At 38.4% G+C, this 72,089-nt stretch overlaps 1 protein-coding gene and 1 non-coding gene across 7 annotated transcripts; one reads left to right on the top strand and one right to left on the bottom strand.

Annotated features, from left to right (window-relative positions):
- The first annotated feature begins 23,740 nt into the window (after positions 1–23,740).
- REXO2 (RNA exonuclease 2) lies at positions 23,741–54,630 on the top strand. 6 transcript variants are annotated; one of them, XM_053670438.1, is made up of 8 exons: positions 23,744–23,950; positions 24,925–25,008; positions 27,835–27,912; positions 28,490–28,601; positions 29,929–30,037; positions 31,431–31,484; positions 33,825–33,945; positions 53,627–54,627. In XM_053670438.1, the coding sequence occupies exons 1-8, from the start codon at positions 23,804–23,806 to the stop codon at positions 53,777–53,779; spliced, it is 858 nt and encodes a 285-aa protein (XP_053526413.1). In that variant the 5' UTR covers positions 23,744–23,803; the 3' UTR covers positions 53,780–54,627. The 6 variants fall into 6 exon arrangements, with proteins under 6 accessions (XP_053526415.1, XP_053526414.1, XP_053526413.1 ...); XM_053670441.1 differs by lacking the exon at positions 53,627–54,627 and adding an exon at positions 41,686–41,751 and having other exon boundaries at positions 23,746–23,950; XM_053670442.1 differs by lacking the exon at positions 53,627–54,627 and adding an exon at positions 51,490–51,535 and having other exon boundaries at positions 23,747–23,950.
- On the bottom strand, positions 44,730–44,836 carry LOC119048098 (U6 spliceosomal RNA). Its single transcript, XR_005082261.2, has one exon. It is a non-coding gene; the product is annotated as a U6 spliceosomal RNA (small nuclear RNA).
- Positions 54,631–72,089: the final 17,459 nt, after the last annotated feature.

Raw genomic sequence — 72,089 nt, 5'->3', positions numbered from 1 at the left:
GAAGCCCTTTGCTTCTTCACACAACCAAAAGGTGATAACAACCAATCTAAAACCAATAAACAACCAAAAGCACCAAAAAAGCACCAGAAAATCAAACTGCATGGAACTCTGACAATCAAGGAATTAAAGAAAAAATCAACCAGAACGCTAGACTGTTAAGGCGGCAGACTGTGCACGCTGACTCAGAAAAAACCATGGCAAGGGGGCAGACGGGGGTGGGGGGGTGGGGGGGGCGGGGCAGGGCTAGCTGCTGCACAGGCGAGGCTGGCTGAAGGTGAAACTGAGACTCAGAGGTGGCTGTGGGCTGTGATGGTTGCTACAGTGGGAGAAACTCCCAGTTTCACACAATAGTCCATTGGAAACTGCACTAGAGATGAGCAGGCAGGCCGTGCTATTCCCTCTCTGGCCCCTCCCCAACAGGCAGCGCCACAGCGCAACAAAGAGGGTTGCCCTGCCCAGGTGAAAACCCAAGGCCCCGCCCCCTTATAACCTATCAGGTGTGCCAACACAAAGAAATAGGGCCCAAATGAAAGAACAGCAAAACCTCAAAAAGAGAACTAAGCAAGGAGGAGATTACCAACCTATCTGATGGAGAATTTAAAGCCCTGGTAATAAAAAATGCTCACAGATCTGATTGATTGGTTGAAAAATGAAAAAAAAGAGGGATACCCAAGGTGAAATAAAGCAAAATATTCAAGGAACCAACAGTGACAGGAAGGGAAACAGTAGTCAAAGCAACAATTTGGAACAAAAGGAAGAAGTAAACACCCAACCACAACAGAATGAAGAAACAAGAATTCACAAAAATAAGGGGGGGGGGGGCTTAGGAATCTCCAGGACATCTTTAGACATTCCAACATCTGAATCATAGGGGTACCAGAAGGAGAAGAGGAAGAGCAAGAAATTGAAAACTTATTTAAACAAATAATGGAGGAGAACTTTTCAAGGAAATCCAGGAAGCTCAGAGAGTCCCAAAGAAGTTGGACCCAAAGAGGAACACACTAAGGCACATTATCATTAAGTTACCCAAGATTAAATATGAAGAGAGAATCCTAAAAGAAGAAAGAGGAAAGAAGAGAGTAACCCACAAAGAAGTCCCCATATAAGGCTATCAGCTGATTTTTCAAAAGAAACCTTACAGGCAAGAAGTGACTGCAAAGTAGTATTTGAAGTCATGAAAGGCAAGGATCTACATCCAAGATTGCTCTATCCAGCAAAAATTTCATTTAGAATCAAAGGGCAGACAAAGTGCTTCCCAGATAAGGTCAAGTTAAAGGAGTTCATTATCACCAAGCCCTTATGATATGAAATATTAAAGGGACTCATCTAAGAAAAAGAAGATAAAAAATATGAACAATGAAATGACAACAAACTCACAACAATTAACAAATGAACCTAAAAAAACTAAAAATAAAAACTAAGCAAACAACCAAAATAGGAACAGAATCAGAGAAATGGAAATCATACGGAGGGACTTCAGTTGGGAGGAGGAAGGGAGGAATGGGGGGAAAAGGTACAGGGACTAAGAATGATAATTAGTAAGCATAAAATAGAGATAAAAATGTGGGAAACAGACTCAAAGGACTTGTATTTACAACCCGTGGACATGAACTGGGGGGGGGATGAAAATGCTGGAGGGCTGGGGGGGCAGGACGGAGGGGGGATAAAGGGGAAAATTGGGAAAACTAATAGCATAATAAGAAAATACTTTTAAAAAGAGGCTTAGAAGGCACAATCAAAGCTGTAACCACTAACTGACAAAGGTAGGGACCAATGCTTCAATTTCCCACATTAGGAAAAGTGGCTTCTTCCCCGGAAGGAGGTGTGCGAGGTGTGTCACACCTGTCCAAAGCCATTTTGCCCACATAGTTAACTTGGGTTGAGGGCAATGTTTTAGGATTCCTTCCCCACCATTTTTAATACCTCTGGGCCCTTTCTGTTGAAGACATCAAGGCAGAACAGAAACCAGTTTTAAAGCAAAGCCCACAGACTGCCCCAAAATTCACCAACCCAACCACTTAATGCAGACAAAAACTATTGAGTCTCAGGAAGTGGTGATGCAGATGGGCTTCTCAAGTGAGGTCTGTATTGTATAAGCACACAGACTTATGTGCCATGAAAACAGAAGGAAGAACACACTTGTTAATTCACACAACAACCTGCAAAGCCAGTCTCTGAGCAAGACTGTTTTTTGAGAAGACATCCAGTTGCGAGACCTTTGCTGGAATGACACTAAGTGATGACAGTTTGACAGATCCTTCTTGCTTGTAAATAGAGCATCTATGATGATGTCACAAACCCAGTTTAACTTCCAAATGAAGACAAAAGTTTGAAACAGCTGCACTAGACTAATGTCCACCACTGAGCATTGTGATTCTCTATGAACCAAGATTTTTCTCAAGATCACCCTCATTGTTGCTAAAGGGACTGAGTTAAGCACAGTTTTAATTTTTGCCTGTCCATTTGCATAAACACAAGGGCAACAATGAACAATAACACAGGATCTTTAAGTCTGCTTCGCTAAAACTCACACAAGGCACCTTTCGATGGACACTTTAGTGCACTCTTCAGGGCACAGAAGACAAGCCACACACCTGCCACCTTGCTTTTCATGTGGTACCTGTTTTCCTCAAGTCCTTGAGGTTTCCATTTTGTCTTAAGGTTCCTCCTTGCCACCTTATGCGAAAATAACCTTCATTCCTTCCCTGGAAAGACTGCCACAAATGACGTGATAACCCAAGGTTACCAGGCCTTTTCTCCAGTGGGCTTTTCCTCGCTTCAAAAGTCAATTTCAGCTCCTCCAGGCTTTCTGGTAATGAGCAGAGCCTCAGCATGCCTCCTTCAGGCATGACATTCCAGTCAAAGTCTTGGTTAACAAAACCACCATTGGCTCTGGTCTCATTGATTTTATGCAAAGAAACCTAATGTCAAACATTCTTTCAGAATGCTGAATTCTGGAGGGATCAGGTAGGCAGGAAAATACAAAGCATTAAGGAAAATTCTTGTCCTTCTAATACCCACCAGAACTGCATCCTCATACCTTATACCTTTCCCAATGTTTCCTTTCCCACTTGGTGTGAAGTTTTAACACTCCCTAGCAAACCTCAGTTTCCTTCTAAAACAGAAGCAAAGCAAAATCTAAAGCAAAAACAAAGTCCCAAAGGAAAAAGGGAGACTAGAACTAGCCTAAGAACCTTTTCTCATTCCCCATCAGTCTCACTAACCAGTCACACAGGCAACCTTTCCTAGGTCCCAAATGGCCCAGTGCCTCCCTGGCGCTCTCTTGCCTACCAGAGTATCCACTGGTCTCTTGGCAGAGACATGACCTCTCACCACCCCCCCCAGCTGGTACATCGACCAGCATTACATGAATATAAAGGACAGAAGTAATTGTCGAAGACCACCACTTTATCAAATGTGTCTGCATTTAGAGGATAATTCTTAGTGGCTAGCTGCATTGCTAAAGCTAAGGAGCCCTTTACTATTGGTGAAAAGTTGATCCTGCCTGCAGCTAAGGACATTTGTCATGAACTTTTAGGAGAGGCTGCAGTTCAAAAGGTGACATTTGTTCCTCTTTCAGTTAGCACCATAACTAGACAAATGTGCATAAGCGTATGCTATGTGCACTTTTGTTGTCAACCAGCACCACAGCTGCAGAACTATTCAAATTGTGAATAATTACATATCAAGAAAACTGAATCGGTCATTTTGTATCAGTATATGCATGGATGGAGCAGCTGCCATGACTGAAGGGCTTTCTGGTTTCACTACTTGGGCCAAAGAGATTGCTTCTGAATATAAGTCTACACACTGTGTCATCTATAGAGAAATGCTGGCTAGACAAAAAAGGACACCTGAACTTAACATTGTTTTGCAGGATATGATTAAAATTAACAATCACATTAAAGTCCGTGCTCTTAACTCATACCTGTTTGCACAGCTCTGTGAGGAGTTGGACACAGAGCACACACATCTGTATCTTATATACAGAAGTGAGATGGCTTTCTAAAGGTCAGAACTGGCCAGAGTTTTTGAGTTATAAGAGCTGCTCCAGAGATTTGTTTTAGAAAAAGTCACTACTGGCAGCACGTTTCAGTGACACAGAATTCGTCACAAAACTTGCTTACTTGTGTGACATATTCAACCTTCTCAGTGAACTCAATCTGTCACTTCAGGGGAGAATGATGACTGTGTTCAAGTTGGCAGATAAAGTGGCTGCATTCAAGGCCAAACTGGGATTATGGGGATGATGAGTGAACACTGGGATTTTTGACATGCTTCAAACATCAGCAGAGATTTTGAAAGAGACTGAACCAGGGCCTGCTTTCTCCCAGCTGGTGCCTGATCACCTGTCTCAGCTCTCAAAAGAGCTGGAGCATTACTTCCCAACCACAACAGACTCCTGAATGGGAAGGAATGGATCCATGACCCATTTGTGAATAGGCCCAGGTGAGTCAATTTTGTCCATGCTAGAAGAGGATCAACTGCTTGAGATCACAAATGATGGTGGCCTTAAAAGTATGTTTGAGACAACTTTAAATTTCCATACATTCTGGATGAAAAGTCAAGGTGGAATATCCTAAGATTGACAAAAAAGACTGAAAAGGCTGCTTCCATTTCCAACATCCTATCTTTGTGAACGAGTGTTTTCTGCATCTACAGCAACCAAAACGAGATAACGGAGTAGACTGGGCAGAAGCAACACACTTCGGCTGTCACTGTCTCCCATCACCCCCAGATGGGACCATCTAGTTGCAAGAAAACAAGCTCAGGGCTCCCACTGATTCTGCACTATAGTAAGTTGTATGATAGTTTCATCATACATTACAATGTAATAATAATAGAAATAAAGTGCACAATAAATATAATGCACTTGAATCATCCTGAAACCAACTCCCATCCTTGTCTGTGGATCAGGTGCCAAAACTGGTCCCTGCTGCCAAAAAGGTTGGGGACTGCTACTTTATCAGAAGTTTGGTTTCTCTGGCTTGTTTGGGAACCGTTTCTCTGGTGTCCTGGGAAGTCCATCATGGCAACCTGGCTGGGTAGATTCACTGCCTCTAGCAATTGTAAAACTTCCTCTGAATGTTTAACAACCTTGTTCTCTGAGGTTGAGAGTCCTTTCTCCCCCCATATTGCTCCATGAGCATGGAATACCATGGAGACATATTTGGAGTTCATGTAGATGTTAACATTCTTTCCTTGGGACAGCACTAAGGCTCTTGTGAGGGCTATCAGTTCAGCCTTTTGTGCTGAGGTTTCTGATAACAAGGGATTGGGCTTCTTTTACCTTGTCTGTTGTGACTACCACATACCCAGTTTGATGTTGGCTGTTGACCATGAAACTTCTCCTGTCTGTATACAACTCCCAGACTGGGGCTGCCGGTGGCTGGTCCAGCAGATCCAGCCTGCCTCAATAGACTTGGTCAATAATTTCTAAGCACTCATGCTGGAGGGCTGAGCCCCCTCCACATCTGGGAGTAGGGTGGCCGATAAGATGTCACAATGACTGATGGGCACCTAGGTTGCTTCCAGCTCTTGGCTATTGTAAATTGTGCTGCTATGAACACTGGGGTGCACAGATTCTTTTGGATTTGTGTTTTAGGGTTCTTAGGATATAATCCAGCAGTGGAATTGCTGGGTCAAAAGGCAGATTCATTTTTAGTTTTCTAAAGACTAAAAATTTCATACTGTTTTTCATAATGGTGGTACCAGTCTGTAATCCCACCAACAGTGCACTAGGGTCCCCTTTTCCCCACAACCTCTCCAACATTTGTTGTTTGTTGCTTTGTTTATGATAGCCATTCTGACCAGTGTAAAGTAGTATCTCTTTGTGGTTTTAATTTGCATCTCTCTGATAGCTAGCGATATTGAGCATCTTTTCATGTGTCTTTGTATCCTCTGTATGTCCTCCTTGGAAGAGTGTCTGTTCAAAAAATTATGGTACATATACACAATGGAATTCTATGCAGCAGAAAGAAAGAAGGAGCTACTACCCTTTGCAACAGCATGGATGAAACTGGAAAGCATGATGCTGAGTGAAAGAAGCCAGGTGTTGAAAGACAAATACCATATAATCTCACCTTCAACAGGAAGCTAAACAACAAAACAAACAAGCAAGCAAAAAAAAAAAAAGACACTGAAATAGAAAACAGGGGGACAGTGACCAAAGGGGAGAGGGGAGGGCATTTCAGGGGAAGAAGGGAAAGTATTTACAGGAACTAGTATAAAGGACACATGGACAACAACTAAAGGGGGTGGAAATGGGAGGGAGGTGGGGAGCACTGGGGGGTGGGTTGGGATGGGAGTAAAAGACAGAAAACTGTACTTGAACAATATTTTTTTTAAAAAGATGTCACAATTAGCTGCTACTGCTTGGAGGCATGGTGGCCAGCCCTTTGTTGTGTGATATTTCTTTGAGAGATAGGCTATGGGTCTGGGAATGTTTCCCAGAATCTGAGTTAGTACCCCCAGTCCGACCCCTGCCTTTCATGAATGTACAATTTGAAAGGCAGCTGTAAATTGGGCAATCCTAGTGCAGGATCTGAAACTAGCTTTTCCTTCAAGGTATCGTGGTATCTGACAGTCCCCTGTCCATCAGAAGGATTCAGAGTCCAGTCCTTTCAATGAATTGTACAGTGGGTTTGCTATAAATCCAAAACTTGAAGTCCAAATTCAGCAAAATTCTGTAATCCCTAAGAACCAATGAAGTTGCCTTTGGTTCTCTGGGATTTTTAATGCAGCAGTGGCTATCTTTCTGTCTCCCATCAAACTCCTGATACCCTGTTTCAGTTGAAACCCCAGGTACGCCAACTTTCTCTTTGCAAATCTGGGCCTTGCAAGGTGGCATTTTATATCCTCTTTTTGCCAAACGATTTAGGACTCTGATGGTCTTGAGAAAACAGTCGTTGTAGGTGCTGCTAGCTATCAGTATGTCATCTACATATTGTAAAGGAACTGCTGATTTCAATGGAATATCTCTTAAATCTTTTGCCGATACTTTTCTGAGTATAGTTAGGGAGTTCTTAAATCCTGTGATAGCACAGTCTACCAGTATTGGAGCGTGGCTTTAGTTGCTGGGTTCTGCCATTCAAAGGCAAACAGTTGCTGAGCCTGCTCATCTATTGGGATGTAGGAAAAGGCACCCTTCAAGTCTAGGACTGAAAATAATTTGCTATCCTCTGGCACCATGGTCAATGGAGAATAGGGGTTGGGTACCATAAGATGAATGTCCTGAACAATGTCATTTATGCTCTAAGATCCTGTACAAATTGATATTCATAAGAGTGCAGCTTTTTGACTGACAGAATGGGAGTGTTGCAGGGAGACTGGCATGGCTGAATCCATCCCGATATTAAGAATTTCTGCAACACTGGCTGCACAGTGGGTTTGCTATAAATCCAAAACCCCTCTAAATCCTCCTTCTTTAGTAGGTACTGCCTCTTCCATGGGACCTGCACCCCTTCTTTTAGACTAACTTTTATTGCTTGCATGATAAGTGCTTTACCTGGGGTTCCATCAGCCCAAACAGTTTGATTGATTCGCTCATAGATTTCAGGTAAGAAGATCAGGAATGCCTGTAGCTGGAGGGCATGTTCCAGCAGGACTACCACACACAACTGCTGCTTCTCAGGAGAAAAAAGTTATTTGTGCATGCAGTTTACAAAGTAAATCTTGGCCCAGCAGTGGAATGGGGCAGTCTGGCACAAAAAGAAAACTGTGCATAAGCTTTTGATCCCCAAGCCTGCACTCCAGAAGTTGAAGGAATGTCTTTTGTAACTTTCCAGTCACTCCGATAACCGTTACTGCATCCTAATTTTTCTTGGTTAATTTTGTGTTCAACACTGAGTATGTAGCTTCTGTATCTACAAGGAAATCGGTTGGCATGTTCCCCAGCATCAACTGTACCCATGCCTCCCATGGGGAAATAGCAATAGGTCAGGAGATGTCCAGTGGAGGCCCTGGGTCTCCTACTTTGTCACCAGACTCCCCTCCCCTTACCAGCATTTCTCAGCAAGTGTTTTCATTTCTATTTTTGCCTTTTAGTTTTGGGCACTCATTCTTCCAACGTCCCTCCTCCTTGCAATGGGCAATCGATTGATGCCTAGTGTGCCACACCTCCTCTCTCTAGGGTCCTGTTCCTCCTATGGCCTCCCCACCCTGCTTCTAAGAGCACCATGTCCTGTTTATTTCCTTGCTTCCCAGGCATTGATAACTTTAAATGCTATGTCCATCAGCTGAGAGGGACTTATTCCCAATGCTCCATCTAAATGCTGGCATTTTTTTCCTGATAATTGGTGCACTGTGCCCAATAAAAGTCATGTTCACCATCTGCACATTCTCTGGTGCCTGCGGATCAGCATCAGTGTGCTTCCTATATGCCTAGTAGATCCTTTCTAAAAATTCAGAAGGATTCTCATTTGGCTTATGCTGAAGGGCCTGTATTATATTCAGCCTCCTTTGCCTGGGCACCTTCTTCTTAAGCCCTTTCAGTATGTGCTTTCTATAATGTTCCATGAAGGCTAGGCCTCCACCATTTGGGTATCGGTTAGGCTCTGTCAAGGGAATTTCCCTAGCTGGGTTGGGGGTTCCACTGGGATTCTCTTTATTAATGAAGATGCTGGGCCTCTTCATTAGCCCTATTTATAACCAGCTGTCTCTCACCCACAGTTAGCAAGTTATTTAGGAGAGCCTGTATATCTACCCAGTTTGGATGAAGAGTGGCAAAAATGGGGGCAAGAAGATCTGCCATTCTCTGATGATTATCCCTAGATGAGGGGTTGGAACTCTTCCAAGTCAGTAAGTCTGATGTGGAGAACAGAGTATGGGTCTACTAGTAGTAGCCAGCAGGCTGGCCTTGCTGATGTACTCCACCTATAGGATATTGCCTCAAAGGGGATTTGCTTGCTCAGAGTTGGGAGCCTCCATGGCTGTATTGGATGCCCTGATGGGTCTTTAGGCAGGAAATGTGGCCCTGATCATGTAGGAGTGGAGCCCTTGGCTCTGTACGCCCTCCTACAGGAGCATTTTGTGAAGGGGTTGGGGATGAGGAAGCTCCTCCTGCCACCAACCCTGGGTCCCCTGCTTTCAGAATGTTGATGAGATTTATCTCCTCATTCTCCTATTCTTCCTGTGTCTTACTATCAGGGGGAGGTTTTGAGGCTACTTTCCTTCTCTGTACAATCAAGCAATTCTTTTCCCTGGCAAAGCCCTGTTATACAACAGCATAAATGCATTGATATAACAGATTTCACCCATTTGTCCAACCACTGGCAATACTGTTCCGATAGCTTAATGGTACAGTAACTGAGGGAACCATCCACGGGCCACTTTTCCTTACAATTGAAAATATACATAGGCCACACAGTGTGGGGTGGGACTCCATCCAGCAGAATTCTCCCGGCCACCGTGGATGAGAAATAAGCTGTCTGGGACATAATCTTGTTTCAGTGGGAAAGGGGATGGTGATTCCCTCTAGTGGGGAATGCCCCAAGCCCTTCTCCCAAATGGCTTTTATTGGGTATGGTATGTGTAGGTGTATACAGCATACATGCACAGCTGATCAATCAATGTCAAAAGGCCATCATCATGCAAAAATAGGTATTATCTATAGATAACAATTGAAGGAACACAGAGATTGGTCTTAGGTCGGGGTCTGTTAGTCATGGTGATGCCAGAGGGTCTTTAAGATGTATTTCATGAGATAAGGAGTTTACTTCCTATGCCTTGAACTTAAACAACTGATTTATATCAACAGAGCTATACAAAACAAAGCAAAGCAAACTTCAAAGGATACAAAGGCATGTAGAAGCAGCAGCTGATTGATGTCTCTCTCCCTGTCTTTCTCCTTCCCTTCCCCTCTCTCTTAAAAAAAATAAAAAATCAAATAACAAACAACAAAAAAAGTTAACTTAAACAGGTTAATGGGAGAAGACTGGTGCCAAGAAATTCCTGGAATCTATCTATAGTTCTGATTCTGTCTCATGAATGACTTTTCTGGACTACTTTGACGTCAGTGAAAACTAGAAGGTAGGAAATGGAAGGTGTCTTCCTGTTTAGAATATTTAGGATTAGTAATCAGAGTGTTCTCTAACATGAAGTTCCCTTCTTCCTTCCTTCCTTCTTTCCTTCCTTCCTTTCTTTCTCTTTTACTAGGAATCACCATAATCCTACAATTTGGAAATGTTTTTTTTTCTTTTTCAATTGCTGTAGACATTCAATATTATTTTATACTATCAGTTTCAGGTGTACCACATAGTGATTAGACATAATATAATTTATAAAGTATTCCCCACAATAAATCTAGTTCCCACCTGGTGCAATACATAGTTATTACTACATTATTGACTATATTCCCTATGCTGTACTTTACATCCCTGTGACTATTTTGTAACTACCACTTTGTATTTCTTAATCCCTTCACAAAATTTTTATTGTAGGGATAAATTCCAAGAATGAAATAGTACTGAGGAGTTAGCAGAGTATGCATTTAAATCATTGCTTACATTCAGCAGTATCATTTTTTAAAATTTTATTTTTCAATTACAGTTCATTTTCAATATCACTTTGTACTGGTCTCATGTGTACAGCAGGGTGGCCAGATGAATGTATACTTAACAAAGTGTTCTCCTGATGTTCTCAGCACTTATTTGGCACCATATGTAATCACTGTAACATTATTGACTACATTCCCTATGCTGTACTTTACATACTCATGACAATTTTGTAACTACAAATTTGTACATCTCAATCTCTTCACCTCTTTCACCCAGGCCCCTGACCCCATTGCCCTCTGGCAACCACCAGTCTCTTCTGTGTCTGAGTCTGTTTCATTTTTTTTTTTTGTTCATTAATTTTGTTCTTTATTTTGGGGGGTTTCCCCAAGTCAGCCATTTTTATTTTTATTTTTCATTTAAAATAGTTTATTGTGTATTAAATACAATCAAGATATTTTTATTGTTGTTTTGTTCTTTAGATTATATACTTAAGTGAAATCATATGATGGTTGTATTTGATTGACTGACTTATTTCACTTAGCATAATACCTTCTTGGTCCATCTATGCTGTCACAAATAGTAACATTTCATTCTTTTTTTATGACTGAGTAATAGCCTATTACACATATATACCTCATCTTCTTTATCTCTAATCTATTTATGGGCACTTGGGCTGCTTTCATATCTTGGCTATTGTGAATGTTGCTGCAGTGAACATAGGGGTGCACATATTCTTTCAAATTAATGTTTTGGGTTTCCTCAAATATATACACAGATGGGGGATCACTGGGTTTATAAAGCAGTTCCATTTTTTAATTTTTGAGGATCCTACATACTATTTTCTATATTAGCTACGTGAATAGGCAATCCCACCCACAGTGAATGACAGTTCTTTTTTCTCCACATCCTCAGAAACACTCGCTGTTTGTTGAATTATTGATGGTAGCCTTTTTGACAGGTGTGAAGTGATAATCTCATTGTGGTTTTAATTTGCATTTCTTTGATGATTATTGATGTTTAACATCTTTCTATATGTCTATTGGCCTCTTTTGAGAAGCATCTACTCAGATACTCTGCCCATTTTTTTAATTGGACTATTTGATTTTTGGTTTTGAGTAGTATGAGTTCTTTATAAATTTTAAATTGATTTCTTACCAGATATATCATTTGGAAATATCTTCTCCCATTCAGTGGGTTGTTTACTATGCAAACATTTTTTAGTTTGCTGTAGTCCCATTTGTTTATTTCTCTTAATGTGTACATTTTATTTGTTTTATAAAACAAATGCAATTGAATGTTTACCAAATACAGAATGTTTGCTAGACACTACGTATACACTAGTAAACATGATAGATTTACTTCCTGCCCTGTGGAGTATATAGTTTAACAAGTAAGACAAATGGTTGAATTAGACACTGCATAAATAGATGGTAAGGTTTTTTTTAATTCATTGGGTTAACATTGGTTAATAAAATTATATAGGTTTCAGTTGTACATTTTTATAGTACATCATCTGTATATTGTATTGTGTGTTCACCACCCCAAGTCAAGTCTCCTTCCATTACAATTTATTCCTCTTTACTCTCTTCTAACTCCCCCCACCCCACTTTCCCTCTGGTAATTACCATACTATTGTCCATGTCTATGAGGTTTTTTTCTTAATCCCTTCATTTTTTTCACCCAGCCCTCTAACCCCTCTCTCCTCTGACAGCTGTCCATCTGTTCTGTCTTTATAAGTCTGTTTCTATTTTGTTAATTTATTTTTGTTCATTAGTTCCAATATATAAGAGAAATCATATGGTACTTGTTTTTCTCTGACTGGCTTACTTCACTTAGCATAATGCTGTCACTCTGGCTGGTATGGCTTAGTTGGTTGGAACTTGTCCCATAAACTGAAGGGTTATGGGTTTGATTCCTGGTCAGGGCACATGCTGAGGTCTCAGGTTTGTTCCCTGGTCAGGTGCTTATGTGAGGAAGCTGATGGATGTTTCTCTCACATTGATGTCTCTCTCTCTCTCTCTGGAATCAGTAAAAATAAAAATAAATAATAAGTGCTCTCCAGGTCCATTCATGCTGTAGCAAAAGGTAAGATTTCCTTCTTTTTTATGACCAAGTAGTATGCCATTCTATAAATGTACTGCAAGTTCATTATTCATTTATCTACTGACGGACACTAGAGGTGTTTCCAGATCTTGGCTGTTGTAAGTATTATGCTGTAGTGAACATAGGGGTGCATATATACAAGATCTTTCCAGAAAGTATGCAGCTATGGACTATGAAAAATAAAGATAATTATTGAAGAATATACAAGAAACATTGTACATAGGAAAATGATGCCTCAGTCCCCTTCAAAGTAGGCACCTTGGGACCTTACACTGTTCTCCCAGTGTCTCTTCCACTGTTCCAAACACTCTGCAAAAATCCTTTGCTGGAATTGCCATTAGCTGTCCTGTCATATTTTTCTGAATCTCAATTGTGGTATGAAATCTCTTCCCTTTCAAAGGTGATTTTTGTTTAGGGAAAAGCCAGAAGTCACAGGGCACCAAATCTGGGCTGTAGGGGGGCTGAGCACCTGGGTCATTTCATGTTTCACCAAAAAATTCTGCACAAGATGTGATGCATGACTGGGCGAGTTGTTAGTGATGAAGCTGCAAGTCACCAGTTGCCCATAGCTGTGGCTGTTTTCATCATACTGCATCTCTCAACCAAAGAAAGACATTGAGCAGTGCTTCTTATTAATTACTTGGCCTGGAGGGGTGTACTTATGATGGACAAAACCTTCCCAATTGAAAAACACAGTTAACATGGTGTTGATCTTGCTGCAACTTTGCTACACCTTCTTTGGGCATGGAGAACCAGGTGACTTCCATTTCATAGTCCCCCAAAGCCTTCTGAATCATCCTAATATTTTCCACAGGGGAATGTTCAAGCTTAATGCAAAATTTGATGCAGTGTCGTTGCTCTACTTGCCCAGTCATTTTGAATGTGACGGCTACACAATGCACATGCTCACTCAATGGTGTCTACTATCCCCACTGACTAGTAGTCATCATTATTTATGCATATGCATTCCAGTCCACTCTCCTTGGCTGGCAGGTTACATCTATGTCACACAAACCATTCTCATTAGATTAACAATTGCTGGACTTTTTCTAGACAGACCTCATATATTCTTTCGCATTAGTGGTTCAGGACTTTTGGGTATATTCCCAGAAGTGGAATATATGGGTCATAAGTCAGTTCCATTTTTAATTTTGTTTTTAACACATTTTGGGGGGTAACTCCATATAGCTTTCCACAGTGGCTGTGCCAGTCTGCATTACCACCAGCAGTGCACAAGGATTCCATTTTCTCCACATCCTTGCCAACAGTTGTTGTCTGTTGATTTATTGATGATAGGCATTCTGACAGGTGTGAGGTGATATCTGATTGTGATTTTAATTTGCATGTCTCTGATGATTAGTGATGTTGAGCATCTTCTCATGTGTCTATTTGCCATTTGTATGTTTTCTTTGGAGAACTGTCTATTCAGGTTCTTTTTTTTTTAATTGGATAGTTTGTTTTTTTGGTGTTGAGTTTTATAAACTCCTTATACATTTTGGATAATTACCCTTTATCAGATACATCATTGGTGAATATGTTCTCCCATTCAGTGGGCTGTCTTCATTTTGTTGATAGTTTTGTTTTGTACTTTGATGTACAAAAACTTTCGGTTTTATGTAATCCAATTTGTTTATTTTATCTTTTATTTCCCTTGTCCAAGGGGATATGTCAGAAGAAATATTGCTACAAGACAAAAAAGGATATTACATAGTGATAAAAGGATCAATCCAACAATAGGATATAACTCTTGTAAACATTTATGCACCAAACACAGGAACACCTAAATATACAAAGCAAATCTTGATGGATATAAAGAGAGAAATCAACAGTAGTACAGACATATGGAATTGTAAGGCCACATTCACATCAATGCATGGATCTTCCAGACAACTAATCAAAAAGAAAAAAGCAGGCCCTGGTTGAGTAATTCACTTGATTAGAGCATTGTCCCAAAACATCAAGGTTGAGGTTCCTACCCTCAGTCAAGGCACATATAAGAATCAATCAATGAATGCATGAAATACTTTTATTCATCTCCTTACTTTCAGTCTGTGCATGTCTTTTGTCCTGAGGTGAGGCTCTGTAGACAGCATATATATGGGTCTTGATTTCTTTTTTTTAAATAAAGATTTTATTTTTAGAGAGAAGGGAAAAAGGGGAGAAAGAGAGAGAGAGAGAGAAACATCAATGGGTGGTTGCCTCTCAAGTGTCCCCTACTGGGGACCCAGCCCACAACCCAGACATGTGCCCTCACTGGGAATCAAACCAGTGACCCTTTGGTTTGTAGGCCAGCCCTCAATCCACTCAGGCACATCAGCCAGGGTGGGTCTTGTTTTCTTAAGCATTCAGCTACCCTATGTCTTTTGATTTGAGCCTTTCATCCATTTACATTTAAATTGATTATTGATAGGTATGTATTTATTGCCATCTTATTTTTTTTAATCTTTATTTATTGATTTTTAAAGAGGAAGTGGTAGGGTGAGAGGGAGAAAGAGAGGAAAATTGGTTTGTTGTTCCACTTCATTGTTTGATTATTGCAGTTATCTTGACTGGGGATTGAACCATCAATTTTTGCATATTGGGACACCTCTCTAACCAACTGAGCTACCTAGATAGGTGTCATTTTATTCTTTTTTTTTGTCCTCACTCAAGGATTGTTTTATTGATCTTAGAGAGAGTAGAGACAGAGAGACACAGGGGTGGGGGGGAGAAAGAGAGAGGAAGAGAGAGAGAAACATTGATATGAAAGAAATATCATTTAGTTGCCTCACATATGCACCCCAAGCAGGGATCGAACTTGAAACCTAGGTATGTTCCCTGACTGGGAACTGAGCCTATAAATTGTTGGTGTATTGAATGACACTCCAATGAACAGGGCATATTTTTTATAGCTATGTTCTCATAACTATCTTCCTCTCTCCCTTTCCCTTTCCTTTTCTGTCCCCTCCTTCCTTCCTCCCCTCCTTCCTTCCTTCCTTCCTTCCTTCCTTCCTTCCTTCCTTCCTTCCTTCCTTCCTTCCTCCTCCTCCTCCTCCTTCTTCTTCTTCCTGTCCCCCACCCCCTCCTTTCTTTTCTTGAAGAAGACCCTGTAACATTTCATATAATGCTGTCTTGGTGGTAATGAACATCTTTAGCTTTTTCTTGTTTGGGAAGCTCTTTATTTATTTTTTCAATTTTTGTAGGGGGCCTCTGCCTGCAAAGCTTCTGCCCCCCACCATCCACCATGGATGAGAATAAGTCTATCAACACATGATCTGCTTGAGGAGGAAAGGTGGCTGATCTCTCAAAGAAGAAGGGCCAGGAGTCTGTTCCTCAACAGGCTTTTATTTGGTTTAATTTCCACAGGAATACAGGTAAAGCTCATCAATCATTGTCAGGAAGTAATGATCAAACAATAGATAATATTCAAAGAACTGTGAGGGCTTATGATAATATTCAAAGAACTATGAGGGCTTATTCTGAGTCAGGGTCAGGTAGCTGAAGGGACATTCAACTTTGGGGAAACAAACTCATTTCATGCTTTGACCCTTATCATTTAAATTGAGGGTATTAGCAAAGCATGTTTCGTAAAATTTTATGCGTTCTTTCTTAGGCCTGATTATCCTGGGGAATCTGTTCTTTCCAGAACAGGGCCATACCCATTTCTGGCATTGTGTCAGGGGAAGTAAGGCAGCCAAAAGATTAGGAGAATTCTTGCAGACAGAACGAGGACTCAGGTTATGTCAAAGCTGAGGGGTGAGGGTCTATTATCCCCTTTTGCTATAGCTCCCCAAGTCCTTCCCTGAGGGCCCCTTTGTGACCATGCCTGTCTTAGGTCATCACTCCCTTGAGGAATCTTACTTGTCATCGGCTAACCAGTCATCCACCTGGGGCCAAGTAGAGTGAAGTAAAAGGGGGAAGAGGCTACCAGGGAGATAAGCTTTGTCTTCTTAGTGGCTTATGGTCCTGGCCCCACGCCATACAGAATGGTCTCTCCTACACCAAGGTCTCTCACTCAGCCTTAGCCATGGAGGGTTACAGCTTCTGAAACCAAGCAGTGCAGTTCCCAACACATTTTAAATGACTTTGCTGGGTAAAGTAGTGTTGGTTGTAAGTACTTGCTTTTCATCACTTTGAATATTTTGTGTCAGTTCCTTTTGGCATGAAATATTTCTGTTGAGAAATCAACTAACAGTTTAATGGGAACTCCCTTGAAGGTAGTTAACTGTCTTTTGTTGTTTATAAGATTCTCTCTGTCTTTAACCTTTGCCATTTTTATTATGATGTGTTTCAGTGTGGGCTGTTTGGGTTTTTCTGCACTTTCTGGTGTTGTGTGTCTTTTCCCTTCACTTGATTAGTGAAGTTTTCAACCATTATTTCTTCAAACAGGTGCTCAATCTCTTGCTCTTTCTCTTGTCCTGGTACTCCTGTGATATGGATGTTATGCCTCATGTTATCTCAGAGGTCCCTTAGACTATCTTCATTTTTAAAATTCTTTTTTTTTCTTTTTGCTGCTCTAATGGGGTATTTTCTGCTACCATGTCTTGCAACTCACTGATTTGATCCTTTGCTTTATTTAGCCTGCTATTGATTCCTTTTCATATTTTCTCCATTTCAGATATTGTATTCTTTATTTCTGATTGGTTCTTTTTTATGTTTTCTATGCCCCCTTTTATATTTACTATCTTGCAGCTATTGGTTCTCCTATAGGGGGCTGGGTCACCACTGTTCTGGTTCATGGGGCATTATCACTTTTGTTATTGGACCAAAGTTCATGTGCCCAGTGGTTTAAAAGGTGAGTATCCAAAACATCAAAATTTGGAGTAAGGAAAATTTTTATTGACTGAGAAGGTGATCAATTCAGATGATGAGGGTCTTAGAGGTTCCTCAAGTCCATTTTACCCAAGGCCAAAGTTCAGGCTTTTTTTAAATCAAGGGAAGTAAAATATAAGGAGCAAGAAGTGACTGACAACTGCAGACATGCTATTTTGTCTCCAAAGCCTACTGTGTTTTTTATTATACATGGGCCACACTGAATGTTCCTGTCCATATTTTTTGTCTAATAATTATTAGACTGTTGTAGCCTGATGTCATAATTCCCAGTGGTTTACTTTGTAGTACTTATAATTATAGAATTGTTCAAATATTGCTGCAATTAAAAGTACTAATTGATTCAAACTTTTTATCAAGACACCTAGAAATCACCAGGTCAACTGGTAGCGCAGGGAGGTGGTTAAGTCTCCTCAGGGTGTGGGTGCAAATGAAGTCACACTGATGGAACACAACCTTAACTCTGTAATGCTCTCCACCTAAATAGCACAGGACCTCAGCTCTCTGCAAAGCCTTTTGGCTAAGTTTTTCTATGATTTTACACAAGTCCAGCCCCCAGGACACTGCTTTTGCCCTGTTTTGCCCATGTCCAAATTGTACCAAACCTTGAATTTTACTCTACTTTTTTTATGGCAAAATAAGGGAGGTCAGGAATGTTATGCCAGCGCCACTTCCTCCACATGGAAGGAAATATCACCAGTGAGAAGCACTGGTTTCCATCCCCGTTACTGCCTCTCTTAAGTTGTGTCTTTTAAAAATGTTGCTGTGCTAACAGAGAACTTAAGGAGTGTTGTGTGATACCACTATCACCTGTGCTTTTAATTGAAAAAGCTCATTTATAATACCTGTAGCCTTCCTGTTCTCCATGGGACTTAGATGTGAGTGCAGAAGGTACTGCTAATTCAGGAGACAAATCTATGTGATAGTTTCTGTGCTGTCAGAATTATGCTCTTTCCCCCTGACTCAGTCAGCTTTTGTGTTGACTATACTCTTTGTTTCTGGCTGCTTCTTTCTTTAGCTAAGTTTCCTCTCAGGATAGCCCTTATTCTTCTAAAAAATAGACTTAGGAGGTTTCACCAGTTTGTTCAGTATGTGCCAACATGTACAAATCAGGCTGAGAATCTTCCTCATGTGCTTATTAGGTTTAAAATTTGGCAAAAATTAAAGTTCTCAAGGTTGACATGGGCCTATAGCTACATTTTTTAGACAACTTGCAACCTTGTTCTCTTCCATAACTTTAGCTGTCCTGTGTATACACCTTCCAGGCTAATGTTTCTATCCCTGACCTCTTCCTAGTTGCGTATTGGGTATCTATCTCTATGTAACTGTCCCTCTTAAAGCACAACTTCAACCTGTCCAAAATAGAACTCTTCAGCTCTTACCTGTTCTTCCTCCAATTTGTTCTCTCCATTGCATTTCTCTTCCATTTTAAAGGCTAATCATCCCAGTTGCTTAAGTCCAAGATATTCTATCTATCTGGGATATTCTTACCCATAATATCTGTTGTCAAAGTTCTTTTCTTTCAGGATTTAATGCAATTTCCATTCTCCTGTATCTCTTTAGTCAAAACGAATCCCTTTCTCCTGTATCCTCTTAACACTCTATAATTCATTAAAATGTTTCCCTTTATTGATTCTAAAGAGAGGGGCAGGGAGGGAGAGAGGAAGAGAAACATTGACATGAGAGAGAGAATGTTGATTGATTGCCTCCTACATGCACCCGGACTGGGGGCTGAACCCACAACACATGTATGTGCCCTGACTGGAACTCAAACCTGTGACCTTCTGGTCTACAGAATGATGCCCAACCAACCGAGCCACATCAGCCAGGGCATACTCTACAATTTTGGCACAGACTCCTTTGTATTAAATTCTGTATCTCTTGATTTCCTTACAGACTTAGATGAACACCTCCTATATCACATATTAGATGTTCTCCATGTTTTTATTTAATCATACAACCCATTTCAAAGATGGAAAGAAATTAAAGCTATTTCCTCATCTGCAGAAGAAACAACCAACTCTAAATCCAAAATGAACCTTTAATATCTTAAGTATTGGTTTGGCCAAATGTCTGTTTAGTTTTTTTTTCTGTAAAACAAGACACGTTTTTCATTTTCACCAGTAACTTCATTAATTTGGATATTTTGAGTATGTCAACTATCTCCTATGTGGTATAAGGTTGATTGTTCCTAGTTAATATCTCAATTTGATTGCTATCAGCTTCAACTTGTCTACTCGACCGTGGGGCATTTTCCAGCAAGAATACTCCAGCATGTAACTTTGCAAATCTCTTTTTATGTGTTTGATTAGTCATAGCACCTTTGTTTTTTGTTTTTGTTTTTGTTGTTTTTGCATTTAAGTTGCACTTTTACCTTTCTTGAAATAATAAATCATGATATGCCAAATATGTTGCATATATTCTTCCATCTTTGATATTAAGATGGCTACACAAATACTCACCAATTTCGATGTTTTTTAATGTATGCTGATATGACAGCTGTCAAAATACAATCTAACAAAATTATTTCAAATGAAGTTCAAGACAACTAAGTGCTACTAGAGCCATCTTACAAAAAAAAAACCAACAAATGAACTTTTGGCTAACCCATTGCCTATAATGTGTGGTATAATAAATATCAGCTTAATAAATATATTTTTACTTTGGCATTTTAGCAAAGTGTCTGATACGCACTAAATATTCAGTAAGTGTTTGTTGAAGTGAATTGAGGTAAAATTTCAAGAAAACCTTTAGGTTGTTCATTTTGTACAAGGTGCATTTTTTAAGATTATGTTTGGTTTATATTTTTACCATATATATATATATATATATATTTTTTTTTTTTTTTACAGTGGCACTTTTTTTACAAAAATTTATTGTCCTTTATTCCTCCCCAGACCGCTAGAAGGAAATAAACAGCAGTTTTCAGGTACTGGCAGAAAACATGATGTCAGCATTTTTCAAGAGAAAGCCCCACAAAAGAGGAACAAAAGACATATAATTGTCAATGAGCAAATCTTCATGAGGCACCTACTGCCCATTTGAAAATGCTTTATAAATTGCAAGGCAGTTTACAGTTGTGACATAGTCTCACTACTTTGGTGACCACTAACTAGCACTACCACCATTGCCATATGGCTCTGTGCTTGTGCTATAAAGTATAAAAATAAATATATTCTGGAAATTAAAGTGTAGTTTAGTAGGAATGTGATAAAGCATATCAGATAAAACTCATTAGGAACATAACAGTAACAATATTAGGTTTATGAACTCTGTAGCAATTAACATTAGGAACCAGAGGCCTCTCCTAATGGGAAGAGAGAAGGACTGCAAAAAATAGAGTTTAAGATGATTCTAAAGAAGCAAGGGGAGTAAGAATCACCTCTGGATTGATCATTACAATAATCTTTCTTCAGGAGGTGAGGGGAACAAATCAAGGCTGGGAAAACCCTGGTAAGAAAACAGTAATTAAAAAAATTAAAATCCATGTAAATATTTATAGTAGCCAAAGGGTAGAAGCAACCCAAGTATCCATCAACTGATGAATGGGTAAACAAGATGTGGTATTTGTATACATACAATGAAATATTACTCAGCTTGAAAAGGAAGGAAATTCTGACACATACCAACTACAACTTGGATGAATTTGTGGACATTATGATAAGGAATAAGCCAGACACGAAAGGACCAATACTGTACGATTTCAGTTGTATGAGGTACCCAGTATAGTCGAGTTAATGGAGACAAAAAGAACCTTGGTGGCCAGAAGCTGGGTGGAAACAGGGAGCTGGTACTTAGTGGACAGAGAGTTTCGGTTTGGGAAGATGAAAAAGCTCTGGGGATGGAAAGCGGTGATGACCGCACAACCATGTGAATGTACTTAATGCCACTAATTTGCACACTTAAAAGTGGTCAAAATGGAAAATGTTTTGTTACATATGTCTTACCACAATTGAAAAATGAAAGTAAAAAAAAATAAAAAATCTACTGATATCTTATCATAAAGGAGGATTTGTGTGGCCTTAGTCATGTCCCGTTAGAAACACTCCCATAGATTCTGTTAAAAACATTATGGTCTGACTACCAGCAGTGTTGAGAAGCTGACTCAGCAGGGTCTTGTTTCTTTAGAAAATACAAAGTTAAGATAAATGTGGAATGCTGTCTAAAGAACTTTTATCTGAATCTCTGCCTCTGGGTTGGAAACAGAGGCAGCTTCTCTGTGTCTGAGTGACCTACATGGCTCAGATTATTTAAATAAGGGATGTTCTATTCTCACTGAAATAACATCAAGTAGCAACATCTCTCATTGTCTATGATTTTTAAAGAGCAAGAGTTCTTGGTCCTATACCCTGGGTGTTAATTAACAAAAGCAATTTTTATAGGCTCACAACAGATTTGGAAAAAGAAAGTCTCAGAGTGGTGTGGCTTTCAGATAAATTCTGTTAAGAGAGGAAAAAGGAAAGAAATGATTGAGCCCACTGTGGGACAACGCTGCTTTCAGATTCTAGAGTTCCATTTTCTGGAGTCTGTCCTCTCCCTTATTTATTAGGTTTGGATTTGTCCAATCGGTGCATACAATGCTCTGCTTTGGGGCATACACAGTTAAGGTTACTAATCCAGTAATATTACAAGAACTAATAAACTATAAATCTTTTTACATTATAATGCCATTCATACAAAAACCAATAAGCTGTAAATCTTACATTATAATGCCATTCACCTAAAATGTGTCTTTATTTTTATAGTGACGTACATTACTATGAAAACTGAAGTTTCAGAAATGTCTATGAATAATTTTGACTATCCAATATTTTAAAATTATGTTAATAAATTTTCAGGATATAAATTTTAATATGTAAATTCCATTTTGTAGGTTGTAACTTGTAATAATACTAATGTTCCAGTAGGAACTTTGAAAATTTCTTTGACATTTTAAAGTAATAATACTAATTTAGGAGAATGATGAAAAGCCTGATTGATAAAGTTATATACTTCAACTAAATCTACTGTACATGAATGAAGTTTAAATAATAATTGCCTTGGTTGGGTAGGTCAATTGGTTAGTGCCTTGTGCCCATATACCTTAAGGCTGTGGGTTCCATTCCAGGTCAGAACACATATGAGTCAAACAATGAATGCATAAATAAGTGGAACAACAAATCCATGTTTCTCTCTCTCCCTTCCTCTTTTTCTCTGTTTCTAAATCAATAAATAAAATTTTAAAAAACTAAGAAAAAACTAAAAAAGAAATGTAGACTTTTTCTCATAAAGTGGCCACAAATAGCACCCTCTAACAAAACAATTCGACTCCTAAGACAATGCAGTTACAATATACACACATCCCACATAATGAAAGTCTATATACTGTATGTACATAATCTGTGCGCACAACTTGATGACCCCTCAGAATTTCTCTGCACCTGGGCTGGTGGTGGGTTAAGTAGGACAAAGGAGTTGAAGGCGAAATGCTGTACATCACACTATTTGTACAAGCTGATTAGGCAACAAAGTTTCTCTCACAAAACCAGCTCACCAAGCGCTGTAATTAGTGGCGAAACCACTTTCAGAAAATATACATTGAGGATATAATGCCAGGTTGAAACAGATGCTTGTAACAAAGTCGCACTCAGTGCACAAATTTGTTACTGAGTAAGGAAGACTTAAGAGGTCCTGTTGGTGGCCATCTTTGCTTGTGGGAATGATGAATTAAAGATAGTTTCATCAAAACCAAAGCAGGTTACATACAGAGGGAGCCGAGCTATTTTTAGTTCATTTTAATTTTTCCTGCCGCCTGGATTTATTACACAAGGACCAGATTCAATTTTGAGAACTTCTGAGGGTAGAGTAGCAGTCATTACCACTGATACCCAGCAGCTGAACTGAAACAACGTCCGTGCGTAGGAAATTAGGAGTAAGTAACACTTTGCCATGACGAAAGGAACTTCAGCACTAATACGCACTGGTGGGGAAGGCAAGTAAAAAAAGTGGTGGTAGCGGTGGGTGGGGGTGGGGGGGACACAAAAGCAAAATATATATTTGAAAAAAAAAACCGAGGAGGGATAACCAGGTATTTTTCGACCAAAGTAAGAAAGTTCCCAGACTCAGGGAACCACTCACGACACGAATAAACCTGTTCTGAAAAACTAGCGCGTCCAATAACATTGGAAAACACGTGGCGGGGGTGGAGAAATCGGTCTCAATAATAGGCAAGACTGTAAATCCCAGCATCCCACTGGACAGTTAAACCGGGTTGTTTAGGGCGAGCCGGCGCACTGGATGCTGGGACTTGTGGTTTTTGTTTCTGCGCCTCCCAGTGGGTTTGCGACGTTTAGCGACTATCGCGCCTGCGCCAGCGCTGCTGGAGAGTTTGGGGCAGTGTCTGCTCGTGCCGGGTGATGCTAGGCGGCTCCCTCCGCTCCAGGCTGTTGGGAGGTGTGGGTGGTAGTCGCGGGCAGTTCGGGGCGCGGGGTGTCTGCGAAGGTGGCGGAGCCATGGCGGCAGGGGAGAGCATGGCTCAGCGGATGGTCTGGGTGGATCTGGAGGTGAGTGAGGTCGGGGGTGGGGGCGGGTGGCGATAAGGGGAGGCGAGTGAGTTTTCGCGATTGGTCGGAGTGGCGAAGTCCGGGAAGAGCGGCTGGTGTCTGGGTCTCAGATGTGGCAGGTGAGTGCCTCCCTGGTGTGGGCGGTACGGGGAGAGTCAGGGGGCAGATGTCCTGCGGGTTTGGGTACTGTGCTGAACTCCAGGGTTTCTTTTCAAAGGGGAGGAGTCATCCGTATGGCTGTGTTCCCCCAGCTCTGCCTAGACAGGGCTGTCTAGCGCTGTGGCCCCTTTGAGCTTAGGGTGACAGAGGTGGACGGGAGGGGACAACAACTCTGCTAGACCCTCTACCCTGGCATACAGGACCCTAGGTTATTGGAGCTAGACCGACTCCGGAAATGACTCAGCCTTATCCGCCCTGTCACAAACCAGGAAACTGAGTCCCAGAAAGAGGATTCAGCTCACTCAAGACAGTGTTGTTAGTAAGGATCTGAATTGGGATTAGCTCCCAGTTGTGTTCCCTTTAGGTTTCCCATACTCATGCTAAGGGCTCCCCCTTTCTTGAAGCCTCAGTTTTCTCACGTATGAAGTGAAGGTTATAACAGTACTTTCTACATTTGCTTGTGATGAAGGTCAAGTGGTGTAATCAATATGGAAAGTTTGTAAACTCTGTAGAGATGTAGCGATGTTAGTTATCTAACTCTTTCAAAACTGAATGCTGTCAGCACTTGATTTTGCTTATTCAGCATCTGTCCTAGAGTAGGACCAGGGTGCCTGACAAATAGCAGGTTTTTGGTAAATGTTTATTGAATAAATGACTAATATTTAGTGCCTTGAGGGCTTGCCCGAGGAGCATTATTGTCTCTTCTGTCTTGGCTGTGGGATATTAATTTAACCTGCTTGAGGGAATTCCTATTACATAAATTTGAGCAAAATAGGCTAAAAAGATGTGTGTTATATATTTATTTTTTATTACAGATGACAGGATTGGACATTGAGAAGGACCAGATTATTGAGATGGCCTGTCTGATAACTGATTCTGATCTCAACATTTTGGCTGAAGTATGTGATGCCCTGTAATATACCCATACCATTTAGAGCATATTGGAAATCTAAAGATTGCTTATCCCTGTCTCCTTATTTAAAAGATAAGATGAAGATACAAAGTATTGTGCTAGGTCTTGCATGGTAGGGTTGGTACTACAACCAAAGTAATTCATTTCAGACCAGTTATTTTTCAATAAGCCATGCAAGAAATTACAGAAACATAAATGCTGTCATTTACTGAGCACTTACTGTGTGCCAGGCACAGCTCTAAGAGCATTAATGTACTCACTCTTAATCTAACAATGACTGTAAGGTAGCTACTGATTGTTATACTCTTTTTATAGAGGAGGACATGTTGGAGGAGAGATATTTCAGTGATTTGCCTATGGCCACTTGACTAATTATTGCAGGACCCAGGAGTTTAACCCAGGCACTCTGAGTAAAGTGCCCCTAACCAGTAAGACAACCAGCTATATAGTCCCATCAGGATTGGTGGCTCATGCCATAGTTGACATCTTTCTATCATAACCTTGACTTTAACCTGACTCCTTTTATTCAGGTTTTGCTTTTTCAACTAGGACATGTGATTCTTCTGGATTTGTATTAAGATTTTAGAAAATCTGTTGATTCAGAATCATAAAATATTCTGTCATTGATACTGGACATGATTAAAGTTTTAAAAAGTTACTTTTAACTGAGATATTAAACATAACAAAATAAAACACACCTGGAACATTTAATAAGTATATGACAGCATCTGATTGATAGAGGGTGACATCCCTGGCCTTGAGAAACTCTTTTCATATTGTCAGCAGTATCCAGAGGTCCAGAGGCAGTGAGAAACCAGAGTAGGAACACAGGTATGTTTGTGGGAAAGACAGTCCTGTTAAAGTAAGTTCCTAGAGGGTAGGATAGATGTGTTACCGGCACTGGATGAATTTCATAAATCTATAGTTAAGACTTACTCTCCTGGGTAGGTAAAAGGGAGAAGGCATTTATAGATGAACCGCTTCTTTCGTGGAGCAGCAGGCATATGTCCTGGAGTACCTCCTGATATAGCAGCTGGAGGAGAGCCATTAGACTGTGCATCTCTCGTCACAGCAAGTAGCTTTTAAAAAGTTTTAAGTAAATAAATTTATTTATATTAAAAAGCTGTGAGTTTTAGGTTTGTTTGTTTTATGCTGTTACTTGGCATTTAATAGGGGTGAATAGTGAAGAGAAGTGTTTGTATTTTACCAGCCCTACTTACCCTTGGCTGAAGAAGAGTTTTTTCCTTTAGACTGTTGATATAATGGTGAAATAGTGACAGTTTAATGGACCAGTTAGTTGATATGTACCCTGGAGGAAATTTGGGTCTGTACTCACCAGCTGCAGATGAGTGGGACACTTGTAAATAGACTCAGTCAGATGAGGATAAGGATGTTAAAAAAATGCTTAGAGGTTGTTGGCACTTATGTGTCAGTTTTGTGGAAAATAAGTTTCATTTTTATATATGAGTCTGAGGGAAAGTGTTTTATGCTGGTAGAAGAACAAGCATCCTACTCTGAAAGTGCTTCTGTGAGTGTCTTACTGGGATCTGGAATTAGATATATAGCCTTAGATTGACAGGAGTTAACTTTTCCCATCATCATTTGCCAGAACTGTTTTTTACAATATGTGGTTTTGGCTTTTTAGAAAATTTGTGATCAGAGCAAAATTTTTGATAATGGCAATCTTCTTTATAGAAATGGTTTTCTTGTTTGGTTTAAACTCCTTGTTAGTTGTAGGATGTTAGGCATATTTTAGTCAAATTTTAGCCATTCCTTTCAGTGATTGCAAATAATTTTTACCACCTTAATAGTAATAATGCCTTAGATTTGTAGTATTTTTTTTCTGGAGAGTTCAAAGAACTCTGTATCTGTAATTTCTTTTATCTTAACATCCCTTTTGGGGTAGGGGGGCAGTTTATTATCTCCATTGTACAGAAGGAGAAACTTAAGGCCAAGGTAACTTGCTTCAGTGCTGCAAATTGGGCTTCTGTTACTGCTGGGACTCTATCCAAGACACTCACAGTTGAATATTCTATTAAATAAAGCTGAGAATTTGAAGGCCACTTTAACTTTTCATTTGTCACCAGTTACCTTTTAAATTTTTTAGTTTGAACATACGGTTAAAATTAACCAGTATAACTTTATCCAAAAAGTAGGTGTAGTAAGCAATTGGTTTCTCACCCTGTTCTTCTGCCCCATAATACTCACCAAGGTTTTGTGTTCTCTCGGTATTTTGTATGCATATATAAATGTGTATATATATATTTTAAAACAAATGTAAATGAATTCATGTGCATGTATACAGTGTTCTACAATTGGCTTTTTTTACTAGGCAGTGTAGATACTTCAAAATGAACCCAGAATCAGGGGTTGGGAAGCTTTTCTAAAAAAGACCAAATATTAAATATTTTAGGATTAGAGTGCCATATAACTCTGTTACATGTTTGTTTTACAACTTTTTACGGATGTAAAAATTATTCTTAGCTTGCTGGCAACAAAGTAGAAAAGGCCACAGGCCGGGGTATAGTTTGTTGGCCTTGATAGAAGCCTATTTCTTCTCTTAGTGATCATTTCAGTTTTCAGTTGTGCGTGTGTATAATAAAAATTTTTGTGTGTGTTCATTTATTCTTTTTTGCCATTATAAACAGTGCTACTGTTTATAATGAGGACCACTTTCAGAGTTAAAAATGTGCCCTCATCTCTTCCTTTCTCTGGTATATATATTTAATCTTCAAAGCAGCTTAAACTTTACCTCAGAAACCAAGGTTATCCCTGTTGCTTCTGGATGACTAATGGCTTTTCCCATCCACAGGGTCCTAACCTGATAATAAAACAGCCAGATGAGTTACTGGACAGCATGTCAGATTGGTGTAAGGAGCATCATGGGAAGGTAACATTACCAAACAGCAGGATTCCGGCCCTGAGGCTCAGTAAGAACACCTGAAGCCTGTACTGTTGTTGGATGGTATTTTACAAAGAGTTAAGGGACGACTGTTTGGCCAGCCTGGGAAAGTGATAATTTGTTTACTTTTCATCTTTGGGACCTCTGAAGATCATCTTCCCTTGATGTCTTCTTTTTTCCTCTACTACATTCAGTCTATTGAGACCACATTGTGGATTGTCAAGTATTGCTCAGATCAGTCTTTTGGATGAGGTCAGATAGACATCAGAGAAGAGGGAATGCTGCTCTCCTGGTAATAGTTGTTTCTTCCCAGAGATTATGTCCTTTGACTATAAGTACCACCTTTTTGACTGGAAATACTATTAACAATCAGGAACATAGCTTATTTAACTTGGATTCTTAAGGAAAAATAATCTGCAAAGATGGTAATTTCAGTTTGAACTTGGGCTCTATAAATGGTTCATTTATGGTTATATTTGCTTATTTTAGAAATGAGGTTTATTTCTGATGCCTTTGAAAACTGACTTCATGTGTTTCTGGTGGGGCTGGGGATTCTCTCTTGCAGTCTGGCCTAACCAAAGCAGTGAAGGAGAGTACAATGACATTGCAGCAGGCAGAATACGAGTTTCTATCCTTTGTACGACAGCAGACTCCTCCGGGGCTCTGTCCACTTGCAGGTAAAGTCCATTCCTTTGTGTACCTTATAAATAGTCTTCCATTGTAATGGTTCAAGAGACTTCAGTTCCAGAAAGATCAGCCGAGACCTTCATGTCTTCTACTTAACCCTAATTTGGATTATATACACAGCTTATGTGTGTGATTACGTGTCCTTGTATAACTTACGCATGAGTATTGAGGAAATGCCCTAAACCTGACCTGAGATCTGGGGTACACACACTAACTCAATAAAATTTTTTCTCATTTTTATTACTGAACATTTTCAAATGTACAGAAAAGTTGGAAAAAAAATTTAATATAAATTACTAGTAATTGTTAAACTTGTGCCATGTTTGTTTTTGTAAATTGACGTAGTAGCAAACATTTTTATTGGACATTTAAAATTAAATTGCAGGCACCATGACACTTTATTTCTAATGACCTCATCAAGCATTTCCTGAGAGTAAGGATATTTTTTATGGTACCACAGTATTATTATCACATTTAGGATAATTAAAAATAATTCAGTGATATCAGCTAATATCTGATCTACATCCAAAATATCTCCTTGTTGAACAAGGATTTAATCAAGGCTCATGCATTTCATTTGGATATTATCTCTTAATTCTCAATCTAAAGTGTCCACCTGTGTTTTCTATTCCATGTGACATTGTCTTTTTAAAGACTGCAAGCCTTTCCTCTAAGCTTTTGGAAGCACTGCCTTGTCAGGGAAGTTAATGTTCTGTGGAGATGTATTTTTGTTTGTATATGTAAATTGATATAGTAACTAACATTTTCCTTAAACATTCATAAAAAAGATTTGACAGTAAGTACTAGAGCATAGAATGTATACACTTTTCCCTTCACCAGTGTAGCTGGTGTCTATCTTACAGTTCTCATTTAAAATTTAGTGTTTTTAATATAAATTACTATATGTAAACATGAATATGGATATGATTTATTAGAACTGGAAGGATAATAAAAGTTTACCAACTTATGTGATTCATTAAAAGTTAAATTTTTAGTGTTAGTGGTGAGTGTTTTGTGACATTGTGAGAAAATTTGCACATCTAATTGATATAAAAAATAACAGATTTGTACATTATTTTAACTATGTGGAATGATAGATTTATCCTTTTGTCCAGAGAGAGACCATTTACAAATTTATATATGACTAAATACTCAGAATCTGTATGTGTAACCAGATCAGATGCCCTCAATTCTGAGATGCTTTTAAGACTTGTTTGAATTTTAAAAATTGTCTCTATTTCAAATACAGTTTATGAATTTTCATATCCTGTCGCACACTACTAGAAATACACAGATGTGTACTTTATGTCTTTCTAGGAAATTCAGTTCACGCAGATAAGAAGTTTCTGGACAAATATATGCCCCAGTTCATGAAACATCTTCATTATAGAATAATTGATGTGAGCACTGTTAAGGAACTGTGCAGGTAAGGGCTCTATTTAGGAATCATTCTCATTTAGCATGTTTTAACTGAAAATTTGTGTAAAGTGCTTGAATAGAGCTGTAGAACAGGGAGTACAAAGTGGGCGTATAACTTCCTCCTCCCATACTCACTTGGACAGGACCTTAATTTATTCTGGACTGGTGAAAATTGGAAACTGGTGAGAAATCTTCCATATCAGTTTCATTAGTCAGAAAATACATTAAACACTCATTCTGTGCCACATACATAGGCCTATGTGCCGGGAACATATAGATGAAAAACCCTTAAGTAGCTTAAAATTTAATGGGTTGACTGATGTGTAAAAAAAAAACCACACCCTAAAAATATGCAGTTGATGACTTCTGTAACAGAAATGTGTATGTAGAATATTGAAGGTCCAAGGGAAGGAGCAGCTAAGTGCTGGAGTTGGGGGAATGGGAACACTTCACATAGGAAGTATTTTTTAAATTGAGGTTTAAAGAAGAATGGAAGTTTTTCAGGTATTTATGTGAGGAGAGAGCATTCTAGAGAATGGGAAGGGGTGTAAAGATAGGGAGCAGGAAGATAAGGATAAAACATATTCAAGGAACTACAAATAGTTCATTAATGCTGGAGGGCAAAGCATGGGGTTGGTAAAAGTGGGGGTGAGGCCCAAAGTTAGGAAGGGCCTGTCTGCCATGCTAGGAGGTTCAAGTTCCTCTTTTAAAGGATGGAGTTTCTTTGGAAAGTTTAAATAGAAGAATGAATGATGTGACTAGATCATACTGATTACAAAGTGGCAAGAAAAGAGGTAGGGAGATAAGAAAGGAGACTCTAGCATCATCCTGGAGAGAGAAGAATGAGCTAGGAAAATGGAACTTGGGTGGTAGAGAGGGTAAGGGATGAAATACTGGAGAAAATCGTTTGGCTGGCATTCAGTGCTTGAATGGGGGAGTGAGGAAAAGGAGGAGATACAAAGTGATTCTAGCGTTTCTAGATCTGGTAGGCAGGTCATGATGGATCTGTTCAAAGATAAAGAGGAAAGTAAGAGAAAGCAGACTGGTAGATTGGGGGAGGGAGGTATTGAGAAGGATGGGAGTATGATTTTTGTATAGTGTAATTAGAAGTATCTGATGGATTTTTAGGTGTCTCCAGCAATCATTTAGGCATCCATGACAGAAACTCAGGAGAGAGCTGGGCTGGAGTTAACAGATTTAGGAATCTTATGCGCTGATGAGCTTACCCAAAGAGAATATTTAAGAATGAAGAGAGGAGAGGGTAGAAGATAGAAGCCCAAGCAAAGAGGCAACTTGGTAGTCACAACCCAAGTGCCTTTTTTAGTTGATAAGCTGGTTACAAAAGTATTCAGTGTATTTGAGACACTTGCCTTTGAGAGTTCCATTTTTGCTGTGTATAGACGCTGGTATCCAGAAGAATATGAATTTGCACCAAAGAAGGCTGCTTCTCACAGGTAAGTTTGGGTCCTTCCAGTGCTTGGCAATCTGACATGCCAGATTCCTGATTGCCTGAAATAATCTCTTTACTACTCTTTTTCCTTGGGGGAAAAATAAAGGACAACTAGCATAAAAATAACTTTCTTTTACCAAGATTATCAGAAATTCTGGTCAGGATTCTAGCATTAGGGTCTTATGTCTTTATTGCAGTTCTAAAACTTCTAGGTAACTTAGTAGGTATGTGAAACTGTCTAACTCCTAGGAAACTGTCATTTCCTAATAATGAGCAGTATTAATTTTCTTCCCAGCAAGAATATCAACTCTTAGTCATTTAAAATCAGAACACTTTTTGTACAGTTGTATATTCAGTTAACCTAACTTCGACACTTTTTAGTTTTTCAGATTTGTTTGTTTGTTTGAAACTTTAGGAACAAGTATACAAGGAATTTAAGAATCCAATGTATTTAGTGTCCTCTTTTACTTTTTGATTTTCGTTGTCCTTCAGGAGGAACATAAACTTGATGGGGGATTTAGCAGCCAGTTTCTAAGGACAGCATTTGGTTCATCCATTTACTGCATTCCTACTATGTGCCAGGAACAGTTTTAGGCAAATACAGAAAGACTAAGTCCCTGCTCTAAAGAATCTGGCATTCTTAGGTTTTTAAATATTGGACTCGTGTGCCCTGACTTGTGTGGCTCAGTGGGTTGGGCATCTGCAGACTGAAGGGTCTCTGGTTTGATTCCTGGTTGGGGCACATGCTTGGGCTGTAGGCCAGGTCCCTGGTTGGGGGGCGTGCAAGAGGCAACAGGTGGATGTTTCTTATGCATGTTACTGTTTTTCTCCCTCTTTTTCTTCCTCCCTCCCCCTCTCTCTCTAAAAAAAAAAGTTAAATAGGACTTGCATGGACTATAGCACAGTAATACATGAGTAGAATATCTTATCTGAAATAATCGGGGCTTGATGTGTTTGCATTTAGAATTTCTCAGATTTTAGAAAGAGAATAGAGTACTTGTGATTATTATGAATACCCCTAACAAAGTCTGATGAAGCAGCCTATAGTCAAAAACATTGATAGTTTGCTCTGTCAGGGTGGCTAAGTTGGTTGGAACATTGTCCCATCCACCAAAAGGTTGACAGTTTGATTCCTGGTCAGGCACGTGCCTAGGTTGCAGGTTTGACCTCCAATCAGGATGCGTACAGGAGGCAGCTGATCAGTTTCTCTCTCTCCCCTTCCTCTCTCTAAAATCAGTTAGGTGTGTCCTCAGGTGAGGATTCAAAACAAACAAAAACATTGGCGTTTCTACAGTGAAATGTATGGATATTCACTCTGAATGTTATTATGAATGACTATAAATAGGCTCAGATCAAGATTGGTCAGGTTTTACACATTATGGGTTATAAAAGTACTGAAGGTTTTCAGTTTTTTTAAATTTCAGTAGTGTGAATAAGATGTGTGTACCTTGATTTAGTCAGAGGCTGTATTTTTGGTGGTTTCAGCTCTCTACCATGAACCTGGACCTGGGAAGAAAGCAAAATTGTTGCCTTAACCACAGAATAACTGTTGAAAAACTGTTACACTGAAGTTTGCGCAGTTTCTTCTCTAGAAGAGACCCTTGGCCCATCATTCAGAGCTTACTGATTTACTTGCACACTGTTCTAGTAATCTTGGTTGCCTGAACTCTCAGACTAACAGGCTGTTGGAGGAGGAGAAAGGCTGTTAGGTGGAGGCGGGCTGCCATTGTTTATAGCACAGATCGTGCTGAGAGAGGAGCTGGACCCTCTTTCATGGTTGGGCATTGCCTGAAAATTGGTGTTTATTGTGAAGACTGAGGCGTGAGTTACGTTCTAGTATGTCAGTACATTTTGTGCAGGGATGTCATTAAGTATTGACAGTATTTTGCAGGCTGTGATCCATGAGCTGTTAGTTTTTCCATAGATGTGATTAAGTTTTAGAAATACTCTGTGTATAGCACAGCCTCCTCTTGGGAATTCACAATACACATTAGTACATTAAATGCTCGTAAGGAACTTAAAAAAAAGAAATGTTTAATCCAGTTTTTCCTAAACTTACTTGGCTCTGGGATTCTTTTTTTTGTGTGGAACACATCACCAACTTATGGAACTGTTTTGGGAAGCTTTTAATCTGTTATATAGTAGAAAAGTTTTATGTATCGAAAATTTCTTTAAAAGCTCTTAAGTTTGCTTTACTGAAATGTTCCAGTTCTTGATGTCAGATAGTGGCATTTACACTAGTACCTTTTGTTCTTAAGTTATTTATGAAAAGGTGTGCTTTGTAAAGCGATTGTTGCCTCCTGTTCTGGGGCACTTCAATTCAGTATGGTATGTTTGTTTGTAGGGCACTCGACGACATTAGTGAAAGCATCAAAGAACTTCAGTTTTACCGAAATAACATCTTCAAGAAAAAAACAGATGAAAAGAAGAGGAAAATTATGGAAAATGGGGAAAATGAGAAGACTGTGAGTTGATGATGCCTGTTGTGCTGCCACCACTTAGTTCCCTGGAAGTATCTTCTGGTGGTTTTTTTGTTGTTGTTCACACTGTTTGCTTGGCAGAGCACCTTCTTTCAGTTAATTTGCATCTCCAGATTATTCAAGCAGACTGCACCTGAAATATTATGTGTCTCCTAACATGCTGTTTTCATTTATGACACAGCAGCTCCTTTGTAAGTACCAGGTCATGTCCATCCCTTGGTACAAATCCACATTTGCTTTTAGACCATCTTTTGTTTTTTTAAAAATAATAAAGCTAGTTCTATTGAAATGCAAACCTTTTTGTACCATCTATTCTTTAGCAGTTTATTTATTGCAAAATGATGGCTTTTTAAAGCTATTATGGTTAATGTTTAAATTCTCAAAATGCCATCAGGAATGGATTAACTGTCTTATGTGAAATAGGAAGGGAACTTGTTCTATTTTGCTTTACAAGTCAAGAACAACTTGAGATAGATTCAGAGGAGCAAATTTGGGTTCATTGTTACAGTTACCAGATTAACAGAGGGTCAGAATAGCTACTCTTCACTACATTCAAGAAATTCAAATAAGCCATCCAACTGGATTTCTGTAGGTAATAACTAAAGTTTATTGAGTAGATACCTGCAGGGCCATCACTATGCTGGTCATATAGAACTTAAATAGGTGGCTGCAGGTCTCATGGTCAGTAAGTATTTGAGAAAGGATTTTAGTTTGAATATTGTAACTGCTGAATTTATGTACCTCAGAGCACAGTACTAAGGTGACTCCTCAGCCAGAGGGCACATTAGCATCATGTGTTTGTAGAACACATCTCATTCTTGGCACATGCCTCCTGAAGAAATCAGAACTGGGGAAGACCCACAAGGGACCTACCTGCCTTTCTCTTAGAGAACCACTGGACTGAAAAACTTCTGTAGTGTACTCAAATGACATTCTTGACTCCATTATGGCCATTATGTGAACACAGCAGTATGATCCAAAGTGTAGGGGTTACAGATACAGAAATAAGTAGACTGTAGATCAGAATTATCTCATCATTTTATTTACTGAGTTGTTTTACTTCTACAGCATCCTCATGAGTGGAGAGAGACCTTAGTATAACTTTTTCCAAATGTGTTCTTTTAAGGCCCGAATTCACAAGTGTAGTATGTGTGAACTGATGAAAACATAAGTCTGCTGACTTTTCTGACCATTTTGAAATGGCATGGGTTTTTAAACTATTCCAGCTTCAGTGGTTTGGAAGACAAGATTGTATAATAGTTAAGAACAAGGCTCTGAGGCAAACTCTGGGTTCACGTCCGAGCTCCATGACCTACTGAGTCACTTTGGCAAGTTCACTTTTCTAAGCCTCAGTTTTCTTATCTATAAAGTGAGAATGATTGCATCTCACTCAAAGAATTGTTAGAAGTAAATTAAATGCTACTCATTTAGTAGTATACTTTTGAACTCAGTTCTTGGTACAGCGAGCACCCTATTGTGATAGCCAACGCATAATGATAATGGATTAACTCAGTCTAGGACCCCCCGGGGGAGGGTGCTATGACGGAGTGGCTGTGCTGGCTGGGGGCATTACCTTAAGTCAGTGTTCACTTAATGCCTATGACTATATGATGCTGAGGACACTTTTAAAAACTTCACTAATGGTGTGACCTTAATTGGCTTAGTGCTTTTCATTAAAATTTGGCAAGAGAGTCTTTGTCCTTAATTGGCTCTCAGGAATGTTACAAATTCTGATGCAAGAAAAGATATGAAAACACTGGGCTTGCGAAAGAAGTTCATAGGAAGCAGATGTAACTCTTACTGCTGTAGGACTTCTCCCACACAGCTGGCCTGTTTAGTCATCAGGTCAGCTGAGCCCTACCGTTTAGTTTTCTTAAGAATTTTAACTCCTGCTGTTCATTTTAAATCTTCTGTCATGTGAGTGGCCAGCTTATTGATTAAATTTTATCTTTTGTATATTCATCACGTAGCAGAATCCTCTGTTACCCCTAATGGAGCATGTGTTAATTTTTAGTATAATAATTGGCAGCCGGCGTGGTGAGCAAATCTGATCTGATGCAAATCTGTATAAAGACATGATGGTTCAGTGATTAATTCATGATTAGTTTGCTCACAAATAAGAAATAGAAATTTGTAGTAACTGATTTCATAGGGGATTCCTGAAGCTATGAAGTAATTTCTTTGAAATGAACTGCAGTGCAACTTGGTTTAAATACAACCCCAGCCTTAAAAACAATCAGTGTGTTTGTTTAGCAGAGCTTGCCATCCAGTGCGCCAGGGGGCTTTCCATTCAGTGGTTCCTTTTGTCTGTGCTGTAATTATCCTGCAAACTCTATTCTTAGGATCATCCAGGTGCTTTTTTCTCCTGCATTAACTCACAAGGTGAGTGAATCTACTGTGAGGAGAGTCTCCGGTCAGTACTCCTCCAGTGCTTACGATTATCTAGCCACTGTGCTGAGTTGTGGGCCCCAAAGTCGCCCTTTCCTCAGAAGCTTAGCCATAGGAGATAGGAATGGGACCAGAGACACTAGGCCTTTTTCATTTACCAAACAATATATCCCTTTATTAATAAACCAGCTGACAAATTCAGAATAAAATTGATAGTTTAATTTGGCAGAACTAGTGTTCCTATATGTGTAAGCCTTAAAATAAAGAATAGCTTGATTGTTACTAGGATACAACCTCTGTAGCAGATTAATCAGAGTAAAAGCTATTGTATTACTATATTCTATATTATTGATGAGGCAAAAGCTACTATACTATCTCTTGATACTATGTTTCTATTGTGAAAATTAATTGGTTTTAGTTATTTGAGCAAAGCTTTGTATGGCTTTTTTTTTTCTCCTTTGACCTCCTACTTATAGGACCCTGATGAAATCGTAGCCATGCTGGTAATGTGAATAGAGAGTTCCTCTCGTTGAGTATTTTCTATTTAATAGATTTTCTAAGAGGATAGATTTTAAGTCTTCTCAACACACACACACACACACACACACACACACACACACACACACACAAAAACATACAAGGGTAACTATTAAGGTGATGTATAAGTTAATTAACTGATGGTGATATTTTTTCACAGTATACACATTCACATAAATTCATTAAGTTGTACACCTTAAATATATTTCTGTAAAGATATTTCTTAAATAAAGATATATTTCTTAAAGATATCGCAGTAAAGTTATATGTGTTTAAAACATTGCTAAAGAGAAAGGACTAGAAGTCTTTTTCTTTTTTATAGTATATTTTCTTGATTATACTATTACAGTTGTCCCATTTTTTTCCTCTCCTTAATTCCCCTCTGCCTTCCATTCCACCTCCCTCCAGCTTTCCCCTCACCATAGTTCATGTCCATGAGTCGTACATACAAGTTCTTTGGCTTCTCCATTTCCTATACTATTAACTGGCTCCTGTCTTATTTTCTACCTACCATTTATGCTTCTTCCCTTTACCCTTCCCCATTCTCCCCCTCTCTCTTCCCACTGATAAGCCTCCCTTTGTTCTCCATTTCTAATTCCGTTCCTGTACTAGTTTGCTTTAGTTTTTGTTTTTTTTAGGTTCAGTTGTTGATAGTCATGAGTTTGTTGTAATTTTACTATACATGTTTTTTATCTTCTTTTTCTTAGATAAGTCCCTTTAACATTTTATATAATAAGGGCTTGGTGATGATGAACTCCTTTAACTTGACAATATCTGAGAAGCACTTTATCTGTCCTTCCATTCTAAATGATAGTTTTGCTGGATAGAGCAATCTTGGATGTAGGTCCTTGCCTTTCATGACTTGGAATACTTCTTTCCAGTCCCGTCTTGCCTGTAAGATTTCTTTTGAGAAATCAGCCCATGGTATTATGGGAACTCCTTTGTAGGTAACTGACTCCTTTTCTCTTGCTGCTTTTAATATTCTCTCCTTACCTTTAATATTGGGTAATTAATTATGATGTGCCTTTGTGTGTGCTTCCTTGGGTCCAACTTCTTGGGGACTCTGAGCTTCCTGGACTTCCTGGAAGTCTAGTTCTTTTGCCAGATTGGGGAAGTTCTACTTCGTTATTTGTTCACATAAATTTTCCATTTCTTGCTCTTCTTCTTCTGGCATCCCTATAATTTGGATGTTGGAATGTTTAAAGATATCTCAGGGGTTCCTAAGCCTCTCCTCATTTTTTGAATTGCTTTTTCTTCATTCTGTTCCAGTTGGATGTTTATTGCTTCTTTCTGTTCCAAACCATTGATTTAAGTCCTGGTTTCCCTCCCTTCACTGTTGGTTCCCTGTATATTTTGCCTTCATTTCTCCCTTCATTTTGCGACCATACTCAACCATTTCCATGAGGTTCCTGATTACCAGTGTTCTGAATTCTGCATCTGATAGGTTATTTATCTATCTTCTCATCACTTATTTTTTTTTTCTGGAGCTTTGATCTGTTCTTTCATTTGGGCCATATTCCTTTATCTTGGTTTACCTGTTATGTTGCAAGGGGTGGAGCCTTAGGTATTCGCCAGGGTGGGGCAATCCACGTCACCATACTGTGGTTCTGTATGTAGGGGAGGGGTCAGAGAGGGAACAATGCCACTTGCTTGGCTTTTGCCTCACTTCTTCTCTTCCCTCCTTTTACACAAGCAGATTGTGCTCTTTCTAGTGCAGATTCGGTGGGCTCTGTACATTCTGGGACCCTGTGGACCCCTCCAATGAACTTTCTTGTGAGACTGGTATTTTCTCCTGTCATGGCAACTCCCACAGGTTTTTACAGCGAGAGATCTTGAGGCTTTAGTTTCCTGTGCTGGAACCCTGGATTTTGTGGTTTGTCTTGTTCCCCAGTTGTTCCTCCCAACCTATCCACACACAAATGTGGGACTGCCTGGTCTTCTTGCTGCTGACTTGTGTCCTCTCCACCCCAGCTGCCCATCTCCACCCCTCCTACTGGTGCCAATGAATGTTTCTTCTTTAACTCTGATTGTCAGACTTTCATACAGTTTAATTTTCTGACAATTCTGGTGTTTTGTTTTTTTTTTAATTAATGGTTACCCTTCTTTTGGTGTGTGAGGAAGTGAAGTGTATCTACCTATGCCTGCATCTTGGCTGGAATGAAGTCTTAATTCTACCAGAATGCAGGCAGACATATTAGTTCCTTTCATAATTAACTTGTCAATTTGAATGTATATGATCTACAACTTGGTCTTCAGGATAATTTAGTCCATTTAGTTTTGCACCTGGATTATAAAACCACTGGTATTCTGTGATACAGAACACAAGAGTCTTTCATTAAAAATAAGCCCTAGAAAATTGGAGGGTTGGGGAGTAGGGAGCAAAATATGTTCTTGTGCAAACAAAAACATACCACAAACAGCCTGCAGAATCCTTGGAGACACAGAGTAAGTTGCATAAATTGAGTTGCACAACACTGTGAATGTACTTAATGCTACTGAACTGTACACTTATAAATGGCAAAAATGGTACATTCTATGTTATGTTTATTTTACCACAAAAAAACACAGTTTGACACGACCCATTTTCAGAATGATCTGGACTTAGGACCCTTGTGGAATGGGACTTGGCTCAGAGCAGCTGAACTCTGGGACTCCTACTTAATGCCCTTGAGAGGAGTAATTTTTCTTTATTTCTCAATTTATAATAGCAGGAAGTGTTATTAGGGCAGTGCTTTCTGCTATGTCAGTGTCAAAGTGGTCTAAGGAATTGCTGGTTTTGTTTACAGAGGAAATTCAACAAATTAATATCCTTTGGGAGCATCTAACTTCCTTATTTCCAAATTTAGCCATAAATTGGGGCAGGGATGTTTTTGGGTTCTGAGTTAGGGGTACTTCTTGGATAATCTAGGTAAATAGGCTCCTATAGACTGCCCTGGAACCCAGTCCCCGTTTCGTTTCTCAGAAAAAACTTCCACTTTGCATTCCATCTCATCAGCTCACAACTTACCTTGACTGAGCAGTACAATTCACTGTTGAATTGCAGACTATACAGTGTTTTTTGTGTCATTGTAGTTATTATTACTTTAAAATTTTATTTATTCTTAGAGGGGAAGGGAAGGAGAGAGGGAGAGAAACATCGATGTGTGAGAGGTATATCAATTGGTTGCCTCTCTCATGCCCCCCAACTGGGGACCTAGCCTGCAAACCAGCCATGTACCCTGACTGGGATTGGAACTGGCGACCTTTAGGTTTGCAGGCTGGCACTCAATCCACTAAGCCACACCTGCCAGGGCTTATTATTTTTTTATTATATTGTACTCACTATGCTATTATAGTTTTTTCCCTTTGCCCCCCTTCCACCCAGTAACCCCCATCGCTTAGGCAATATCCCCACCGTTGTTCATGTCTATGGGTCATGCATATAAGTTCTTTAGCTACTCCATTTTCTGTGCTGTATTTCACATTTCCATAGCTATTCTGTAATTACCTATTTGTACTTGGCAGTTCCCTCGCCTCTTCACCTATTCCCACACAATCCCCTCCCATCTGGCAACCATCAAAATGCTCTCTGCACCATGATTCTATTTCTGTTCTTCTTGTTTGCTTAGTTTGTTTCTTAGATTCAGTTTTTGATAAGTGTGTATTTTTGCCATTTTATTCATAGTTTTGATCTTTTTCCTGAATAAGTCCCTTTCACATTTCATATAATAATGCTTTGGTGAGGATGAACTCCTTTAGTTTTTTTCTTGTCTGAGAAGCTCTTTACCTGCCCTTTGATTGTGATGATAGCTTTGCTGACTGAGTAGGGCAATCTTGGCTATGTACTTTGTATACTTCTTGCCAATCCCTTTGAGTCTGCAAAGTTTCTTTTGAGAAATCAGCTGACAGTCTTATGGGAACTCCCCTGTAGGGGACTAATTTCTTTTCTCCTGCTGCTTTTACGATTCTGTCATTATCTTTGGCATTTTAATTATGATGTGTCTTGGTGTGGGCCTCTTTTCATCCATCTTGTTTGGGACTCTCTGTGCTTCCTGGACTTGCATGTCTATTTCCTTCACCAAATTAGGGAAGTTTTTCTTCAATATTTTTTCAAATAGATTTCTAATTTTTTGCACTTTCTCTTCTCCTTCTAATTTCTTGTGCTTCCTGGACTTACATGTCTATTTCCTTCACCAAATTAGGGGAGTTTTTCTTCAGTATTTTTTCAAATAGATTTCTAATTTCTTGTACCCTTATGATGCAAATGTTGGATTGCTTGAAGTTGTCCCAGAGGCTGCTTACACTATCCTTGTTTTTTTTGGATTGTTCTGTTTGTTGTTTGCATCTCATGTTCCATACCATTGATTTGATTCTCATCCTTATTCACTCTACTGTTGTTTTCTTGTAACTTGTTCTTTATTTCAATGTAGTATATCTTTTATTTCTGACTTGATTTCTTTTATGCTGCTGAGGTCCTCACTAAGTTTCTTGAGCATCTCATAACCAGTGTTTTGAAATCTGCATCTGATAGCTTGCTTATCTCCAAACCATTTAGCTCTTTTTCTGGAGTTTTGATTTGTTCTTTCATTTGCCCCATGTTTCTTTGTCTCCCCATTTTGGCAGCCTCCCTGTGTTTGTTTCTATGTATTAGGGAGAGCTGCAGTAATTCCCTGTCTTGGTAATGTGGCCTAATGTAGTATGTGTCCTGTAGTGTCCAGTGGCACAGCCTCCCCTATCACCCAAGCTGAGTACTTGAGATGCTCACTTTGTGTGGGCTGATACACCTTCCTCTTGTAATTGAACCTTGGTTGCTGTTGGCAGATCAATGGGAGAAATTTACCCAGGCCAGTCAGCTGCAAAGATTGGCTGTGACCACTGACCACTAACCTCTGCTCTCCATGGAAGATCAACTGTACTGAGGTAGAGTGGGGTTGCTCTGATGTGGTGTTTAGCTGTCTACTGGTTGCACAGGCTCAGGGGTTTCCCAGGTGGTGCAGGCCACAGTCAGCCCCTGCCTGTGTTCTCCCCACCCTGTGTGAGCTTTAGAGCAATCTGACATGGCTGCTACTTGGGCTGGGCTTGGAGATTCCTAGGGAGGCTGAGCTGTGAATCCAGGCTGGTTGCTGCTAGTGCAGGACCTGGGGCTCACTGAGGCCAGCTGTTGCTTGTTTGAGAGGATTTAGGAAGTTGTGAAGCATGATCCCAGACCAGGCCTTCATATGGAAAAGCAGTTTGGGTGGGCCCATAAGTTGGGCAGGGTGGAGTCTCTGGGCATCTCCAAGGTGGGTCAAACAATGTTAGGTTGATGGAGTCTTAGATATGGCACCAACTTGCCTGCTGAGTCTGGATGGATGTGGTGTCTTTAATTCTGTAGTTGTCAGACTTCCATTCAGCTCAATTTCTGATGGTTCTGAGTATCTCTTTTTCCAGTATCAGGGTACTGGGAAAATGACTTGTAATCAAAAGCTCACTATATAAATTTAGGCTAGGGTCAAAAAGGTCTCGAGGGATATTCTATATGGGTCAAGTTGATGCTTCATGAAATACCTGCTCCACAATGAGGAAAACTGGAATGTTACAAGTGCTCTGGATGTACTGTCGTTTTAGAGTAGGGCTGGATTTATGTGTACTTGTAACATTCCAGTTTTAGGTAACTGGTTTGCTTTTTCTAGGCTTCCTTTTTCATTATCTTCTTTTGCCACTGTTTCTGTTTTGTATGTATTTTTCATTTTGTTTTGTATGTCAGTAGTTTTTTTAGATAAAATAATAGGTGAATATTGTAGAGAATAAGTACACTTTTCAGAGAAGACCACTGCTACTATATCTATATCTATACCTATCTGTCTATATATATATGCCTGTTTTTTTCTATGTGTCTATATATATAGCTGGCTGCTAGTTGAGGCAGACTATATATAAAATATAATTATCTTGCCATGAATATTTAAAGCAGATGGTGTCAGAGGTAACAGCAAAGCATCTTTGAGCAGACTTCGGCTTTAGTAACATCTTCAAAATGCCTCTTTGGTTATATGACTATATTACAAATATTCTTGTGTTTTTTAATAATATAGATAAAAAGCAATCATAAAATAAGTCAAGTGGAAACATTAAGTAATCTGTTTAATAATGTAAATGGTTCTCATTGAGGGGAAGTATATCAGCAGAAATTTATTTATTTAACTTTTTAAAATATAATGAGTAAAACATACATAGAAGTTAAGAGACTAGTAGAATGAAGCTCTGTACACCTTCACCCACCTTGAACAGTCATTCCCACTCTTGTGTGGGGGATTTATACCCTCACCTGACTCGTCCCTCTCAGATCGTTTTGTAGCAGTCCCTAAACAGTGTATCATTTAATCTGTGTGCATTTCAGTATGTATCTCTATAAGATGATTCTCAAAAAATAAAAATAACCATGGTATAATTATTATATCTAAAAGATTAACAATGACTTCTTAATATTATACATTAAGTGTATATGTTTCCCTCTTCTGTGTTTTCTGTGTATAATTTGCAGATGTACCTAGTGGATTGATGAGATTTAATTTGATTTTTAGTATATCTCCCTTTCCATACTTCAGAGTTCTTGGAAGCTGGTTGCTAAATGCAGCCAACATTTGAGGAGGGGGAGGGTTAAGCTCTATTCTCTGGGGAAAGGGGGGAGTCCAGAGAGTTATTTTGGTATCAAATAACATTTTTCCTGGTTGTTTCCTTGGGGCTTATAAAGAATGGAAGAAGAGGGAAGAAAGAACTCAGGAGAATGGAAGGGAAAAGCGTCAAAGGGTCTCTGCCTGATGAACTGGAGGAGCTGTCCTGATGAAAATATATTTTAGCTTTTTTCTATTTATTTATTTTTTATTGTATTTTTCCATTACTATTTATCCCCCTATATCCTCTTTTACCTCTCCACCCACCCCTTCCCCAGACAAAAATTTTAGATTTTCCTATGGGTTATAATTCATAACTTTCATGACGTTTATTACATGCCTACTTTTTAGCCTTAGCATTAGTTAGCAAAGGAAGATTGAGAGAAATGGAGCATGTGAAGCTTCAGTGATACACTGGTTAATGAACTCAGAGAGCAGCTGTAGAACAGTAGTCATCAGTGACAGGTGACAACTGACACAGGAGACATACTGGCCCCTCGCAGGAATCCTCGACATTCAGGGAGGACTTGAGTTTCCCATAGTAAAAGAAGAGGTCTGTCCTTCTTTTGTCCTCTCCTCTCCTCTCCCCTTTCTTCTTCTTTGTTTCATCTTTAGGAAAAAGATAACCCCAGAAGGCTAGAATTCTCATTTTCATAAAGCAAATGGATATTATATGAACCGAGAAGGAATCACAATGTGCAACATGGACCTCTATTTGTTATAAAGTGACAGTATTTCGGAGACAACATAGAGCCCAATAAGAAAGTACCTGTATGAGTAACTCAGAGGATCACATACCCCTTTATTTGAATGGTTGGCCACTTAGATTTTTAAGATGTAATTTTAGTTTTTATCCTTCTGTTTACTTTTTTTTAACATTTTGTATTTATTGAGTAAATAAAATATATTATTAAAATTAATTTCAAGTGTTTCTTTTACTTTTTTAAACATAGCTAACTAAAATTTTTTAATTACTTATATGGCTCACATTGCATTTCTTTTTTTAAATTTTATTTAGTTATTTGTCAAGTACAGTTTTTTGTCTATTTCTTCCATCCCAGCCCCCGCCCCCACCACACACTCCCAACCTCCCTGCCATTTCCACCCCCTTTAGTTCTCGTCCCTGTGTCCTTCCTATTTGTTCCTCCAAATCCCTCCTCCTTTTTCCCCTTAAATTCCCTTCCCTCTCCCCTCTGCTCACTGTCCCCCTGTAAAAATATGGAATGCTTCACGAATTTGCGTGTCATTTTTGCTCAGGGGCCATGCTAATCTTCTCTGTGTCATTCCAATTTTAGTACATGTGCTGCTGAAGCGAGCACCCTTCTGTTTACTTTTAGTGCTAGTGAGGCCCAAAGTTTTTGGTAGTGCTACCAAAAATTCTGCTTCAAGGCCAACAGTAATAGAATTTCTAAAAGCTCATTAGTGTATATATTTAAAGGTTTATGAGGTTTGTTTTTTTTCTAAGTTTTATAAAATATGTTTACTTTCCTTTTTTGTTTCCATATTTTCTAAATGGAATTCATTGTATCCCTTAGTTCATTCATGGCATATTATTATGGATCAACATAAAAGCCTTCTTTTGTTTTATATTATTACATTCCTCATTTCTACTTCCATTCCTAATCCCCCAATCTCTGTTTTATTGAATATATGTTCTTCCATTCTTACCTTTTTTATTCTTAATGTATAAATTCTGCATGTGTGTGTTTTACTTTATATATATTGTATGATGATACAAATCTCATTTTATGTCTTCTTAATGCCATGCTGTGTTTCTGAAGCTGAGTATATGACTAAGTAGACATGTAGCTTGCTAAATCTCAATTCTTTAAAGTATTTCTTCATATGCACATTCCTCATTTTACTTATTGGTGCCACAACCAATATTGCCATGAATATTTGTACATGTGTCCCTGTGGGCCTGTGCAAGAGTTTTTTCTTGATGCATACAGTCAGAGTAGGATTTCCAGGCCTTTGTATATCCTTATACTTAATTTTTCTAATTACTGACAATATGTTCTTTATAATAACTGCAATAGTTTAAATTATGACCAGAAATACAGTAGCACCATTTTTCTAGATCTGTGTTAGTGCTTGAAATCACATGAATTTATAATTTTTTGCCATTTTATATGCAGAAAATAGTATTTTCTTTTAAATTTACATTCCTATGAATATGTGTGAGTTCGAGCATGTCTTTATATACATTGTGGTTCTGTTTCTTGTAAATTGGTTAGTTGTATCCTTTGTCTTCTTTTGTGTGGGATTTTTGTCTTAATGATTTTCATTTCAGTTATCCCAGTCTGTTGTTCATCCGTCGAATTTTTATGTGGTGACTTTCTTTAAAGAGGAACCTTTAATTTTGTTAGTGTAACATTTGTCAGTTTTCCTCCTGAAGGTTTGTTTTTGAGAATATTGTCTGAGATCGTTTTCTACCTCAAAATCGTAAAGATATTCTCATTTCCAACTTCTTTAGCTTTATGTTTTAATTTTGCATTTCATGTTTTGGTTTTTTAATATATCTGGAGGCCATGAATGGAGACTATGTGAGGTAAGAATCCAACTTTATTTTTTCCATAGTGTGTGCAATTTCCTTTCTCTATATGCGAAATAATCCATCCTCTCCTAATTTGTGATACTACGTCTATCACATACCAAGTTCTCATATATAGATTGAGCTGTTTCTGAGCTTTTTATTGAGTTGGTTTTTGTTTGATTCTGTGCCACTCATTTTTGGGAGGGAGTTTGTAATTATATATATGCACACATATATGTATATATATATTTAAATGTTATTTTCCAATACCAGTTTATATTTAATAATATAACTATTATGTTTAAAGATTTTCTTTATTTTAGCAAGAGGGAAAGGGAGGGAGAAAGAGGAGAGAAACACTGATGTGAGAGGGAAACATCAGTCACTTGCCTCTCATATGCACCCTGACCGGGGACTGAACCTGCAACCCAGGCATGTGCCCTGACCAGGAATTGAAGAGCTGACCCTTTGCTTTGTGGAGTGATACCCAAACAACTGAGCCACACCAGTCAGGGCTATTTAATATTAGTTTGTATTGGTTTCAGATGTACAGAATAGTCATTGGACAATCATATACTTTACAAAATGTTGCCCTGATATTTCCAGTATCCACCTTAGCATCACAAATAGTTATTACAGTATTATTGACTATATTCCCTACGCTGTCCTTTACTTCCCTGTGACTATTTTGTAACTGCTAATTTGTACTTTTCAATTCCTTCACATTTTCACCTGGTTTTCCAACTCCCTCCCCTCTGGCAACCATCAGTCTGTTCTTTGTATCTATGAGTTTGTTTCAATTTTGTTTGTTTATATTGTTCTTTATATTACACATATAAGTGAAATAGTAAGGTATTTGTCTTTTTCTGTCTAACTTAATTGATTTAGCATAATAACCTCTAGGTCCATTCATGCTGTTGCAAGTGGTAATATTTCATTTTGTTTTATGGTCAAGTAATACTCCATTGTATATATGTACATCAGCTTTTTGGTATACTTATTTATTGGTGGACACTTGGGTTGCTTCCATGTCTTGGCTATTATAAATGATGCTGCAGTGAATGTAGGTGTGCATATATTCTTTTGAATTAGTGTTCTGGGTTTTTTGGAAAAATACCCAGAAATGGATTAGCTGGGTCATAATGCAGTTGCATTTTTAATGATTTGGGAATCCTACATACTGTTTTCCATTGTGACCACATTGATCTGCCTTCCCACCAACAGTGGCCAAGGGTTCCCTTTTCTCTACATCCTTGGAAACACTTGGTGTTTGATGATTGATTGATTATAGCCATTTTGACAGGTCTGAGGTAATATATCACTGTGGTTTTAATTTACATTTCACTTCTCTGATGATTGGTGATGTTGAGAATTTTCTCATATGTGTATTAACCTTTTGTATGTCCTCTTTGAAGAAGTGTCCTTCAGATTCTGCCCATTTTTTAATTGGATTGTTTGATTTTTGGTGTTGAGTTGTATGGATTTTTTGTATATTTTGGATATCCACCCCTTACCAGATGTTTTTATTCTTACCAGATATTTTATTGGAGAATATGTTCTCCCATTTAATAGATTTTGTTGATGGTTTCCTCTGCTTTGCAAAAACTTTTTAGTTTGATGTGGTCCCATTTGTTTATTTTTCTTTTGTTCTCCTTCCCTGAGGATATAATATCAGAAAAAATATTACTGTGAAAAATATCTAAGATTTTACTGTCAATGTTTTCTTTGTTGTTGATCTCTTGTGTGCCTAACTTATAAATTAAACTTTATCATGTGTGTAGGAAAAAAGAGTGTGTATGTAGGGTTCTGTACTATCCATGGTTTCAGACATCCACTGGGGGTCTTGGAATGTATTCTCTGCAGATGAAGGGGACTACTGTACAGAGGAATTTGCTGGCAGAAAATCTCCAAAGGCAGGCCACTGTTTTAAAGACAGCAAGTAAAGACTTTGTATTCTCAGGATGGACATAATGGCTCCATAGTGTCATTCTGTCATAATTGACTTGACTTGTTTGGAAAATGAGGGGAAAGGTTTTTTAAGATCTGTTTTCTAATAAAAACTCCAGTACCGTTTTTTTCTTTTTTCTTTTTAAAGAGTTTATTTTTAGGGAGAGAGGGAGGGAGAAAGAAAAGGAAAAAAATATCTATTCATAAGAGATATATCCATCTGTTGCCTATCGCATGATCACAACTGGCACCTGGCCCTCAACCCAGGTATGTGCCCTGACTGGGAATTGAACCAGTGACCCCTCGATTTGCAGGCTGGTGGTGCTCAATCCACTGAGCCACATCAGCCAGGGCTCCAGTACAGTTTTCAAGGAGGTTTTTGAGTTAGCAGTTTTTTTCCAAAGTAAAATGTTTAACACAGTTTCAAAGTTCACATTATGATAAATGATAAAAATCAAATATTCTTTTCTTGGTAAGAGTTCAACTTTTGCATTTTTATCTCTTTAACTTCCTAGGCTTTTCTATTACTCTTTCCTCCTTCCCTCTTTTTGTCTATGGTTACACTGAAAATTTCCTCCTTCACAAGTTATGATTATCATTAAAATTTTAATACACTTTTTAACTTTACCAACATATAGGTAATACTTGTAAATCTTTCTTTCTTTTCATCCCCTTGTATACTTTAGCTGCCCATCTTCTTGGATAACAGTGCGGCATTTTATTTCTCAGTTTTCCTTGTTGATTTTTGGTGGAAGAAAATACATATATTGTGTGTGTTTGTACTCACCCTGGATTGCTAAATTATATCCTCCAATAATTCTTTTAAACAGGGTATGCAAAAAATAAACTTTCTGAATTCTTTGATATCAAAAAACTTTTTGTTTTACCCTTAAGATCAAATGCCAAATAGGTTGGATATAAGATTCTAGATTTAAAGCTTTTTGCCTGCAGAACTCTTATAATATTGCCCCATTGATTTCTAGCAACCAGACTGTCCAGTGATAAGTTTTCTGCCAATCTAATTCTTATTCCCTTGCAGGTTACTTTCTTTTTTCTCCCTGGAAGCACTTATGATTTTTTTATCATTGCAATTTCTGAATTTCACCAAGATGTGTTTAGGAGTGAGTCTCTTTTCATCAGTTTTACTGGGGTATTTGATAGGCACTGACAATCTCAAGACTTGAGTCTTTCCTTAGTTCTGCAATCTTTCTTCAGTTGTGTCCTTAATCATACCCTCTGCTCCATTCTCTTTATTATTTTTTTTTGGAATTCCTATTAAATGGATGTTTGCACTTCTAGATCTACTATCTCTTATTTTTTTTAAAAAAACTTTTATTTTATTTTATTTTTCCCAATTACCATTTATCTTCCCTATGTTATTCTTTCTTTAATTATGATCTGTTTGACTATTTGCATTGTACCATTAGAGAATTCTTCAATTTGATATTCTAGGTTGTTCAACTGTGTCTATTCTGCCACTTAGAGTAATCATTAAGGTGTTTGTGTTCAAGACTGGTAATTTTTTATTTCCAGTATGTAATTTTTAATATTTCCAATCTCTTCTTATATCTCTCTGCAGAAATTAATTACATTTCTTCTAAAGTTTTCTTCTGTTTCTTGTATTAAGTCTGTTTCTTTAGATGTTAGCTTGTGTTTCATCTCAGAATCTGAAGCCAAATCACTATAGGCAATTTATTTTAGTCCACGTGAGGCCTCTTTTTCCTCAATCTGGGAGATAGTCTTTGACTTTTCTAGTTCAGAGTCCTTTCCTTCCACATTAAGATCACTCCCAATTCCCACTGTGAGCCTTCCTCCTCCTGCTCAGAATCTTCTACCACATTAATCAAAATATTCTCCAAGTCATCACTGGATATTTCAACTCCATGGTTTGTATTAACACAAAAAGATTGAGTACTGTTCCTTACATAATACTGAAGCATCTTCTCCCTCTTTCAGGCCTGAGGGAGAAGCCTGATGTCTCCTTCTCCCTCCTCCTCCAGTTCTGAGGTCTCCTTCTTCCAACTCTGAAGCCTCTTTTTCTTCCTCCTCTAACTTTGAGCCTCTTCTTCTTTGAGGGTTTTTTTCCTTTCACTTTGAAGCCTCTTCCTTGTGACTCTCTTAAGATTTTTTACCTCCTCTGGCACAGCAACCTTTACTTCTTTAGTAAATAGAAAGCTCAAGCCACCACTTGTTGCTCCTCCAACTCTTTGCTGTGAGGCTGAGTTTTATCTACTTTTTCTTGAATCCCACATATTCTTCCTCATTTCTTTCTTTCAAAACTTTTCTGGAAGTGCAACTTTCAGTAATTCTTTTATAAAAGATTTTGACTGGAAAATTTGTTGAGGCTTTGCATTCCTGCAAAAGTCCTGATTTCATCATCACATTTAAATGCTAGTTTAACTTAGCATAAAAATTTAGGTTAAACATTTCCCTCAGAATGTTGAAGACATTACTCCATTGTTTACTTATGTCCAGTGTTGCTGATGCAAGGTCTGCTGCCATTGTGAATTTTGCTCCATCTTCTTTGGAGACTTAGAATTTTCTCTTTATCCTTGAAGTTCTGAGGGACGTTTTCCTGTCTTACCTCTTGACTAGTACATCCTTTCCATGTTCTTGGCCATTTCCTGTAACTTCTATATGGGTGTTGCAATTTCTGCATGTGTCATCTATATTACCTATGGCTTCTTCCACACCTTCCACGACTCTGTGATTCATTGGGACAATTCCTTACCTTGGTTAGTTTTGTACTCTTTAGCTTTGTCTAATTTGCTACCCAGTTTAATTAGTTCTTTTGTTTTCTAAGTCAAATTTTTAATTCCTCAACATAGTTTTCTCCCATTTACTATTATTTTTATTGAGGCTGTATCTTTTATATGTTGCCACTCTTTTCTGGTACTGGAGTTAATTGGATATTTTATTTTCAGGTATTGTACTTTTTACTCTTAAAATTTCCATTAGGTCATTTTAAAGAGATTCTCTTGTCTCTTCAACCATTAAGTCCAGATTTTCATCTTAAAGTTTTGTTGACATGTCTTTGTATTTTAAATCCAATAACTGAGCCATCTCAGTTTCTGTGAACTGAATTATTTCTATGTGGATGCTATTTTTTCATTTCTTTGCAAGTTTAGGAATTTTTGATTGTACACCAGATGTGGTGAATATGTTGTCAAGACTGGATCATTTTCTTTTCCTGAAGAGCAGTTTTTGTTCTTGCAGACCTGGTGGACTCCCCAAAAACTCAAAAATATTTTTTAAAAAATCCACTGAGAGTCCTTGGCCTGGAAGAGATAAGCTTTCTGCAGAGCAAGACTTGGTCTCCTGCACAGCTAGTCTCAGTGCCTGGAGAAGAAGGAATCTGACCTGAGGGTACAGACACGGTAAGAAGGAATGAGGATTGACTCACAGTCTTTTGCTGCCCCGCCTCCTCTTGTGGTGATTGAAATTCTCTTTGAGTTATTGATTTTGACATGCTATTTTCCTCATCCTTAGGTATAGAATATTATGTGGAAAAGAGATATACACTGAAGACTGATAGGTAATAATCATGATCTGCTAATTTCATCTCTCTCAGGAAAGAAGTATTAGATGATGAAGATTGTCAGGGTTTTTTTTTTCTGAGAATCTCCTAAAGTACCACTTTCATGAAGTCAGTCTTTGGACAGTGATTAAATCAGATTAAATTAGATCAAGTATATCCAGTTTTCTTGCCTTATTGCCAAGTGATATTAACTTTGCATTTTGTCAGTATTTTCTTTGACAAACTGGATCTTTGCCTTTTTGCAAATCCAAAGATTGGTTTTGCCCAAACAATCAATGTGTTAAAGATAATGAATGGTAGCAAATGAGATGCCCCCAAAAATGGCTCTTTGGCATAAAGATTATTCTGAGCTGATCGAGAAACTTCAGGCAAAGGAGAAGCTCTGAACACAGAGTAGAAATTTAAGAAGGAAATTTACCTTAGTAAGGGGTTGGTACTGGGAAGAGACCTATTACCAGAAATTACTTTTTCATGTGAAAAGACTTATCTACAAGGCAGGGAAAACTTCATTTACTGCACATTTCCTCTTGTCACCTTCCTGTGATTTACCTTTTCCCATTTTGAAGCTCTAGCCTCCTGTCCCTCTCCATTGCTGAGGATGATATGTTATTGCCTGGCTGCCTTTTAATTCTCATATCTTTGTGAGGGTCTCATATATATATATATATATATATTTTAAACTTTTTTTGTCTTTTGTTAATCTGGCTTTTAATACAGTAAGTCTCAGCCAGAAACTAGAAAGGTGGAAAAAAAATTACTCTTCCTTCCCTGCAGTCAATTCAATCCTCTATTTCTAGAGAATTATTTAAAATGGCAAATTTGCTTACTTCTAGTCCTCAAGATTTCCAAAAAATTGAAGTTTTAATCTTAGTAAGAGTACTTTATTATAATGAATAAAATATTATGATTCATTTTAAATTGAAAAAATTAAAGTACTCCAACTTTATTTATTGTTTTTTAATTTTTTAATTTTAATTATTGTTCAAGTAGAGCTTTCTGCCTTTTCCCCCATCCCAGCCCACCCCTTTAATTTATTGTTTTTTAATTGAATTTATTGGGGTGACATTGGTTAATAAAATTATATAGGTTTCGGGTGTATAGTTACATCATCTGTATATTACATTGTGTGCTCACTGTCCAAAGTCATGGTGCTGTCCATCATCATTCATCCCCCTTTATTTTCTTCTACCTCCGACACCCCCTTCTCTCACTAGTGATCACTATACTGTTGTCTGTTTATAAGGTTGTGGTTTTTTTTGCTTAATTCCTTCACCTTTTTCACCCAGTGCCCTAAATTCCTCCCCTCTGACATCTGACAGTCTGTTTTCTGTTTCTATGAGTCCGTTTCTCTTTTGCTTATTAGTTTCTTTTGTTCATTAGACTCTACATATAAATGAAATCATATGGTATTTGTCTTTCTCGGACTGGCTTATTTCACTTTAGCATAATACTCTCCAGGTCCATCCTTGCTGTCACAAAGAGTAAGATTTCCTTCTTATTTTTATTTTTATTTTTTTTACGGCCAAGTAGTATTTTATTGTATGAATGTCCAGTAGTTGTTTTATCCACACATCTACTGATAGACACTTGGGTGGTTTCCATATATTGGCAATTATAAGTAATGCTGCAGTGAACATAGGGGTGCTTATATTCTTATGAATAAGTGTTTCAGGTTTCTTTGGATATATTTCCAGAAGTGGAATTGCTAGGTCATAAGGTAGTTCCATTTTTAACTTTTTGAGGTGACTCCATACTGCACCAGTAGTTATACCAGTCTGCATTCCCACCAACAGTGCATGAGGGTACCTTTTTCTTTATAGCTGAGCCGACATTTGTTTGTTGATTTATTGATGACAGCCATTCTGACAAGTATGAGGTGGTATCTCATTGTAGTTTTAAGTTGCATTTCTCTGGTGATTAGTGACATTGAGCATCTTTTCATATGTCTATTGGCCATCTGTATATCCTGTTTGGAGGAGTGGCTATTCAGATTCTTTACCCATTTTTTAATTGGATGTTTTTGTGTGTTGAGTTGTTCAAGTTCTTTTTGTTGTTGTTTTGCTAAAAGTTATTTTATTCTCATTCAAGAGAGAACAGAAGGGAGAGAGAGAGAAACATGGATGTGAGAGAGAAACACCAATCAGCTGCCTTCTGCATACACCCCAACGGGGGATCAAGCCTACAATCTGGGCATATGCGTCGACCAGGGATCAAACCAGCAGCCTTTCAGTTACGGGATGATGCTTCAACCACCTAGCCATGTTGGCTACAGCGAGTTGTATTGGATATTAGCCCCTTATCAGATATATCATTGGCAAATATGTTCTCCCGTTCAGTGGGTTGTCTTTTTATGTTGTTGATGGTTTCCTTTGCTGTGCAAAAACTTTTTAGTTTGATGTAGTCCTATTTGTTCATTTTATCTTTTGTTTCCCTTGCCTGAGGAGATATATCAGAAAAAATATTGCTGTAAGAAATTTCCAAGATTTTACTGCCTATGTTTTTTTCCAGGATTTTTATGGTTTTGAGTCTAATGTTTAAGTCCTTAGGCAATTTTAAGTTTATTCTTTAAAATTTTTTTCTATTTATTGATTTGAGAGAGAGAGAAACATCAATTTGTTGTTCTCCTTATTTGTACATTCATTGGTCAATTCTTGTATGTGCCCTTGCTGGGGATCAAATCCAAAACCTTGGTGTATTGGCACAATGCTCTAACAGACTAATCTACCTGGCCAGGATTAAATTATTTTAATTTTTAATTATTATATTTTATTTTCATAAGTACACCAATTAAAAAAATTACATATACAAGCTCAAGATTATTATAAAACCAAATGCTTAATTCCATTACAGACTGCTTTGGGTTAAAAAGCTATGTTTTGCATTTACATATGGATTGTCTACTTGGAAGAAACTATTAGCAATTGTTTGTTTTTTGTATTTATCAGAAACATTCTTAATATCTCAATTTCTTTGGAACCTTGATGACCAGAATTGAGGAAATTTGCCATTTCCAAACTCTAAAGGTAGCCTACCGTTGTATACATTTAATTTTGCCACTAATAAATCATCTGACTCTGGACAAGTATATAACTTCTCTGTGACTCAGTTTCCTCTTCTCTAAAATGTGGATAATTTTAATGACTAGATTGTCATTCTGTCCAGATTGACAGAATATCAATGGTTTTAATATAGGTTTTGTGTGTGTGAGAGATAATGATGAAGTGAGAGGGAGGCAGGTAGAGGGGGAGTTGAGAAGATACCTAAAAATTTTGCCCTGGGAATAAAGCTGTGTCTTGTGTCATGGGCATTCATGTGCCCCTCCCAGTCAGCATCAGCACTGAACCTTCTTTTCTTTAAGTTGGGGGAGGGATATCACATCAATCAACCAGTGGGATCTGTGTAGTGATGAATGGATTAACTGTTTAAGTAGGAAGAATCACTGGCCTGACCATACCACACAGTATGGCCACTTGGGTTCCTGTAGAGATGGCCTCAGTTTCCACCTTTTCCCAAAATATTGCCTGATTGAGAGGGGAGTGTTTCAAGACCTCTGATTGGAGGTCACTAGGCTTTCTCCCTGCCTGTGCAGATAGATGATATGAAGTGGGGGAGGAGGCCAAGGGGTTGCTGTCACCATTTGGAAACACTTGCCTCAGGTAGTTCCAGCCTTAATGTTTTTTCCCTGACATCCTTGTGATAGCAGACCCTGCGCAAAGTGGATATTGGAGCATTATGTATACTCTGAGGGGACAAAATAATAAGCATAGTTTTACCAAAGATAGTGAAATACCACATAATGTGTACATTTTACCATTAATTTGAGTGCATCCTTACAAAACTGAATGTAACAAAAACTCAGGACATTTTTGGAAATTGTGCACTCTCTAGCAACTTTGTGTGGATTTTTATACAAGCACTGTTTCATGAGTTATATAAAATGTTATAAAAATAGAAGAGAAACCTTTGCCCTGGGGCACTCAAACATTTGGATGTGAGAAAAACAGAGCAGTAACTAGCATAGGAAATTGAAAAGGGTTGGCCTGGAGGGTAAGTGGAGACCAGGACAGTGTGGTGTGTTTAGAAGCCAAGTCATTTGTGATTAACTGAATTAAATGCTGCTGCCAAGTATATTTAGAGTTACAGCTATCATTGGACTTAACCATTCAGCAGTGATTAGTGACTTTTAAAAACTGTTTTAATTTTTAATTAGAGTTGACAAAAAATAAAAAATGTTTTATTTTTTAATTAGAGTTGACATTATATTAGTTTTTGATGTTTAACTCAGTGATTGACCATTAATTACATAACTTACTAAGTTATCACCCCAATAAATCAAGCACCCATTTAACACCATACATAGTTATTACAATATTTTTTATTATATTTTCTATGCTGTACTTAACATCTCATGACTATTTCGTAATTACCAATTAGTACTTCTTAATTTCTTCACCTTTTTCACCCAGTCCCCAGAGCCCTCCCTTCTGGCAACCATCGGTTCTTTCTCTGTGAGTCTGTTTCAAATTTGTTTGTTAAGGTTCCACATATCCATAAAATCATATGGTACTTGTTTTTCTTTGACTTATTTCACTTAGCATAATACACTCTGGGTCCTTCCGTGCTGTTGCAAATGGTAAGATTTCATATTTTTATGGCTGAGTAATATTCCATTGTATATATGAGACCTGTCCAGAAAAAGTCCAGCCACTGTTAATATAACAGGAATGGTTTGCGCAACATTGGTGTAACCTGGTAGCCAGGGAGAGTGGACTGGAATGTACATGTGTGAACAGTGACGACTTCATTGTACAAGTTAGTGGGGGCGTAGACACTGCTGAGTGAGCATGTGTACTGTGTGGCTATCACATTCAAAATGACAGAGAGTAGAGCAATGCATCTCCATCAAATTTTGCATTAAGCTTGAATATTCTTCTATGGAAGCTATTCATATGATTCAGAAGTTCGTAGCTATGGGCAACTGGTGATTGGCAGGTTCATCACAACAATATGCCTGCTCATGCATCATGTCTTATGCAGTTTTTTGGTGAAACATCAAATCACCCAGGTGACTCAGCCCCACTAAAGCCAAGATTTGGTGCCCTACAACTTCTGGCTTTTCCCAAAACTAAAATAACCTTTGAAAGGGAAGAGATTTCAAGTCATTGATGAGATTCAGGAAAATATGACAGGGCAGCTGATGGCTAATCCAACAACAAATTTTGCAGAGTGTTTTGAACAGTGAAGGAGAGGTTGGGAGAACTGTGTGAGGTCCCAAGATGCTTACTTTGAAGGGGACTGAGGCATCATTGTCCTGTGTACAATGTTTCTTGTATCTTCTTCAATAAATGTCTACATATTTTTTCATAGTATTTGGCTGTATACTTTCTGGACAGACTTCTTATGTACCACAGCTTTTTCATCCACTTGTCTGTTGCTGGGTACTTGGGTTGCTTCCATAGCTTAGCTATTATACATAATGCTGCAATGGACAGAGGGGGTGTATATATTCTTTTAAATTACTGTTTTGTGTGTGGGGGTGTGGTTGATAAATCTCCAGACATGAAATAACTGGCTCTTCAGGTAGATCCATTTTTCATTTTCTGAAGAAACTCCATACTGTTTTCCACGGTGGCTACACTAATCTGCATTCCCACCAACAGTGTTCAGGTTTTCCTTTTTTTTTTTTCACATCCTTGCCAACGCTTGTCATTTATGGATTCATTGATGACAACCATTCTAACAGGTGTGAGGTGGTATCTCATTGTGGTTTTAATTTGCATTTCTCTGATGATTAGTGATATTAAATGTTTTTTCATATATCTATTGGCTATCTGTATGTCCTCTTTGGAGAAATGTCTTTTCAGGTCCTCTGCCCATTTTTAATTGGATTGTATGGGGGTTTTTTGGTGTTGAGTATATGATTCTCTATAAATTCTGGATATTAACCCCTTATGAGGTATATCACTGGTGAATATGTTCTCTCATTTAGTAGATTGTCTTTTTATTTTTGTTGATGATTTCCTTTGCTCTGCAAAAACTTTTTAGTTTGTTATCTCATTTGTTTATTTTTCTTTTGTTTCCCTTGTCTGAGGAGATACAGCAGAAAAAAAATATTACTAAATCAAATGTTGGGTTTTACTGTGTATGTTTTCTTTTAGGATTTGTATGGTATTGAATCTTACATTTAAGTCTTTTATCCATTTTCAGTTTATTCTTGTATATGGTATAATCAAGGTGGTCTAGTGTCATTTTTTACATGTATGTTTCCAATTTCCCCAGTGATATTTATTGAATAGTCTTTACCCCATTGTATATTCTTGCCTCCTTTGTCAAATATTAATTGATCATAGAGAGGTGGGTTTATTTCTGGGCTGTCTATTCTGTTCTATTGATCTGTGTGTCTGTTCTTATGCCAGCACCATGCTGATTTCATTATTATGGCTTTGTAGTATAGTTTGATATGAGGTAGTGTTATATCTTCAACTTTGTTTTTGCCAATATTGCTGAGGCTCTTCAGGTTTTTTTGTAGTTCCACATAAATTTTTGGATTATTTGTTCTAGTTCTGTGAAATTAGTTACTGTGACAAGAGCAGTTTTGGTGAAGGGTTGTGAACAAATGTCTGATTGGAATGGTTTTGAAAGAGAATGGCAGCAGAGAAGTAGCAGAAAATGGAGACATTAGAAAGAAAATACTTTGTATTTAAGGCGAAAAACAGCACATAATGTGTTTTAAATAACAGATGACATTTACTGAGCACTTACGATGGCAAACACTGTGTCAGACACTTCTATTAACTTGTTAATGAGGAATAAGAAATATAGACAGCCCTTGTTTTGCCTGATTGTGCAAGACTGTGCCAGGTGAAACTATGCAAAGTAATCTTAAAAATCAATAGGAAAGACATCCGGCCAAGATGGAGGCGTAGGTAGACAAACTGTGCCTTCTCACACAAAACAATTTAGAAACAAAAAAACAACCAGTTCTGACAAAATTGAACTATATGGAAGTCGGATAACCAAGGAGATAAATTAGACATGTTCAACCAGACCGGTGGGCAGAGCAGAGCTGGGCAGCCAGGTGGAGAAGGGTTTTGATACAAAAAGCAATGGCACCAGGCATGCGGGGTACCCCGGGCATGCAAGATGGCAGCAGGCAGACCCTGGGCACACAGGTGGCGACTGGCAGACCCTGGGCGCAGGGTGACAATGAGCAGACACAGCAAGGTGGTGATTGTAAAGCCAGGCACTGCACGCAAAGTGGCTGGCTGACTGTGTGGTCTCACATTTATGCACAGATAAACCAGGCAAAATTGGGGAGCAAGACAGACTGTGCAACCCAGGGTCCCAGTGACAGGAAATAAAGCCTCAAAACACTGATTGAAAACACTTGTGGGAGTTGAGGTGCCGGGAGAGAATCCCAGACTCACAGGAGAGTTTGTTGGAGAGACCCACAGGGTCCTAGAATGTATACAAGCCCACCCACACAGGAATCAGCACCAGAAAGGCCCAGTTTGCTTGGGGGAAGTGGCAGAAGGGACTGATCCAACAGACAGTGGAGCAAGCACCATTGTTCCCTCTTGGACCCTGCCCCCACATACAGCATCACAACCCAGAAAATGGGTTACCTTGCCCTGGTGAACACCTAGAGCTCCGCCCCTCACTATGTAACAGGTGTGACAGGACAAAAAAAAATGGCCCAAATGAAAGAATAGATCAAAGCTCCACAGCAAATATAACTAAGGGACAAAGAGATAGCTAACCTATCAGATGCACAGTTCAAAGCACTGGTGATCAGGATGATCACAGAATTGGTTGAATTTGGATGCAAATTAGATGAAAAAATGAAGGCTATGCTAAGTGAAATGAAGAAAAATGCACAGGGAACCAATAGTGATGGGAAGAAAACTGGGAACTCAAATCAATGGAGTGGACCAGAAGGAACAAAGAAACAACCAAACAGAAAAGAAGGAAGATACAAGAATTCAAGAAAATGAGGAGAGGCTTCAGAACCTCCAGAACAACTTTAAACATTCCAACATATGAATTATAGGGGTACCAGAAGGGGAAGAGGAAGAGTGGCAAGTGGAAAACTTATTTGAACAAATAATAAAGGAGAATTTCCTCAATCTGGCAAAGGAAAAAGACTTCTGGGAAGTCCAGGAGCTCAGAGAGTCCCAAAGAAGTTGGACCCAAGGAGGAACACACCAAGGCACATCATAATTACATTAGCCAAGATTAAAATGAAGGAGAGAATTCTAGAAGCAGCAAGAGATAAGAGGACAGTCACCTACAAAGGAGTTCCCATCAAATCTCAGCTGATTTCTCAAAAGAGACCTTGCAGGCAAGAAGGGGTTGGAAAGAAGTATTCCAAGTCATGAAAGACAAGGACCTACATCCAAGATTACTCTATCCAGCAAAGTTTTCATTTAGAATGGAAGGGCAGATAAAGTGCTTCTTAGATAAGGTCAAGTTAAAGGAGTTCATCACTACGAAGCCCTTATTATATGAAATGTTAAAGGTACTTATCTAAGAAAAAGAAGATAAAAATATGTACAGTAAAATGACAGCAAACTCACAATTATTGACAGCCACACCTAAAACAAAAACAAAAACAAAAACAAACTAAGCAAACAACTAGAATAGAAACAGAACCACAGAAATGGAGATCACATGGAGGGTTAGCAACAGGGGAGTGGGAGTAGGAGGGGGAAAAGTTACAGAGAATAAGTAGCATAGATGGTAGGTAGAAAATAAACAGGGGGAGGGTAAGAATAGTATAGGAAATGTAGAAGCTAAAGAACTTATAAGTGTGACACATGGACATGAACTGAAGAGGGGGAATGTAGGTGGGAGAGGGTGTGCAGGGTAGAGGTGAATGAAAGGGAAAGTGGGACAGCTGTAATAGCATAATCAATAAAAATATATTTTAAAAAATCAATAGGAAAGATTCTGAGTATTCTGTGACCTTTAAAATTTTTTGGCAAAACATTCTGCACTTTAACTAGCTCTTACTGTTGGGTATTAATGTACTGGCAGGTGAAAAATAGTAAAGCTAATGTTTATTTACAGTACACTAATTTAAAACATCAGAAACTTGGAAATTAAAGTATTTTATTTCATTATTAAAAACTTACAAAGGTTAGTTTGGACAATACTTGCCTTCTTGTCACAAAACATATGCTATAGACCAAGCATCTTTTCTGTTTGTCATACTCCTTTCTGTGTTTGAGTCATTTTTCAACATTTTATTCTTTCCTCTTTCAGTGCTGTGCAGTGTCTCCGAGAGTTTGCTTAATGTGAAGTCTTGGCTGGGTGTTACTCCCTCTGGTACATCTCATCTTTTTCATCATAAGAGCTTTCCTATTTATGTTTATAAATTCGTCTTCACTGAGTTTCTCAGGCTGCCTATATGCCCCATCTCTGGGTCTGAGTATGTCCTGCCTGAGTTGTTCATTGCTAATATGCCAGAATTTTTAAAGATATGCTGAGACCAGGAGACAGGAGTTGGGGAGACTGGAGTGCAGGGCTGAAGTAACCTAAAAGTGGAAGAGTGGTTTTTCAGGCAGGGCCCTCTCCCTGCCATGCAGCTGTGCTGGGCCCTCCCAGAGCAGGGGCCCAGATAAAATGAGCCAGCAGCCTCACCCTGCTCTCACCACTGGTAAACAACTTTGCGGATATGAATTCACCACCTTTCATTTAGTCAGTCTGGCTGGTGGTAGGTAGTGCTGGAGAAATAAAATTGAAAACAAAATCTCCTGCCAACACAGAAAACTTCTCCATAAACATAGAAGACAAAACAGCCTTGTCATTGAATAAGCATTTAACCAGAATGTGAAATGCATCACAGGGAATCAGCCAAAGAGAATGTCAAGACAGAAAGAAATCTTACCTTTTAATATAACTAGGCAGATACAATCTATTACATCCATGTGTCAAGATAAAAGATAACTAGTTGTCAGGTAAGAGGACATGACAGCACCATTTGTCTCACATATTTCATCCTAGATTCACTTGGTAATTGGGGTGACCATCTGTGTTTACTAATTACAGTGATCTAGAAGAAGAATAGAATTTTTCAAATATGTGTGACAGGCTGATTGGAGCCAGATGCCCAAGTTAAACTTTCACAGAGACAGGGGAGAGGGGTGCTATCTTCCTTGATGTTTATGTTTTGGAGATGGCTTCTAGGTCTTTGAGAAAGACATTACTGGGTTGGGAAGCTGACAACAGGCTTATGTGGCTTCTAAAAATATTTATATATATCTTTTTTTATATATATATCTTAAAAAGAAAGAATTTACAAGTTTTCTAAAGGAAACACATAGAAAAGGTGTGTATGGGATCTCTTTCCCTCTTTACACCAGAGAGAAATTCAACTTTTCAAAAATATTTGTATTTACCTGTACACTACTTATGATCAAAAACTTTTTGAATGCAGTCCAAAGCTTATTTCTGTTCATTTGATTTCACTGGGGACAGGAGAAGAGCTTGTTATTAACCTCCCAAAATTACTTTGATTTCGAAGATTAAATTCTCCTTAAAGCCTGTAATTAATTACCATAGTCATTGTGATTGGAGCCCTTTTTTTTCTTTGTACATGTTTCCAGGCATGTTTAGCCAGCTATACTGTAGAGAAAGTTCTTTACCTTAAATTCTCTTTGATTCTGAATGGTAATGACTATTAAATGTTGTTGTGCCCACTGTCTTGGGCATTAAGGATAAGTGGTAACCATGGCAGGCATTATGCGTCCCTCTTGGAACTTACCTTCTGGTAGGGAACAGACATTTAACATAGTAACCAATGCTGTGAATACTCCCCTGGAGACATACAGGGAGCTTTGGAACAGCAACATGAATCAAGTACCCTATCCTAGCCTGGGACTGCAAGAGGTCAAGTTATGGAGGACCTGTAAACCATAGTAAGGATTTGGGATTAAAGTTTTACTGTCTTGGGCCTGTCCCTAGAGGTTTTGGTTCTTTGGATTTAGTGCAACTCAAGAGCCAATATTTTAACAAGTTGCTCTATAGGACCCTGGTGTAGTCAGTCTCAACACATCCCTTGAGCCACTCTAGGCTTTAGAGCCTTTGAGGGATTTTAAGGGCAGACATTGACATAACTGGATTTGAATAGTATTTTAGTGGAGGGAGGGGACAAGAATTATCGTAGGGTAGTCAGGTGGCTATTGCAGCAGTTAAGGGAAGGAATTGATGGTAGCTTGGGCATATAGAGAAGTGAACAGTTTTGAAATATTTAGGGATAGAATGGGATATTGTGATCATTTAATTGTGAAAAAAGATGCCAAAGGAGAGGGAGGTATTAAGGTTGACTCCCAGGTTTCAAATTTCAGTAATGAGCATATTGAGGTTGAGGGATAGAAATGAGGCGTTGAGTTTTGGACACCTCTGTGTCTAAAATCATCTCAATCACGTGGAGATGGTTAGTGGGCAGTTAGATATAGCACTTTGAAGCTCAGGAGCTCTGGAGTGGCCTGTACTAGAGATTTGAGAGTGATCAGGTGATAGATGGTAATTGAATAGGAATGGATGAGATTGCCCAGAGAAAGGCTATAGATGAGGGGGGAAGGTCTAAAACAAAACATGGGTAATGTCAGGTTATCTTTTGGTATGAAGAGGAGCCAGCAGTAAATATTGAAAAGAAATGGTTAGAGAGATGGGAGAAAAACTGGGAGGTCAGGAAATGTGGCCTGCCACCTGCTTCTCTACAGCCCACTAGCCAGGAATGATTTTTATATTTTTAAGTGGTTGCCCATTAAGGGATTACATAAATATCTAGTATAACTTTGATTTTGTCTCTTGGCCCACAAAGCCCAAGATGTTTACCATGTAGCTTTTTATGAAAAAAACAAAACAAAACAAAAAAAAAACAAAACCTGCTCTTGACTCTCACTCCTTAACTACAGTAAGACTGAAAATAAATCTTTCAACTCAAATGGGCAAGTCAGCCAGGACACTGGTTCTCAAACTTTAGTGTGATCACAATTACCTGGAGGGACTGGTCCAATATAGATGGCTGGGCCCCATCCCCAGCATATGGAGTGGGACCAGAGAAGTGGCATTTCTTCTTTTTAAAATTTCTTGTTTTTGAGATATATTTGACATATAACATGTATCATCACAGTACATTAGTTTCAGGTGTACAACATAGTAATTCAATATTTGTATATATTGTGAATGATCACCACAGTTAAGTCTGTCTCCATACATAGTTACAACTTTTTTTATGATGATAACTTTTAGCCTCTACTTTCCTAGTAACTTTAAATATACAACATCATATTTTAGCTGGTCATTATGCTGTGTATTACATCCCAATGACTTGTATATTTTATAACTGGAAGTTTGTACCTTTTGACCCCTTCACCCATTTTATTATGGCATTCTCCTATCTGTTCTCTGTATCTATGAGCTCTTCTTCATTTTGTGTTGTTGTTGTTTAGATTTCACATAGAAATGAGATTACACAATATTTGTCTTTCTTTATCTGACTTATTTCACTTGTCATAATGCCCTCAAGGTCCATCTATGTTGTCACAAATGGTGCAATTTCATTATTTTTATGGCTGAATAATATTCCATTGTGCACGTATGGGCACATGCATTATCTATTCATTCATTCTCTTTATCCATTCATCCACTGGTAGACACTTAGGTTGTTTCTGTCTTGGCTATTTTAAATAATGCTGCAACAACTATGGGAGTGCATATATTCCCTCAAATTAGTGTTTTTCTTTTAATCATATAAATACCCATGAGTGGAATTGTTGGATCATATGGTAGTTCTAGTTTTTTTTGTGTGTGTTTTTGAGGAACCTCTGTATTGTATTACATAATAGTTGCACCAATTTATATTTCCATCAACAATGCACAAGGGGAAGATAGAGGCATAGGTAAACACTCCTCACCTATGTGTACAGCTATAGCAAAAAATACAGCTACACTACAAAACAAATATTACACAGAATTACACACAACTGAGCTGTGTGGAAGTCCAACAACCAAGGATTTAAAGAAGTCATATTCATCCAGATGGGTAGGAGGTGGGGAGAGACACAGAGGCCATGGAGATTAGGAGTGGCACAGAGAGGCACAGAGATGGAAATGAGTGGTCCCATACCCATGCATGTTGGATAAAAATTGGGAATGATACCTTGGTAGTGAGGGATTCCAGTCCCAGTCCTGACCACCAACCCAGGGGCCCAGCATCAGGAAGGTAACTTCCCATAATCTGGCTGTAAGAACCAGTGGGGACTGGGATGGTAGAAGAAATTGTGTCCTCTTAAAGGGCCCACAATGGATTTAGGACTCATGCAGATCCACCCCCTCTAGGATTCAGCACCAGGCCAACAGCTGGAAGGGCACCAGTGGCATATGGGGAGAAAATGAAGTGTGAGTGAGGAGACAGCTTCCTCCTGAGTAAAACTCCAGAGGCCAAGCAGTGGGATTGTTTCCTCTGTGAGCCCTCCCCCACACCGAGCAACAGGGCAGTGACACGGTTGCCCTACCCTGGTGATTACCTGAGGCTCTGCCCCATACAACTTAACAGGTGTGCTAAGTCAAGGAGTCAAAGCATCTCTACCTGATACAGAAATAAACATAGGAAGCTCCCAAAATTACGAGACAAAGAAATATGGCCCAAATAAAGAAAAGAACAAAACTCTAGAAACAGAACTAAATGAAATGGAGATAAGCAATCTATCAGATGCACAGTTCAAAACGCTAGTTATCGATTGTGCCAGGAACTCACTGGATACTTCAATGCCATAAAACAAACAAACAAACAAACAACAACAAAAACCCCAGGCAGAAATGAAGTTTGCATTAAATGAAATAAAGAAAATTCTACAGGGGAACAAGAATGAAGGGGATGAAGCCAAGAATCAAATCAATGATTTGGAAAATCACAAGAAAGGAAAAAGCATTCAATCAGAACAGCAGGAAGAAAAAAGAATTTAAAAAAAATGAGAGGCTTAGGAACCTCTGGGACATCTTTAAATACACCAACATCAGAATCATAGGGGTGCCAGAAGGAGAAGAAGAGCAAGAAATTGAAAACTGATTTGATCATGTGTAGTAGTTCCTGAAAACCCTTTTCCCCCACAGTCCCCTCTCTCCTCCCCTCTGGCTATTGTTAGATTGTTTGAAATTTTAATGTCTCATGGTTATATTTGGCTTGCTTTTTTCTTTTCTTGATTATGTTCCAATTAAAGGTGAGATCATATGGTATTTGTCCCTCACCACCTGGCTTATTTCACTTAGCATAATGCTCTCCCGTTCCATCCATGCTGTCACAAAGAGTAAGAGCTCCTTTTTTCTCTCTGCTGTGTAGAATTTCATTGTGTAAATGTACCATAGTTTTTTGATCCACTCATTTACTGATGGACACTTAGGTTGCTTCCAGCACTTGACTGATTTGAAAAAAAAAATGAAATAGGGTGGGCTTGAATGGGGGCGGCGGTACAGAGAACTGTATTTGAACAACAATTAAAATTGAAAAAGAGAAAATAATGAAAGAAAACTTTCTTAGTTTGGTGAAGGAAGTAGACATACAAGTCCAGAAAGCACAGAGACTCACCAATAAGTTGGACCCCAAAAAGGATCACACCAAGACACACCATAATTAAAATGCCGAAGGTTAAAGATAAAGAGAGAATCTCTAAAGCAGAAAAAGAAAAGCAGACAATTACCTACAAAGGAGTTCCCATAAGACTATTAGCTGGTTTCTCAAAAGAAACTTTACAGGCTAGAAGGATTCAAAGTGATGAAAAGCAAGGACATACAACCTAGATTACTCTATCCAGCAAACCTATCATTTAGAATGGAAGGGCAGGTAATGTGCTTCCCAGATAAGGTGAAGCTAAAGGAGTTCATCATTACCAACCATTATTGTATAAATGCTAAAGGGAATTAGAAAAAGAAAATGAAAATGATGAACATCATTCACAACTACCAATAATTGAATCCAAATCACAAACTAAGCAAACAAGGGGAACAGGAAAAGAATCAGAGGTATAGAGAACATTTTGAAGGTTATCAGTTGGGAGGGGAAGGAGGGAAATTGGGTAAGAGTGCAGGGGTTAAGAAACACAAATTAGTAGGTACAGAATAGGCAGGAGAATGTTAAGAATAGTATAGGTAATGGAATAACCAAAGAAATATGCATGACCCATGGACATGAACTAAGGGGGGGTTGCTGGAGGGATGGGGGTACCAGGTGGATATGGGCAAAGGGGAAAAATTGAGACAACTATAATAGCATAATCTATAAAATATATTTTAAAAACAGTGCACAAAGGCTTTCTTTTCTTTACATGCTCACCTATACTTAATTTTTATTTTTAATAAGTCATTCTAATGGGTATGATGTGACATCTCATTAATTTGTGTTTCCCTGATGAGTAGTGACATTGAGCACCTTTTCATATGTCTATTGGCCATGTGCATGTCTTCTTTGAAAAAGCATCTATTCAGGTCCTCTGTCCATTTTTTAATTGAGTTGTTTGTTTTTTGCTATTGAGTTATTTGCATTCTTTATGCACATATTCTCCATATTAACTCCTTATCAGAAGTATGTGTTTCTTAAGTAATCCAGTTTCATGACAATAAAAAGACCAAAAAAAAAAAAACCTCGCAAAGCTATTGCTTATTCCTTTCTTCTCTGAAGAAGGAAGCTGCCCACAACCAGAGATGAAGTTGAGAGATGGAGAACGATGAGCTGCAGTGATACTTTGTGAACCCCTGTATTTACCAGCTATGATAATAACCCTTCTCACTTAAGGTGATTGGAAGTACACTTTTGTCATTAGTAACTGAAAGAGTTAATTATTCCAGTGAATTGCTGGTTAAAGTACTCACTCTAGTGTTCTGGGAGACATTTATTAAACATCCTTTCTGGGCCTAAAGCCGACTACTACTCTATCCCCCTATACTTACTACGACAAAATAAAAAGGATTACCAAATTGTGACTTTTTAATTTTAAGTCACTGAAGAATGGTATGCTCCCTTTCAGGAAAATAAGTGATATATTTAGTGCAAGGGTAAAGATTATACAATATTTGCTAGATTCCTTTAAGAAATCTCTTTCTAGAAATGATGCTTGCTGTTTTAATGTTCAATCAGAGAACAGAGAGGAACTTTGCCCACTGAACTTTCCTCAAACTAGATTCTAGAAGTTTTTGATTCACAGAGGACCATTAATTTCTATCCCAGGGGATGAGCAAATGGAGTCAGAATTGTCCCTGTGTTGTAAGGTTGGGTGTCTAACCCTCCACACCAGGTGAGTTCCCAGCTTAGTGTGGGAGTGGGGCGAGGGTGTCACCTTGGCAAAAGGCTGAAAACTGTGATGTAATATTTGAATATTGCTTAATATTGCCTTGGACAAGAGGGAGAAGAGACCTCTAATTGGTGTCCTGAAATTTCTATCTCACTGCTTAACAAATTTCATTTGATAGAATCTCCTGGGAAGTAAATATGTTTTTGTTTCAAGTGGTCATTGATGGCAGTTAATTCAGACTGTTGGCAAATTTCTGAAATCTATCTCCTTTCCAAACTACTGAGAGCCGAGGACTCATCTCAATCTTGCATTTTCCTTTCACCTTTTCACTTTCTGGTAAAATAAACAGCCCTCATAAGTGATATTCAGAGCCACTGTTCTTCCATATACTTACAAGCATCAGAAGAATCAGCCCTATTTGTCTCCTACCTTGATGTAGTGGAATGTAGTACAGGTACTGGGTTAATATCCATGCACAGGTTTTAGTTGAAAGATGTATTAAAAAAATCTCTCACTTTGTGCTCCTTACAAAGTGGTGGTTACATGCCTAGTCCTCCCTCATCTACTGATCAGATGGCTGCACTGTAACTATACAAAGTTCAGGGATAGAGATGAAAAAAACTTCTGCTCTTAAGTAGCTCAGAGCCTAATGTAAATCCGAATATGAAAAACAATTGTGTAAAGGCTCATCATCACTGATTCTGATGTTAGAAATGCAGCCTTTAGCTCTGAAACAAGGCAGTTAACTGACCTGGGGCACTGAAGATACTAATCTAGTCAAGATTGTGATTTAACAAATTGAGTCAAGCAACTAGAGCTATCTATGAAGTCTAGATGTTATCTAAGTACTCATGAAACGATTTCAGAAAATAACTCCCAGGATATCTCCTTTGAAACAAAAGAATCCACACATGCTTGTTTATTTGGGATTCCTGAGCATCTTCCCTTAGGTTTATCTGTATTCTGAATATTTGCAAATCCTTCCTTCTCTCTCCCTCCCTACATAACAGGAAATTATGTTCCTTTATTGTTCATCCCTATTATACAAGCATGCACAAGGTGCCTTAGCTAATATGTCTACAACTAGTAGTCTTGCAGAACCACCTCCCCTCCATATGCATTCCAAATACTGTCACATTGTCCAGTCTGTCATTCCAATGCCTTCTTCCACTGTACTTTAAATCTGAGTGCACTAAGATTTTGGTTGTCCGACACTACCCTCCATGTGTGTCATTTTTTAAGAAGCTTTTCCTGTCAGAGGTGTGATTGTCCCATAAGATCTGAGCCTGTACAATCCACAAAGGTTTTTTTTAGCATACCTTTATGAACATCATACTAATTCACTCAGCTAGTTGTTGTAATCCCACATTCTTAAATTATAACAGGTTCTTCTCATGGCTCTTAATGTCCAGCTACCAATAATTTTACTTCTTCTTACAACTTGTCCTTTTCCTACAAAATTTCTCTTCATAAAACCTTGTTGAATTTTCTTTATACTCTCTAACTTTTTATTTCCCACTACCCTAATCCAGTTTGTGTATTCCCTATGCTTTCTATAGTTATAAAAGCAACAGTGAGATTTAAAATTTCAACAAATAGATTTGTTAAAATACTTAAAAGCTTTTCAAGAAATAGAAATTGACATATCTTGAGTCACATTGCCTTGGTTCAAGCCCAGCTCTGCCATTTGTTGGTTGGGTTAATGCTTTTCTTTAATGTCTGAAGAGTGAGCATAATAGTAGTACATAGGTAATATCACCTAGTCGTTAGAATGTGGGTTTTGGAACTGGGTTCAAATCTTTGGTCTGTAACTTATTTACTGTCTAATCTTGGTTAAATTTATTTACCATTTCTAAATCACAGTTTGCTCTTCTGTAGTCCAAGGATAACGATAGTGTCTGCCTCTTGAGATTGCTGTATGGAATATGATACGGATGTAAAGCATTTAACAGTGTCTGCCACACCTTAAGTGCTAAACACATAATAAATATTCTTAGGAAACACACATAGCAGGGTCAACATCGATAAACTAAAACTCATGTATCCAGAATAATGTGGCTCTCTCACTTTTCTGTGGCTGGGTTAATAATCTTTCCTGCTGTTGAGGGGGTGAAAGTAAAATTTCCCATCACAGAACCATGTCTTCCAGTTTTCAAATGCTATCTTCCATATTATTTCCCCATTTCTTTTGTTGATAAATGGACGGTCTTGGCAGATTCCTCTCCCTGCCTTGAGCAGCCTCCCTTCCTTCTCCTCTGTCTCTGGTTACTCTCTGGGCACAGAGATAAGCTTACATGACCTACTGCTGGCCAGAGAGTTTTCTGTCCTAAGAGATATCTTTCTGTGCTGGTTCCCAGTGAACTTGAATGTGTAACTTATACCACCTTATCTTTGAGTGTCTGCTTCTGTCCTTTCTGCATCTGCTGCTGATTCTTTTGTGGCTGGTGTAGCTTGTGGCTTGTTTTCGAGTTAAGGGAAATTCAAGATGTTTGCTCTTGCACAACTTCTCCATGGTATCGCACCAATGACTGAGCTCCACCTCATGCTCACTGTTGTGGATGACCTTATGTGACCCAGCAGCATTGTTCCCCTCTCCACTCCCCCATCCTTTGTTGTTGTTTACCTGTGTCATTGTTTTCCTTCTACTACATGTTGGCACAGTGGATGCACAAGTAGTCTTTTAATCAGAGTTCCTAGTAAAAAGTGAGATTCCAGTCCTCTCTTTGGCCTTTGACATGACCTCATAGTATCTGGAATATTTTATTGCACCTTTCCCACTTTTATTGACTGTGGGGTATAGGGCAGAATCAAGAACTTCCTTGAAAACCTCTCTCCCCTCTTCCTGGAGCCCAAAAGGGTTTCTACGTTTCTGGATTGTAGAAATGTCATATCTTCTTTCATGTGTACTCTGTGGATTTTGTTAGACTCTGATCAGTTGCCCACACTTGACTGTTTTGATACATGAAAGATATTAAATACCTCTTCGAGAGTATTGTCTCCTCAAAAAACAAACAACCAAACCTAGCTTTCAAGGCTTTTCTATTCTGTGTGCTAGAATTCTGGTTTGAAGACCAAAACTGAGTAATACCTTTTTTCTCCTCAAAATGATGAATACTGTTGATTAGGCAGGATAACACACACATAGGACATAAAATTTATATCAGTTTAAGATTTAAAAAATATTGTATTTATTTCTATTTGTTATACAAAGGGATTATTACAAAGTAGAAAATAATCATTTATAATTTCATGTTCAGGGAATTATCATTGTTAATAATGTTTTCTAGCTGGGTACTATTTGGTTGACTTAGCACAAGTTACTTTACTATCTGATCCTTAAATCCCTCCTCCTCTGTCAAATAGGAATGGCTCCTCCTCTGTTCACAGAGGGTTGTTTAATTTCTTTTTTTTAAAAAATATAGTTTATGATTATGCTATTGCAATTGTCTCATTCTTTCTCCCTTTTATTCCCTTCCACCCTCTACCCCTTCCCACCAGCATTCACCCCTCTTAGTTCATGTCCATGGGTCATACTTATAAATTCTTTGACTTCTCCTTTTTCAATACTATTCTTAACCTTCCCCTGTCTATTTTGTACCTACCATTTATGCTTCTTATTCCCTGCACCTTTCCCCCCATCCTTCTCCCAACCCCTCCCCACTGATAACCCTCTATGTGTTCTCCGTTTATGTGAATCTGTTTCTGTTCTAATTTTTGCTTAGTTGATTTTTGTTTTTGTTTTTCTTAGTTTCTGTTGTTGATAGTTGTGAGTTTATTATTTTACTATTCATATTTTTTATCATCTTTTTCTTAGATAAGTTACTTTAACATTTCATATAATAAGGGCTGGGTGATGATGAACTCCTTTAACTTGACATTATCTGGGAAGTACTTTATCTGCCCTTCCATTCTAAATGATAGCTCTGCAGAAGAGAGGGGGGAGGGAAAAAATGGGGAAAGAAGGGAAAGGGTTGTCAGTGAACATATATTATGGACCCAAGGACAAAGCCAAAGGAATGTAGGATTGAGGGTGAGAGGTGGGGGAAAGTGATGGTAGGAAAATGGAGATAACTATATTCAAACATTAATTTAAAAAATTAAAAGAAAATAAAAATAAAAATAATGAAAGCTAAGGAAAGAACATGAAATTATCTCAAAAATGGGATACTGAAAGATAACTGACACCACATCTTTTGTAAATTTTGGAGCAAAATTGCTCCTCTAAGCTAGGCTACTGACTTAGAAACTATTTTGGGAAG

This window comes from Artibeus jamaicensis, unplaced genomic scaffold (genome assembly GCF_021234435.1).
Source record: "Artibeus jamaicensis isolate MK-2021 breed Jamaican fruit bat unplaced genomic scaffold, CSHL_Jam_final contig_585, whole genome shotgun sequence".
Classification (NCBI taxonomy): Eukaryota; Metazoa; Chordata; class Mammalia; order Chiroptera; family Phyllostomidae; genus Artibeus; species Artibeus jamaicensis.
Note: the sequence above shows the minus strand (reverse complement) of the source record. Positions and strands in the feature narration are given on the sequence as shown.

Coding starts and splice junctions, on each gene's coding strand:
- REXO2 (XM_053670438.1), top strand. CDS start 23,804: ATGCTAGGCGGCTCCCTCCGCTCCAGGCTGTTGGGAGGTGTGGGTGGT. Junction 23,951..24,924: donor TGGTCTGGGTGGATCTGGAG/GTGAGTGAGGTC, acceptor TTTTTATTACAG/ATGACAGGATTGGACATTGA. Junction 28,602..29,928: donor GGGGCTCTGTCCACTTGCAG/GTAAAGTCCATT, acceptor ATGTCTTTCTAG/GAAATTCAGTTCACGCAGAT.